This window comes from Miscanthus floridulus, chromosome 11, assembly GCF_019320115.1.
Source record: "Miscanthus floridulus cultivar M001 chromosome 11, ASM1932011v1, whole genome shotgun sequence".
Classification (NCBI taxonomy): Eukaryota; Viridiplantae; Streptophyta; class Magnoliopsida; order Poales; family Poaceae; genus Miscanthus; species Miscanthus floridulus.
This window is the reverse complement of record NC_089590.1, coordinates 6,465,480-6,533,755: the sequence shown is the minus strand read 5'-3', so window position 1 is coordinate 6,533,755 and position 68,276 is coordinate 6,465,480. Positions and strand designations below refer to the sequence as shown.

The 68,276-nt window shown below is 40.8% G+C and overlaps 1 protein-coding gene across 1 annotated transcript; it reads left to right on the top strand.

Annotated features, from left to right (window-relative positions):
• The first annotated feature begins 30,880 nt into the window (after window positions 1-30,880).
• Window positions 30,881-32,352, top strand: LOC136494615 (uncharacterized). The gene has a single exon (XM_066490783.1). It carries the CDS (start codon window positions 31,064-31,066, stop codon window positions 31,907-31,909), a length of 846 nt encoding a protein of 281 aa, XP_066346880.1. The 5' UTR covers window positions 30,881-31,063; the 3' UTR covers window positions 31,910-32,352.
• The last annotated feature ends 35,924 nt before the right edge of the window (window positions 32,353-68,276 follow it).

Genomic DNA, 68,276 nt, shown 5'->3' with positions numbered 1-68,276 from the left:
TTCCATTGTCCTTTGGCTCCCCAGGAACTAGGTAAAGAACTCCTGAGCAGACAGCGGCGGTGGGGGTGGCAAGTCATCATGGTTGCCATCCTGGCTACCACTAGCTCCAGCACGGGTGCGCGTCATCTGTGAAGTTGCAACAATAAGCGATTATTGGTTGATGTCAAGAGATTGCAGATGAATTATGTACTCATGCCAAACTGAAATTACTGGAGAAAATTCCCAAAATCACAATAAAAATAGAGGCATAACAATTCATTCTCACAACATGACATCCCCAATTTGACCACTTATCGCGCTCATAACGCATGCAAATTTAAATCCTGATTACCAACAAAGAACTGGAATTGCATTGATGTTCAACCAAACGTGCGATAGTCATGCGATTAACAACATTACATGATAGTCGGATTACTATTACCAAATTCGAGCTACAGGTCCATTACATGAATAAAGGTGATACATTGGCCCTTCCACTAAGTACTAAGCGATCTAATCCTCATCATGATCACTATCAAGGTCAGACGTAGGATCATCTCCTTCCTCGGGCTCCACTTCTTCTTCAGGCTCCACTTCTTCTTCTTCCTCATCCTCTTCTAGATCCATCTCTGTGGCTCCAGGTAGAACATAAGGGTGGAGCTGGTTATTCAGCAGATGAACCTCTTCATGTAGGTTATCGTTGTATTCTTCCGCATTGGCCAGCTGTTGCTCTAGCTCAAACTGTTGAGCTCTTAGAACATCTTCCCTGGACTAGGCTGCATTCCTCTGGTGAGTTAACTGAGCCATCTCTTCATTAAGCCTCTCAATCTCGGTGTCGTGCTCCCTCTAAATTGACGTCGGTCCTCGCGGGCATGACAAAGAGCACCAGACACACGCCTAAGGCTACCTTCTACTCCATCTAACACCTTCATCACTACGAACATGGCGCTCATGGCAGAGTTATCACTATTCTGCCCTTCTGCTGCACCAATCTCCAAAGATCTTCCTCTTGCCTGCTACCATGAGTCAGTGGAGGGGTTGCTCCTCAGAAAGACTCCAACCAAAGCAGCTGCCAGCTCCTGAGGAAAACGATCCATGATATCCCTCAGGATCCCAAAGGCTGCCCTGCCAGCTGCTTCTTCAGTAGTCCTATCAGTTGACTCATAACACCAACCTATCCACTTAGAATCGTCACCTCGGGGACGAACAATGGCCTCCACAGTAACCAAGAGACCTTCTCCCAACTGCTCATTCGCCTAGAAGTAGCGAGGTTCCATTCCATCAGGATAGCCTACATAGCTGAGCACTCTCCACAAGAGTGTAGGCATCCCAAATTCTCTAAGAAACGTGTGACATTGACGGGTACGTGGAGCAAGCTGACGGCTGGGAGCTCTGCCTCCGGTGGACTTGCGAGTAGTCTGCTTGGTGCGTGCCATCTGCACCATTAACATGTACCACTAGGTGAGACAATGCCATAATGGATAAGAGTTACATAACCGAGTAAGAATTTTATAAGGGGAGGAATAATTTAATTATGTGAATGGTAATTATCATGATGCATGCTCGTTCCGTACGTCCTCACAAACTTAGGAAAAATTTGTTTCTAACGGTAGACACGGTGGCATACATACGTTCTCTCATAATTAGCGTAACTAGTCGAGCTACACGTTTCGTTGTTAGTGTACCTGCATAAGAATTTCATTTTAGCCCTAAACCCATAATGAAATATGCAGAATGTAATTGTAAATACTTCCATATATGTATACCCATACATATACTTCCATATCAATCTACCCGACAATAATTTAAACCCACAATTAAATATGTACCATATACACATGCAAGCATGCATACATAGCCATACCAAAGCTAACTCTTCCCGACCGCACGCTCACATCTTGTGGTCATACACTCATCATCTTATCTTGGCGTAGAGGCATTTGATCCATATATTACCACTCAAGTGAATGGCATCCATACAATAGCACGCCGTATGGACGACGAAGTAAAAACCCCCATGTTAGTACTTAAATAGCCACCTAATAGTCCTTAATTTGGCATAAGGAAAGTGATCATTGGCACACTTTAGATTTCAAATACCTATTATATAACTATTAGTTGCTAGAGAAGGGTTTTTGGAAAACAAAAACTTTTGTTTTAAATACACTTGTGACAAATAACGTTGAATCTTGCTCTGATACCAGCTGTCGTAGAACCGACCAATTTATAAGAGTACAAGTACAATGGCAGCCCGCAAGTGGTCGCACTGTCATACTTGAACCCATATAAACCCGGTAGTCCATCGAGTACCACGACGGGTCTCGAATAAACGATTTACAACAACCAAGATCGTACATGATTCAATATACATGCCACATATTACATAAAGTTCATAGATACATTCTCCATCAGAGTACGAATAAAAGTTATTACAAACCGAGTTTGATAGAATAAAGCGGAAGCAATTAAGTTTGAAAATAAAGTTTCCAACATAGTTTGATACAGTGCCAAGTAGGATCACGGTCCACAAAAGCAAAGATAGGGATTAATAAAGAAGCCTGCCCAAGGCTTACTCCTCATCCACGGCGGGATAGAAGCAACTCTTGCAATAACCATGATACATAGTGCCATCTGCAACAATGGGAAATAAAACCTTGAGTACGAGAAGGTACTCAGCTAGACTTACCCGTCATGAACCAGAAATAAAATGACTCCAAGGATTAAGCAAGGCTGTATAAGTGGACGTAACTCAACAACATTTTGCGTAAAAGGCAATTGACTCATTATACAATTATGATTCCTTTATCAAGTTAATCATAACTATCCATTTCTAGATTAGCAACTATCCTGTGCCAAACATGTGGTATATCAATTTAAAAGCATACAATAGTAACCATAGCAGGTATTGTAATTCCATATTCATCCGAACCATCATGTTTTATAACACAGTTACTACGATGTTGGGACTAGCCAAGTTTCTCACTATCCAGAAGAGACGGCGATTCGAATCGATTTCAACCAGCTAGGAATTTATTCCTAACACAAACCCAGGTCTACCAGCCACGATAGCCTTAGGTCACCTTTGGTACAACTCAGGTACACATTTCGCGGGCCTATACCACGCCGCACAATCTGGAACACCAGATGCCAGGATGTTCAGGCCTAGCCTGCCCTTGGGCTCAGTCTGATCGTTCCCTAGAAGGAGCACACAATAGAACTGGTCCCGGCCTGAGTTGAATTACTCGGCTTCGCGGTCGGAACGAGTTATTCGGCCAGCTAAGTGAGAGGCATGCATTCAATCTTATTAGAAGCACCAACAATGGTACGGTCCTTAATCGACATAGACGGGGATAGATCCACACCCAAGACCTCCATGTCTTGTTGCTTCTCTATCGACATCCCGCCCGGTCTCGATTTTCTTTTACCCCATGGTTCTGTTCCACGATAGCAAAATATAGCCAACCGTGCTCCAGTATCCACCTATATCTCGCAGGTAATAGGACATCACCCAACTTCTACCGGTCTAAGCATGGCTAAGCATATATTCGATCCTGGACCTATACCGGTTAAAGGTGTAATATTTGGACAAGGAATTTATATGCATCAAGTGGTTCCATTCAACTCTTATAACCTAATGCATCAATCATAAGTACTTAAGTAAACATTTGTAAAATACTGGGAGACTTAGAATGCTCTAGGGCTTGCCTTTCAGAAAAGAAGTAGGGCGGTGGTCAGGGCACTCCGAAAGCTCTTTAGGATTCTGCTCCACGCCTTCGGGAGCTGCGGCTTGCGGATTCTCCTGCTGGTCCCCTCCTCTGCTTCGAATTCCAGCAACGTTATCTCTTCCTCCGATCCTAGATGCATGAATATGACATAAGTATTACGAATGCATATATGTTAACAAGTGCATCATGTTTATTGAGTAGGTGCATATCTCTTCTCGATTATTTAATTACTACTTCCACAATGCATCTACTATATCACAAAACAATAGCTATTTGTTTCACTCATAACTAGAGTTCTACTAATCCAAATGCAGTGATCCTAGACTTTCTAGAAAGCTTATCAAATCATCTACAACTTTGTTATTAACCATTTTTACAGCAACCATCATCCCTATCATGCAACTTATCAAACTACAGAATCTGTCCGGAATCCTTTTAAATTTGCATTTTAAAGCAATGATACTTCTACTTCATGTAATCACTCAAAATTTGACAACATAAAGTCTACCAACAGTTTAAACATACCAAATACCTTTAAGATAATATAATGGTGAAGCCCAAACTATTCATTTAAATGCCTTTATTATTTTATTTAGATATCTAGGTTAAATAATAAACATATACAGATATACTTCATAAATTCTCAAAAATTTACAGTGCCTTACTAATGCTATCAAAGGACTACTGTAAAAGTTTCATGCCATTTTATTCAATAAAACACTCTATACAAAAATGACAAGACAAAAAGGCTTATAATAGCAAAAATAGAAAACCCTAGTGAAAAGTGTCAAGCAATAGATTTCCTATTTTTTTTAGCATCCTTATGGTACTATTATTACCCCCAACAAATTTCATGAATTTTGGATTCATAAATAATTTATAAAAATTCATATAAGGATTCACTATTTATAAAAGAAAAATCTATAACTACAAATCTACACATGCACTAATCTTCAAATTTTTACCAGAGCTCATATATGACAAGAATAGCTTACCACAACAATTTCATAATTTTTGGAGCACAGGAACTCTGGATATAAAATAAACAATTTTGCATGCATTCAAAAGCACATTTCAAATCTCTATTTAAATCTCCAAAAAGTTCTTCTGTAAATGTTAAGAACATATTTTTCCTAAATACCACACTTCCTAAGGAACACTACCAAATTTATTTCACAAATTTTGAAGCTACCAAACTAGAGATCTAAAAATTACAAAACACACTCAAATCTAGAATATTTGAACTAGCTTTAGAGTAAAGGGTCGCTGACAGCAGGGACCCACGCGTCAGTTGGACCCACGCGTCAGCGACACGAAACAGAGTAGCGGTGCTTGCGCAAGCTTGCGCGGCCACGGCTCGTCGACGGCGAGTTCATCGGCGGTGAGGTCTTCATGGTATCATCTACTCGACGAGGCGCATCGTTTGCACTACTTGCCCGGCCCTATCATCGACGTTAGTGATGACGGCGGCGGCCATGGCGGCTCGATGAGGCAGAACGACGGCGGTATGTCGGTGGCAACCTCGGCGGCTCCAACTAAGGCTTAGACGAGTATCTCTAGACCACGGCGATCCTATACCACAAGCTATCACAGCCAATGGTGGACGGAGGCGACATGGCCACGGTGACGGGGCTAGCGGTGGAGCTCTAGCGAGGTGTTGCGCGCTACGGTGGCTTACCAAGCTGGAACAGCGGGCAATGGGGGATGCCAGGAGTTGCTGGGGTGACGGTGGTGCTGCTGTGGTGATGAATGGGTAGCTCAGTGAGGCTTGGCATGGCTATGGCTGCGGCGAGGAAATGGGGCCGAGGAAATGAAAATGGTGAGCACGGGAGGGAGCGGGCGAGTGCGGGGGGTGCTAAAGCGGCGCTCTGGCTCGTCACTGCCACGCTGGGCAGAACACCGGCGACACACAGCCAATTCCTGCGCCATGCAATGGCCAGCGCCTGATGGCGGTCGGCCACTGAATCAACCAATTCAGTCGGTCAATGGCGCAAACCGAGCCTGACGACGTGACTTCGAGTTGGAATAGCCATCGATACAAGGTGATTCAGTGAATGACTCGTAAACAAAAATTGTAGCCCTAAGTACCATCTCCAATTCTTGTTTAGAACTCACGCCCAAACTCTCAACCAATCTCGAGTTAGATCATCCCAAAGATCGGCTGTCAGTCTGTAAGTGAACAAGACTTAAAGAAATTTTGTTGAGTGTTGAAAAGTTGGTTTTGCTAATTCTTGTGATCTCAATTCAAGCATGTTAGGGAGCTAAATCAGTCAATGACCCAAAAATAAAAGTTGTTCCTTATGTCAAATACTACAACTTTGCTTTAGTGATCTCCTCCATGCAAGGTCTCTAACACCTAGTTCAAATTTGGTCAAACATGTCACTTTTAAATGATGATACACATCAAAGCATGGCTTAATGACCTATTTACCCCTAACCATGAATATCAAAGTTGTTCATAATGATACTCTAAACATGTTTAAGCAATTTGCAAGGTCATTCAATCATTTCATGTAGTAGTCACTCATAAGGCTAGCTAGTGTAATCACATGAACTTAAGTGTTGGTTCATGAAATGTGACCATTAACAAAGTCCTATTTGCTAACCTAGGTATTGCTACATGTTTGTGTGACTCCCATCCACCAAGTACATGTGTCCACTCATGATCATATGCATAGATACATGGAGACATGAAATACGAGAAAAGTTGCATATGTTTAAGAAACATGCGATAACAAGCAAACGTTGCAGATGTTTCAATCCAATGTTTCAATGGTAAATGCTTATTTATGAATGCTTGATGATCATGCTCATGTTATGCAAGTCAAGTTATGCAAGGCTAACACTCGAGGTGTTACACGGTCAGTACAGCCTGTTCTTCCTTCAATCGATCAGACGCTAGATCCCTTCCTAACCGGACGCACAAACGCAGCGTCCGGTCACTCCTTCACCAGCAGTTTACTTCATGTGAACTGATTGGACGCTGTATAGCAGCGTCCGGTGCAGCGTCCGGTGCACCTTTTCTAGCAAATCTTCAAAGTCCCTTCGCGCTGCCTGTTCCCGATCAAGTCCCAACTTGAATAAGATCCAAATAAACACCAATTGGGACTCATGTGAGTGTCATCTCTCAAACCCTCATATTTTTTAAAATATTTTGCCTTAGGCTATTATTCTTTTTAAGAAAATAGGCAATAAGAGGGCAAATGGAACAAAACGACAAAACAACATTCATGCATATGCAATACTTGTAAGTAAATCTAGTTTCTTGTCAAGTTTGATCCAAGGTTAAGCTTCTTCACACGCTTTTCGGTGGTTATCTTAACCATGTTAGACAAGCCCTATATGCATTGCCAAAAATTAAACATGTTGTATGTTACAATGAATGCAAGGGACAACACAAGCTCAATTTTTAGTAAAGTTACTAAAATCAGGCACATTGAGCTCATTCCGCAATTTACAAAATGTAGCCTCATCTAGCGGTTTAGTGAAGATATCCACTAATTGATCTTCGGTTCTTACACCTTCTAGTGATATATCATTTTTAGCAACATGATCTCTTAGAAAGTGATGGCGGATATCTATGTGCTTGGTGCGAGAGTGTTAAACCGGATTATTTGCAAGTTTTACCGTACTTTCATTGTCGCACAAAAAAGGTACTTTTTCTAGAACTACACCATAGTCTAGCAAAGTTTATTTCATGTATAAAATTTGTGCACAACAAGCACCCGTGGCAATGTATTCCGCTTCAGCGGTGGACAAAGCCACACTATTTTGTTTCTTGGAGGACCAAGACACAAGTGATCTATCAAGCAAATGGCACCCTTCGGATGTGCTTTTTCTATCAACTTTGCATCCGGCGTAATCCGAATCAGAATAGCCAATTAATTCAAATATAGCTCCTTTGGGATACTAAGGGCCAATGCTTGGTGTGTGCTTAAGATACCTAAGGATTCTTTTTACGGTAATTAAATGTGTTTCCTTAGGACTAGCTTGAAATCTAGCACACATACACACACTAAACATGATGTCGGGCCTAGATGTGGTTAAATATAACAAGCTACTAATCATAGAACGGTAGAGAGTTTGATCAACTGAGTTACCTCCCTCATCTAGGTCGAGATGTCCATTGGTAGCATTGGTGTCTTGATTGGCTTACATTCATCCATCTTGAATCTCTTGAGAAGATCTTTTGTGTATTTCTCTTGAGAGATGAAGATGCCTTCTTTCATTTGCTTGACTTAAAAACCAAGAAAGAATGTAAGCTCATCAATCATGGACATCTCGAACTCCTTCGACATCAATTTACCAAATTCTTTGCATGAGTCTTCATTTGATGATCCAAAGATGATACCATCAACATATACTTGACAAATGAAGATATGCCCATCAAGCTTCTTGGTGAATAGTGTAGTGTCGACCTTCCCAATGGTGAAGCCCTTCTCAATGAGGAAGTCCTGAAGGCGCTCATACCAAGCTCTTGGGGCTTGCTTAAGCCCATATAATGCCTTGGACAACCTATAAACATGATTAGGATATTTAGGGTCTTCAAACCCGGGAGGTTGATCAACATAGACTAATTCATTAATAAAGCCATTTAAAAATGCACTTTCACATCCATTTGATATAGTTTCATTTCATGATGTGATGCATATGCAAGAAGGATACGGATGGCTTCTAATCTTGTAACCGATGCAAAGGTCTCTCCAAAATCCAAACCTTCAACTTGAGAGAACCCCTTTGCAACTAGTCTTGCCTTGTTCCTCACAACAACACCTTGATCATCTTGCTTGTTGCGGAACACCCACTTTGTTCCAATGACTCTTGCACCTTTTGGTCGCTCTTCAAGAGTCCAAACTTCATTGCGAGTAAAGTTGTTTAACTCTTCATGCATGGCATTTATCCAATCTGGATCTTTAAGAGCTTCTTCTACCTTGTTAGGCTCATAGCAAGAGACAAAAGAGTGATGAGCAATAAATGAAGTAAGTTTTTGAGATCAAGTCATTACTCCCTTTGATGGACTCCCTATGATGAGATCTTGTGGATGATCTTGTAGGAGAGGTGTATTTCTTCTATTGACCACTTGGGGAGGAGGTTATGGAGCATCAACATCTTGTGCTTGTACCACCATTTGCTCATGGGAGATATGAGTATCTTCATTTTCTACTCTCCCATCTTTTTCACCATCTTGTGGCACACTTGATGAAGAGGGTTGGTTAATGACTTGTACATCATCTTCATCATCTTTTGGCTTGATGTCTCCCACCGGAATATTCTTCATAGACTCCCTCAATGGTTCATCACCTACATCATCAAGATTCTCATGTGCTCCTTAGGAGCCATTAGATTCATCAAATTCCACATCATATGTTTCTTCAACCAAGTCGGTGGCATGATTAAATACTCTATATGCTTTGGACTTCAATGAGTAACCAACAAGAAAACCAATATCACAATGCCTTTGGAACTTCCCTAGGTGTTGCCGCTTCTTATAGATGTAGCATTTGCAACCAAACACCCTAAAGAAGGAGACGTCCGGCTTCTTCCCATTGAGCAACTCATAAGGTGTCTTGCCAAGGAACTTTTGAAGGAATATGCGGTTTGATGCATAGCATGTGGTGTTGATTGCTTCCACCCATAGAGCTTCGGGGGTGTTGTACTCATCTAGCATTGTCCTTGCGAGAGTGATCAAAGTCCAGTTCTTCCTCTCAACTACACCATTTTGTTGAGGAGTATAGGTTGCGGATACTTCATGCTTGATCCCAACTTCATCACAATAGGCTTCAATGTTTGTGTTGCCAAATTCTTTCCTATTGTCACTTCTAATCTTCTTGAGCTTCACTTCAAATTCATTTTGAGCTCTCTTGGCAAACTTCTTGAAGCAAGATGCAACTTCAGATTTGTCATGAAGGAAGAACACCCATGTATACCTTGAATAGTCATCCACAATCACAAGACAATAGAGATTTTCTCCCAAACTCTTGTATGTTGTTGGTCCAAATAAATCCATGTGTAGGAGTTCTAGCACTCTTGTGGTTAACATGAAAGCTTTGGTTGGATGAGTGTTTACAACTTGCTTGCCGGCTTAACATGCACTACAAAGCTTATCCTTTTCAAACTTCACATCCTTCAACCCTCTCACCAAATCATTCTTCATAAGCTTCTTGAGTGATCTCATCCCAACATGAGCAAGTCTTCTATGCCATAGCCACCCAAGTGTTGTTTTGGTGAATAGACAAGTCTTCAAATTTGCATCTTCGAAGGTGAAGTCCACTAGATATAAGTTATTGTATATAAATCCATTGAATATCACTTGATTGTCATCTACCTTGGATACAATAACCTCTTTCTCGGTGAACAAGCATTGGAAGCCAAGATCACACAATTGCCCAACGGATAGCAAGTTGAAGCTCAATGAAGCAACATAGAGCACATTGGAGATGGAATGATCATTTGATATTGCCACTTTGCCCAATCCTTTAACCTTGCCCTTTGAGTTATCTCCAAAAGTTATTTTCTCTTGTCCATCTACCTCTTCATCTAGTGAGGTGAACATACGAGGATCACCGGTCATATGTTGAGTGCAACCACTATCAATAACCTAATAACTTCCACTGGTCTTGTAGTTCACCTACACACATGAGATTCAAACTTTAGGAATCCAAACTTGTTGAGGGCCCTTCACCTTCTCAACAAGTGACTTAGCCACCCAAATCTTCTTAGGCCTACTCTTGTTGGGGGTCCTAAGAACATGACTTTCATCTTTCCACTAGAATCTTTTCTAAGCATGTAGTGAGCATTAAAAGCAAAGGGTCTAGCATGCTTGGGCAAGGGTTGTGGTGGTGGAGTTTGACACTCATGAGCAAAGTGGCCTTCTTATCCACACTCAAAACATCTCTTTGGCTTTGGCTTTGGCTTTGATTGTTGTTGTTGAGCTTGAGCCTTCTTCTTCTCTACACTTGCCACATATCCAATGCCACTTCTATCCATCTTCATAATAGTGTTCATGAGTAGCTTACTTTGGAGATGCTTGCCTCTAGCAAACTTGCTCAATCCAATCTTGAGATGCTCTTTCTCCAACTTAAGCTTCTTATTTTCTTCTTTTAGAGCATCATCTTTCTTTTCTTCCTTGAGCTTCTTATTTTCTTCTTTGAGTTTTTCATTCTCAAGGATCAACTCTTTGTCATGATCAAGAGTTTCTAGCATAATGATGTTTTGGCTTTTCATCTCTTCAAGATCTTTCATGAGCTTCTCATTATCACTCTTGAGCTTGACATACTCATCATAGTCATTGCACTCAACCACTTGCTTGCCTTTGCTACTAGATCCATGCTCAATGCTCTCATCAATTAAATCATCATATGAAGTAGCTATATCAATCTTGACAACATGGTTAGTAGCATCATGTGGCTCATTTGGTAAAAATTCTTAAGCAATAACAAGAGTATTATGATTAATCTTAAGAGTAGTGTATTCATCTTTTAGCTTGTTGTGGCTAGTGATGAGTTCATTGTGCACCCACTCAAGTTTATCATGTTTATCTTTAAGCTCTTTCTTGGAAGATTTGAGCTCCTTGAGTTTGGATGATATAGCATCATTAGTTTCTCTAAGCTCATCATTAGCCTTTTCCAATGTATCACACTTAGCTAAGAGTGAATCATTTTTAGCATCAAGCTTTTCATTGGTAGCTCTACTCTTTCTAATGATCTTAGTGTATTTTCTTAATATTTTGACAAGATCATCATATGTAGGTGAATCATCATCATCGCTATCGCTATCATCATCACTAGCATGCTCATCATCACTACTATCATCACTCTTAGTTACCTTGCGTTCACCCTTGGCCATAAGGCATAGGTATGTAGAGGATGATGGCGATGGTGGCGGTGAAGATGCAAGATCAATAGCAATGGCGGCCACCTTTTCATTGTCACTATCATCATCGGATGATCCACTTGATGAATCAATGTCCATAAGCCAATCACCGATAATGTAGGCCTTTCCACTCTTCTTCTTGTTGTGGAAGTCCCTCTTCTTGCCATCTCTCTTCTTGTATGGCTTGTTCTTTTTCTTCTCATCTTCACCTTCATTGCTTGAGTCATCTTTCTTGCCCTTGTTCTTGTTCTTGAACTTGTCTTTCTTGGGCTTTGTGCATTGATGAGCTAGATGGCCAAGTTCGCCACAATTGTAGCAATCCATCTCGGAGATTGGCTTTCTTCTTGAGCTAGTGAAGAACTTCTTCTTCTTGCCATCAAACTTGATGCCACTCTTGTTTAGCTTCTTTAGCATCTTGGCGGTCTTCTTCACCATGAGAGCAAGGCTTTCTTCATCATCTTCATCACTTGAGCTCTCATACTCAAGTCTTGCTTTGCCCTTATCTTGGCTAGCTTTGAATGCTAAGTCCTTCTCTTTCTTCTTTGTAGAGGATGAGCCATCTTGTGGCGTGATGTGCATGTACATCTCATGAGCATTGATCTTTCCCAAGATTTGTGTCGGTGTAGCGGTGGAAAGATCATCTTGATGTAGCACGGTCACAATATGCCCATATTTGTCAATGGGGAGGACACTCAAGATCTTTCTCACAACATCGGATGGTGACATTTGAGTAAGTCCAAGCCCATTGACTTCCTCTACAAGAACATTTAAACGAGAATACATCTCATTAGCACTTTCTTTGGAAAGCATTTCAAATGAATTTAGCTTTTTAATCATAAGATGATAGCGTTCCTCACGCTCACTCTTGGTTCCCTCATGGAGCGCACAAACATCCGACCATAGTGCATGGGCGTCTTTGTGGTTCCTTACACGGTTAAACATATCTTTGCAAAGGCCTCTAAAGATGGTGTTTCGAGCCTTTGCATTCCATTTTTCATAGTTAACCTCATCACCTTGTAGGTTTGTAGCATCCTAAGGTTTTGGTAAGCCTTGTGAGGCGGCTCTAAGAATACCAATGTCTAGAGCTTCTAAGTACGCCTCCATGCAAATTTTCCAATATGGAAAGTCATCTCCCTCAAAGATAGGAGGAGGTCCATCCCCGTGAGACATCTTGCTCTAAGCGGTTAGGCTTAAAAATGTGAGCATGAGGCTCTGATACCAATTGAAAGGATCAAGATGCCCAAGAGGGGGGTGAATTGGGCTAATTCTAAATTTTCTTGCAATAATCAAATCCTACGGATAGCCCAATTAACCCCTTGTGCCTAGAAAAGTGTTTCTATCAAACTAACGCACAAAGGACTTGCAACCTATGTTCCAAACTTACTCTAGCATAGCAATTCTATGAACGTAAAGACAAGTATTGAATTGCTCAAAGTAAATACTCAAAGTAAATGCTCAAAGTAAAGATAGAGATGAACGCGGTGATGTTTTGCTGAGGTATCGGAGAGTCGCCACTCCCCACTAGTCCTCGTTGGAGCACCCGCGCAAGGGTGTAGCTCCCCCTTGATCCGCGCAAGGATTAAGTGCTCTCTATGGGTTGATTCTTTGACACTCCGTCATGGCAAATCACCCAAAGCCGCTCACAACTTGAGTTGGGTCACCCACAAGCTCCGCCGGGTGATCACTAAGCTCCCAATCACCACTAAACCGTCTAGGTGATGGCGATCACCAAGAGTAACAAGCACGAACTCTCACTTGACCATGTGAAGCCTAATGAGAAGATGGATGCACACTTGGCTACTCTTGATTCACTAATGAGGCTACTCTCTTGGATTCTCAAATCTCAATCACCTCACTAGGACCTTGCTCTTCTTGGCACTCACAAACATGTTTCTCAGCTATTGGAATGAGCAAAAATGACTCCACACACAAGTGGAGCTTCTATTTATAAGGCAGCCTGAAAAATGAACCGTTATGAGCTTCTGCGGGGTGACCGGACGCTCCGGTCGTGTTGACCGGACGCTCCGGTCAGTTCAACCCATGACCTAGTAAAAATGAGTTGACCGGACGCTGGCAGGGTCTGGTAAGCACTGACCGAACGCGTTCGGTCACATAAAACCCTTACTGGAACCTTACTGGACTTGATCGGACGCTGAACCCTCAGGGTCCGGTCAGTACTGACCGGACGCGTCCGGTCGCAGATTCCCTTCTCTGGAACCTTACTGGAGTCGACCGGACGCTGCCTTTCAGGGTCCGGTCACTTGACCTCTCCAGCGTCTGGTCGCACTGAACGCAGACTGCTGAACAAATGAATTGACCGGACCCTACGGCCAGCGTCCGGTCGCACCGGGGCCAACATCCGGTCAGCATTTGACCCTCCATTCACTTCTAACTCTCAATCATATGTTAATGAAGTTTGCTCCAAAGGATCTTAGGCATTCATAGGAGCTACCTAGAGCTAGTTTTAACAAGTGTGCACCACACCTAACTCACTAGACTCAACTAGGTCAAGCTACCCATCCATACCCCCTTTAATAGTATGACCAAAGGAAAAACAAAGTCCTAAACTACACTAAGTGTCTCTCCAACTCTAATTGACACTTAGAACTAGTCATCCTTAACCTTGTCGTCCATCCTTTGAAAACCGAAACGATTTCCATCGTAGGGGCATGACCACCTTGATTGCCCAATCGATCTCCATTACTATGACCTAACTTAATTGCATCTGCAAAACATACATTAGTCATAGTAATCTTGTATTGTCATTAATCATCGAAACCCAACTAGAAGCCTAGATGCTTTCAGAGAACTATAACTTTAGGATAGACAATGTCAACATCCGTGGTTGTTCAAGATTTTTAAATTTCAAAATCTATAAACTTAAAATAATATAGAACTCTAAACAGTTTCAAATCAAAAAATGTTTCTACTACAAAATGTTTGTCTCTATTAATAGCGATTTTTAGAGACGGTGAACTACAAAGATCTAAATCTTGTCAAACACTAAAACTTTGGTATAGAGTGTGTCTCCATTTGATATAGTTTGAAAAATTCAAAAATTTAAATCTCAAAAATGTGAATTTAAACAAATATCTAAGATACTAAATAACTTCAAATAAAAAATTTATCGATAGAAAAAATGTAGATTAGATTAGCTACTACAACTTTGGTACTAACCGTGTGAACATTCAAGGTCATGTCCAAATTCTAAATTTTGAATTTCAAAATATATGAACTTATGACACATATTTGGAACTCTAATAAACGACTTTAAATAAAAAACTTTTCAACTACAAAGTTGTAAATTGCATTGAGAACTACAACTTTTGGATAGACAATGTCAACATCCACAGTTGTTCAAAATTTTTAAATTTCAAACTCTATAAACTTAAAATAATATAGAGATCTAAACAGTTTCAAATCAAATACGTTTCAACTACAAAATGTCTGTCTCTGTTAATAGTGATTTTTAGAGATGGTGAAGTACAAAGTTCTAAATCTTGTCAAACACTAAAACTTTGGTATAGAGTGTGTCTCCATCTGAGTAGTTCAAAAAATTCAAAAATTTAAATCTAAAAAATGTGAATTTAAACAAATATCTAAGACACTAAATAACTTCAAATAAAAAACTTATCAATAGAAAAAAATGTAGATCAGATCAGCTACTACAACTTTGGTACTAACGGTGTAAACATTCAAGGTCATTTAAGAATTCTAAATTTTGAATTTCAAAATATATGAACTTATGACACATATTTGGAACTCCAAACGACTTTAAATAAAAAAATTTCCAACTACAAAGTTGTAGATTGTATTGAGAACTACAACTTTGGGATAGACAATATCAACATCCCTGGTTGTTCGAAATTTTTAAATTTCAAAATCTATAAACTTCAAATAATATAGAACTCTAAACAGTTTCAAATAAAAAATGTTTCAACTAAGTTGGAGATCGCGTCCAGAGCTATATTTTGATACAAAGTTTTTCTTTATCCGAATTCATATGGAAAAGTTATGAACTATTTTTAGATGCAACCATTTCTAGAGACGAGCACCTGAAAATGATTGTCTCTATAAATCAATTTCCGGAGACAGACGCAACCTGCCTCTGAATATCGATTGACAGAGACAGGCATCGACCTAAGGCAACCACCTCCGTGAATCTATGATTTTTAGAGGCAAGCAGTTTTCTAAATGGCCCCTGACTCCTTAGGTATGCCCATCTCCTTTAATCAGAGAGTCTACCTCCTAAAATTATTTCTACAGTAGTGATCCAACTATACTTATTTGATATTATAAATATTAATATTTTTATTTATAGTTAGTCAATATACTTTAACTTAGAATGTGCTAGAATTGTACGTATTTTCTTTTGGATAAAAGGATTATTTTTAATTAAAAGGAGTATATACTACTCGACGTTTACATCCTAATTTAATAGTGGAAAATGACTAGCATATGTCCAATACACCAAAAGGTCAAAGAGATAACTATATCTTGCATTCATGTACATAAATACTCCCTCTCTTGAAGTAGGACATATAGTGGGAATCTAAGAGAGGTCATCCTCAAATACTACTGAAACATGGAATACGTGGTCTATAGCCTCGTATATGTGTACAAGCTACCTAGATAGCAATCATAGCATGGAAAATGGGGGCTCACTTTAGTTTCTTGACTTTATTTCTGGACAAGACAGGGGGAGCAAATAGGCCAGCCGAGATGAGCTAGCTGGACATGGTATACGACAAAAGATAATGATTTCTTTTCGTAAATTAGCATCCTCATAGTCACACATGGCACATCCAAAGTTTAATTATGTTCATATCTTAATTGGACTCGATGGTCTATTAAACTAGATCATACCCCGTGCATTGCTGCGGGGATTTTGTGCCATTACACATGATCACAAATAGAGGAATATTATTTTGTTTCTTCATGATTTTAGCTCAAACTATAAATGGAAAACAATGATCCATCTTCAGTAAAACCTAACAAAATGCCTATCAATCAAATCCATATCTTCATAAAGAAAATACACGTATATGCACATTCTGCAGTAGTGCTGTTTCTCATGTACCGTCTCGGTTTGGAGACCGTACTTGTAGTTTAAATTTTGTTAAAAAAAAGTGCACACATAAATAGATATAACTGATAGGGTATCAGTTGGGTGACCCACCAGAAGTTCTGTTTTCAAAAACATCCTCCATATCTTGTAAAAGGGAAAACATTTCTGCCCCTGTCAGAAAAATGAGGGAAAAAATCAGCAGCAATACCTCACGAAGTGAGGCCATCATCAGCCCACGAGCCACTTTGGCTTGGCTTTTTAATATTACGAGCTAGAGGGACAGCTCAGCTCGGCTCGTTATTAAGATCGAGCGGGCTCGTTTAGCTCATGAGCTACTATAAAAAAAATAGGACACACATATTTATAATATTTATGCTACATTAATTTTAGAAGGTGACGTCCATCATTATGCAACCATACATGATTAATATATATTAGGTTCATCAAAAGTATCAACCATGCAACATAGCTAGTCCATCCATGATCATGTAGTTCCAGCATACCAACTAGTTGCTTGCCACCACAAACTTAGAAAAGTCCATAGATTCAATGTTAACATCATCATCTTCTCCTTGGAAAACAATCCATAAAATCAACATTTAAGTACCACAACAATTATAAAATTAAAATTTATATGAAACAACTGAAAATAAGGATTACATATCAATAGAATAGATGTACACTTCTAGGTCAGCATCATCATCTTCTAGATTCATGGTCGTGGGCTAATAGGCCTCAGCTCGTTTCAGCTCGTGAGCTGACTCGAGTCGGCTCGTTAAAATAGTGAGCTAGACTTTCAGATCATTTCGTGAAAAAGCTAAAACGAGCCAAGTCGAGCCGAGCTGAGCCGGCCACGAGTCGAGCGAGTTGGCAAGCCGTGAGTATTTTGTCCAGCCCTACGCGTAGATGGACTCTCACCCACTCATTCGGATCTTCCCCTCTCGTATCCTTCGAAGTTCAGACTCCAGCGCGTAACGGCCGTTCCACATGGGAGCTCCACTCAGATCTCTTTCCTCCATTCTTTCCCTTCGAGTTCCAGACGTCACCCTCGTCGCGTGCATGGGTGGTTGTCACTGCCGACAGCGTGGGCGCCGCGCCGCACATCTCCACATCCCTCGCGCGGCCCCGACACAGAGATCAGACCATAGGTGAATGGTCGTCAGGGCTAGGGACGCCGCCAGTGAGAGAGGGCAGGCACGGTGAGCAAGCCGTCGCGGCGAAGCTCTGCAGGCACCACCAAGCGGGACGGAGCCCGGCGGAGGTGATGTTGAGTCCCGGACGTCCATCTTCTCCTTCCGTAGCGGGGTGATCCTAGGCACGACGCACGAGCCACGGGACAGCTAAGGTGGAGTGCAGTATCCTGTCGGGGACGGCGCGATGGCTGAGCTAGGAGAAGCCAGGCAGAGGTGGTGCAGCGCTGCCGAGCAGGGCAGGACATGGCCGGAGCGGAGTTATTTAAACATGACTGTAGCGGAGGCGGCCACTGTTTGTTTTCTTCTGCATGCGCACATTTGGAGTGGTTGTTCCTTTTAGGTGCATTTATTTGTTGTGATCGAGGAATTGGTGATGCATTGTGGTAGTTGAATCGATTGACGCAATAATTTGTATGGCTGATGGTTAGTGCGCGAGAAGGAACGACGATGGGTGGGTGTGGGTGACGTGGCTTAAGGAGATGGTAGGAAAATAGGCTAACGGAGATCTCCTATTTAGTTATAGAAGATAATTGATGTTCTCGAATTTACAGGACCCCTACGAGTATCTACCTAGTGACTGGGTTGCAGATGCACTGCGCTTATTAACCCTCTTCAAAATGACAATCTGGGATAAATATTAGCCTAATTATGCCACCATCATATATATCAGTTCAATGGTCAGGGGAATGCAGCTCATTAGATTTTTTTTTGGTGAACTAATAATTATGTACAGAATTTTGTTCATTATAATGATCATGTGCAAGGCTACCTTTTCATTTAAGACAGACTGAAAGGATTTTGATGTCACCTAGAAAGGGATGAATAGGCGCTTTTGAAAATTAACAACAAATAAAACTTACAGCGGATTAGTAGAGTGCAGGGCACTGCTGCTTCGTCGCGCGGCACTGCCGCACTGCAGCACTGCCTCGCTGAGAATGCGGCACTGCCGCACCTACGCAGAGAGCTTCAACAGCAGCTACACCTAGAACCCAAACTTGGAGATGTGCATGGAGATGTCTAGTGGCAAGTCCACTAAGTACCTGCACTCATAAACACGCACAACCAAGTAGATCGAGGGGAACACGGATAATACAATTCAAAACATAAAGGAGACAAGACACAAGATTTATCCCGTGGTTCAGCTCGCCACCGAGGCTTGTCTATGTCCACGTTGTTGAGGAAGCCACTAAGACTTAGGCTTTACAACCCTTATCCTCGTTTTCAAGTTAAGAGAGTGAACTCTTGAGAATAAGAGTTTCCACTAGATCAATGGGGTGATTAATAAACTATCCCACGGTTCACCACAAGCACAGGAGCTCACCGGGCGACGCCTAGTCGTCTAGGAGGCTTCACCTCCAAGAGTAACAAATGCGCAACGAAGATTGACGAAGCCCGACAAGTGCTCAAGAATTGGCTTGCTCTTAATTGCTCTCTAACACTTAATCAATCACTAATCACTCACTCTCACAAAGAGAGGGGTTAGAGAGAGCTCACAAATGGCTTAGGAAGGGTTTGGAATGGTTAGAGCATCAGCAGCAACAACAGGAGGCGTGGGATGGGTATTTATAGCCACCCCACACAAGTTAGCCGTTGCAGTTCAAAAACTAGCCGTTATGACCTATATAGGTGTGGCACTGCTGCGCCGACCCGCGGCACTACCGCGGCGTGGCGTTGCTTTGAAAATTCACGGCACTACTGTAGCTCCCAGAAACAGCACATGTCACATCACTGAAAACGCCATAACCTTTTACTCCAAACTCCATTTTCAGTGATCTTGGACTTTCTGGAAAACTTGTTTTGAGGGCTATCCAACCCAGCCAAGAACAAGCCCTAAAATCAACAAGTGCAGGTGTTGTGCTAATGTGTTTTTCTCATGTTAGCACTTGGGTTTGGTTAGTTTGAGCCCTTGAGACTTATCTATGATTCGTACTGCATCCCCCTCGGCATACCTATACTCAGGATCAAGAGAATATAACCATTTCAACCGCTTCAGTCTTCAATGTCTTCATATGCCATTTCTTCTCAATATCACTTCATAAGGGGTTGCAATCATCTTTATCTCATCTATTCGAGCAAACACACCTTGAGCATGTGACTTGAACCATTTCCTTATATATGAGTTCACCTCAATGGTTTCAAGTCACTTTCACTAATGATTTGATCCTCAACATAATATGACTTCTCATAGCTTGATTAGTTCCTCGACTCAATGCAAGTACTCTCTTCTTCACCTTAGCCATGGTACCTCGGTCCTCAAGCCATCGCTTACCCTTCACCTTCGCTTAATTCCTCGAAGCCCTTTCCTTGCTATCTTCACCTTATCAAGCCATAATCAAGTCACATCATATTAAGCATCCATTGAAAAACCATTTCTTCAATAGTATGATCCTTGCTTGAATATCTTCTAGATATAAATGTTGAGAACAATCAAGCTTTAGTTTGATTCACATAAAGACATATATGAATCAACATCAATATGGTCAAGCCAATTCACGATTCCTTATATCCTCTTAAATTTGCCTTGACACTCCTAATACTCACTTCAATATCTATCTTCATACTTCAAGCTTGATCAAGTCAATGCAAAGTGATTTTTCAAATCTTTATCCATATAAGCAAACCAATGTAGAGAACATCTTATATCCATTATACATTGTCTCCTTTGTCATTTCACCTTTGCTTAACATTTCCTCACTTATACACTCTTGATTCATTCTTCAATCCTTGATCAAAGCTAGTCCGCTATCCAACTCTTCTTGTTCATGCAAAGCAAGCCATTATAGAGACCAATCTAAAATCAGCAACTCATGTCTCATTTGCCATTTGTCAAATATGCTTGCTTTTATATGATGCTATGATATCCCACAACATAAAAGACATTTCATTTATTCCATTTGCATTGTTGTCTTTTGCTTAAACTAGACTGTTTCCATAATCTTTCAATACAACAATATACAAGGCCTTCATTACAATACTATGTGGCATATCATCAAGTTTGCCTTCTTGTTGAACCTATATACACTTCTCATTCCAAAATCCACAAGTATATGCAATAAACTCAATTTCCTATTCAACACTTAGCAAACTTGTTAGACCTTTAATGGTGTTGTCATTCAGTTCACCAAAACCCACTAAAGGGCTAGATGCACTTACAATCTCCCCATTTTTGGTGATTGATAACAACACAATTAAAGCTTACAAGAGATTTGATAAATAATAAGATTTTGAATCCTATGATATAGTGAGATCCCCCAAAATGTGTGCATTAAAATAAATTCAAATTTTGGCCTTAAATGCCAAATGCACATATTCAAGATAAAGTGTGGAAACTCTCCTATATCTTAGCATCCGTGGGGTGCAAGGTATCATCATGATAAACGCGATGCTCATGGCAGTTCATGCACTCAAGAAGTTTCTAAAGTTGTCATGTGCGGCACTTCTACGAGTGAGCATGGCACTACCGCACAGTGGCAGTCAGAGAAAATAAACAACACATCATTCAAGGCATGAACATCACACACTAGCATATATGGTCCTTATTAAGAGCATCAATTTAAACTATCCTTGCACACACCACACAATAAAAATTGAAAAATCTTATATGCCTCTCTTTTACCCCTTTAAATCCTCATATCAATCTCTTTCCCTTACACTCTCTCCCAATATTTCTCCCCCTTTGGCATTAATCTCCAAAAAGGATCTCTCCACCAAAAGGAGGAAATAATGGTAGACAAGTGAGGGCAAGAGGTAGGTAAAAGTTCAGTATATAGGATTTCTCTCCCAAGTTTTCTACCAAACAAAGTATGCAACATGTTAAGTCAAGATTCTAGAAGCCTGCAACTGATTTCTTCTAATTGATTTCAGCTACAGCTCCTCCAACTGATTTCTTCTAGTTCCAACTAGTTGCAGCTACCTATTGTTGCTTGTAATTTTGATTGCAACTCTTTTGGACCCTTGTGTGAGTCATTCTCTTTCATTGCAACTCCTTTAGACCAAACTAATGCTTCTCATTTTTACTGATTCTTCATGACCAACTTAAAAGCCAACTTAATCTTGTTGTTTCAATGCAATCCAATTCTAAGCAGTGAGTTTTCTGATTCTGTCTTCCTTGGACAAAAAAATTATATCTCCCAGATTACTTGTCCAATATGCATGAAATTTGGCTGAGATGTGCACCCATGAATCCTCTAATTGCTATGAAAATTTCAGCTCATTTGGACTCCATTTGTCCAGTCAAATTAATTTCCTACCAAAACTGCTAAGGTCTGAAACTGCAGTGCTGAAGCTGACATAATTCAACTCAAAACTAATTTTCTTCTAAACCAATCTTCGTGCCAACTGTACAGAAACAAGTACTAGATGTGTATAGCATGCTCACAAAGTTTCAGACCAATTCATCAGTATTTGAACATCCAAATCCATGCTTGAAGGCAACCAATTCAGAATTTTAATTTTCTAGACAGATTTGATAATTCTCAATTCTTCTCTTCTTCTTGTCCAATCTTGAGCTGAATTTGGTTGAGAATACTCACAAGTTGTTATTTCCATTCAGTTCTCTTATTGATACTTGTAGTCTTGTGAATTCTTCCAATATAGCTTATCCAACTCAACCTCAAACTTGATTTTATCAAAACTGAGAATTTGGTCTCTTTGGCCACTAGCAACCCATCTTTTTTAGGTGAAGAGTAACCATGGGCTTGTGATTTATTTAGTTAAATAAGCACAACCTCTTCTTCTTGATTTTCTATAAATAAGCTCAACACAAGAGGGCATTAGTAACACAAGCACTAGTTTCTTATTTAGTAACCTTTTATGTGTGGAAGACAAATGGGTTACTAAAATAGAGAAACCTCATAACAAGCACTTAAGCTTTTTATGCTTTTTGGTCAACTTCTCCAAGCATTTGATCTTATTGATGAGAAACTCTTCTTGCTCTTGAATTTTCTCTATGAGCTTGAGTACCATCAACTTGTCTTTCTTGCTTAGACGTGCCAAGTGTTGATTGAACTCATCATCATCACTTTCATCTTCACTCTCACTCTCACTTTTACTCTCACTCTCACTTGTCACATTCTTCTCTTTCTTTGCCATGAGACCCAAATGAGAAGTGGCATAGAGAGGTGAGCTTCTTGGTGAGGTGGATTCATTATTTGGCCTCCACCGATCATAATCTTCTACTTCCTTCAAAATGTTAGTCTCACAAGAACAAGAGGAAGTAGAAGTACCACATGTAAAAATATTGTTCTCACCAACTATTTCATTGCCTTTCATTAGGTCATATGTTGGCGAGAAAGTGGATGTGGCATGATCACTTAGGCCTTATGGGAGAATCACTTGAGGCTCTTCATTTGTCGGTGAAGTTGAGCACTCCTTAAGTGGTTCCTCCAATGAGAGTGTCTTCTCATCATATTTAGACTTGTCATATTTTTCTTTGAGTGTGGTCCAAATGATATGAGCATCATCAAGTGGTTCATCATCTCCAAATATGATGGCATCAAAAACATCTTCACTCAAAAGCACTGAATAATACATTAGTAGCTTGAGCATTGCGTTGTAAGCATTTCACATCCTCTTTAGATAAGATGGCCAAATCATCACTAGGAGGTGAAATGCTTACATCTACAATCCACTCAATATGAGGGCCCATGGCCCTAAAAACATCAAGCACACTAGCGGACCAAGATGCATAATTTGAGCCATCTAAAAGTAGAAGTTCTAGAGATACCCCCTCACTTGTCAACATCGTCTCTCAAGGCGGTTAAGCCCTAAATTGAGAGCTTAGCTCTGATACCAGTTGAAATGACCTTGATGTCGCCTAGAGGGGGGTGAATAGGCACTTTTGAAAATTAACAACAAATAAAACTTGCAACGGATTAGTAAAGTGCGCGGCACTGCTGCTTCGTCGCACGACACTATCACACTGCAACACTGCCTCGCTGAGAATGCGGCACTGCCGCGCCTGTGCAGAGAGCTTCAACAGCAGCTACGCCTAGAACCCAAACTTAGAGATGTGGATGGAGATGTCCAGTGGCAGGTCCACTAAGTACATGCACTCATAAACACGCACAACCAAGTAGATCGAGTGGAACACGGATAATACAATTCAAAACATAAAGGAGACAAAACACAATATTTATCCTGTGGTTCAGCTCGCCACCAAGGCTTGCCTATGTCCACGTTGTTGAGAAAGACACTAAGACTTAGGCTTTGCAACCCTTATCCTCGTTCTCAAGTCAAGAGAGTGAACTCTTGAGATGAGAGGTTTCCACTAGATCAATGGGGTGATTAATAAACTATCCCATGGTTCACCACAAGCATGGGAGCTCGTCGGGCGATGTCTAGCCATCTAGGAGGCTTCACCTCTTAGAGTAACAAATGCGCAACGAAGATTGACGAAGCCCGATAAGTGCTTAAGAATTGGCTTGCTCTTAATTGCTCTCTAACACTTAATTGCTCTCAAGGATTGGCTTTAAGTCACTTTCACTAATGATTTGATCCTCAACATGATATGACTTCTCATAGCTTGATTAGTTCCTCGACTCAATGCAAGTACTCTCTTCTTCACCTTAGCCATGGTACCTCGGTCCTCAAGCCATCGCTTGCCCTTCACCTTCGCTTAGTTCCTCGAAGCCATTTTCTTGCTATCTTCACCTTATCAAGCCATAATCAAGTCACATCATATTAAGTATCCATTGAAAAACCATTTCTTCAATAGTATGATCCTTGCTTGAATATCTTCTAGATATAAATGTTGAGACCAATCAAGCTTTAGTTTGATTCACATAAAGACATATATGAATCAACATCAATATGGTCAAGCCAATTCACGATTCCTTATATCCTCTTTATTTTGGCTTGACACTCCTAATACTCAGTGATTTTTCAAATCTTTATCCATACAAGCAAACCAATATGTAGAGAACATCTTATATCCATATACATTGTCTCCTTTGTCATTTCACCTTTGCTTAACATTTCCTCACTTATACACTCTTGATTCATTCTTCAATCCTTGATCAAAGCTAGTCCACTATCCAACTCTTTTTGTTCATGCAAAGCAAGCCATTATAGAGACCAATCCAAAATCATCAACTCATGTCTCATTTGCCATTTGCCAAATATGTTTGCTTTCATATGATGCTATGATATCCCACGACATAAAAGTCATTTCATTGATTCGATTTACATTGTTTTGTTTTGCTTGAACTAGATTGTTTCCGTAATCTTTCAATACAACAATATATAATTTGACCTTCATTACAATACTATGTGGCATATCATCAAGTTTGTCTTCTTGTTGAACCTATATACACTTCTCGTTCCACAATTCACAAGTGTATGCAATAAACTCAATTTTCTATTCACACTTAGCAAACTTGTTAGACCTTTCATGGTGTTATCATTTAGTTCATCAAAACCCACTAAAGGGCTAGATGCACTTACACAGGCATTTCTTCTTCTTTTTTGTGGGAAAAGCCAAGGATGGTTATTTTTTGTCTTATGCCACCAATTATGTAGTACTGAATCTTTTGGTAACCTCTAGGGTGTGGCTTGTACCTGCATCGATTTCTTTTTCTTTTTCCTTTTCTTGAAAACCTACATCATTTTTCTACTGTCAGCTTTATTCTTGGTATCTTTTGTTTTCATTTGTTGTCATTGTTATTACGTTTTTACAGCTGTTTTCCCTTTGTTATCTCTGGTTTCTTCAATGGAAACAGTACACAACCGTCCCAGCTACGTATACCACAAAATCGATCAAGAGTATATATAAATTTGTTGCGCGAGTCTGTTTTGAAGAAGAAAAGATGCTGCTACATGGACTTCCAAGAGTCAACTGCACCAAACCAATTCTTGGAGTGTTGCATGACTGTTGCGAAAGGTCTGACCTGAGAATACCTGACGCTGGCTCTCGTGTCTCGTGTCGTCATGCATGCCAATCTATAGTGTGATCGAGCTCACAGCCTGCAGCTCCTGACTCTCTGTCCATGATGGCTACATATTAGCACACGCTTACAGCTCATCATCACATTCTGTATGTAAGTATGTTCAAGCTGCAAGTGTGTTTATCTAGATGTTGCATATGTTTCACACATATGTTGTAATTGTTTTATCTAGATATTGCATATGTTTTACAATCATGTTTCAAATATTTTATCTGTCTTCAGACGTATGTTGCAAATGTTTCATCTAGATGTTTCAAAAGTAGATCAGGTGTTGGACATGTTACAATGGCGCCGATGGCTGGCAGACAGCGGCCTGCCGCAGGGCTTCAGCTCCTACCTCGCACGGCGCGCCTCGCCCTCTCCTCTCCTCTCCCTCCCCTCCCTTCCCTTCCCCCATCTTGCCGCGGCAGTTTGAGCTCGGCAGGGAAACCCTACCAGACGAGCATGCATATTCCCGTGGAGCTGGTGGCCCTAGGTGGGGGCGCGATGCTCGCTTGGTGGCCTCAGAGCAAGCCGAGGTCCGCGCCGTCCGCTCACTATGCGCGGGAAACAAGTAGCCGCAGGTATCTATCCGGACGCCTGGGCGCTAGTAACGCCCATTGTTGTTATAGACCCATTTATCATGTACAGGTATATACTATAGAGTAGTTAGCTAGCTAGGTCAGCACCAAACGAGGGGAGTCCTATAATATATATAATTCATCCCCGGGTAAGGACAGTGCATGTATAAAGTAATTTATGTGACAGTGATTTTTGTTTAAAAACAAAGGGAATAAATTAAAACACAAAGGGCCTAGATTTGTCAACAATGCCATCACCCTATTTTCCAAGGTGTTAGAGCTCTAATTCCTCAAAAAAAAAAAGGTGTTAGAGCTCTAGGAGCTATGTAATCTGGCCCTCTCTCTCCATGTTAGACAGGATGACTTTTAATGTCAAGATGCATGTGCCCACAGGCCATCTGAAGTTCCACCTGACAAGCACCCGTGCTGTCTACCAACTCACAATTAGGGCATGTTTAGTTCCCCAAAATTTTTACGCAGTATCTATCACATCGAATCTTGCAGCACATGCATAGAGTACTAAATATAGACAAAAAATAAATTAATTGCACAGTTGGGCGAGAAATCACGAGACGAAACTTTCGAACCTAATTAGTCTATAATTAGACACTAATTGCCAAATAAAAACGAAATGCTACAGTAGCCAAAACCTAAAAATTTTTGCATCTAAACGCGCCCTTACACATGCAGATGCACATATCGACATTCTCCAAGTCAGAGATCTGGGATACTATATGTGTGTAAATGGTCTTGCTAGCAGCTTTAGTTTATTTGGTGCATCTTTGTCTATGGAGCTGGTACCTGTGAAAGTGATATATGCGGCTTGAGATATTCAGATACATGTTAGATCTAATCAATACACAGACATGCCTGCCTGCTTCTTTATAGGCAGGTTCTTGTTGCTACAGGTTATTAGAGCAAGACACTTCACATTTGAGCCACTTGCAGCTTAGGAGTAGGTCTCTGATGCCTTCCCTAGATGCATGCCACACAGGTAAAATAACTATTTCTAGCTGCAGTATTTAAGCTAAAGTTTGGCAGGGATGAAGAGGACTTGGGCACTGACGATATGCATGATTAGAGATGTGCATATTTTGCATAGGGACAGAAGACACAGAACCTAGGACCAAGATGCATGATTGGCTGGATAGGGTTTGATGGCATGATATATATATATATATATATATATATATATATATATATATATATATATATATATATATATATATATATATATATATATATATATATATATATATAACTACTACTCTGTAGTTGGCTACAAAATAACTTATTCTATAGCCACTTTGAGTTACGATAATTACTATGTTAATTTATGAGATTATAGTAACTCCTTACTAAGTGGTTTACTATAACGTTATGGTAAATATCCCCGTGTGTTATAGTAACCCAACTATAGTAAATATATATTGACATTATAGTAAATTAGTATATAAAATTATGGTAAATGGAGGTGGCTACAGAATAACTTATTCTGTAGCCGGCTACTGAATAGCCTCTCCCTATATTCTGTAGCCGGCTACTGAATAGCCGGCTACAAAATAAGTTATTCTGTAGCCACCTCTATTTACCATAATTTTATATACTAATTTATCATAATGTCAATACATATTTACGATAGTTGTGTTACTATAACACATGGGAATATTTACCATAACGTTATAGTAAACCACTTAGTAAGGAGTTACTGTAAATCTCGTAAATTAACATAGTAATTATCGTAACTCAAAGTGGCTACAGAATAAGTTATTCTGTAGCCAGCTATAGGATAGTAGTTCTATATATATATATATATATATATATATATATATATATATATATATATATATATATATATATATATATATATATATATATATATAATGTCCTTCCTAACTTTTATACAGAACATATATCTAGTGTAAATTAGTAGCCATGTACTAACCACACAATGAGGGCTTGTTTGGAATGAGTCAGCAGGCAAATACCTAACGAGCAACAAACCCAGACCGTTAGGCACTAAAATTGAGGGTCTGGATTGCGGTGCCTGGGCAAGCAACCAAACATGCCCTCATGGTTCTCTTAATTTATGCCCTAAGGTATATTCCTCCATTGGCAAACAAACATCCTGTTAGATTTCTTGACTATTATTTACAATTTCTATACAGTCAAATTGTAACTTTCATCACCAACTTCAATACAGTAGAATATATCTCCCTCAGACTTTGCTGCGGGTCTCCTGACCAATGCCTAGTCAGCAAGAATTCATGACTACTATTTACAATTTCTATTCTATAAATGGCACCAAAAGAAATGGATGTTCTCTGCAAGAGGGATATGGTTTCACACACTTCCTTTATTCCGATATACTCCCTCCGTCTACAAAACAATGCAATTATAGGATCCGTGCCCACTATGGAGGCGGGCAAAAACGATTAATGGAGGCGGGCAAAAACGATTAATGGAGGCGGGCATTGCAACCGCCTCCAATCAATGGTCACGGTTAATCCAATCTTTTTGGAGGTGGTTGCTTTGCCCGCCTCAGCTAATCGATTAACGGAGGCGGTCGTATTAAGATGACCGCCTCCGTTAATCGATTTAAAAAATAAAAAACCCTAGCGAGCCCAATCAAGCCCGCTGCCGCCGCGTCCACCTGATTTGGGCGTGCCTCCTCCTCGCCAGATCAGGGCGCGACCAACCTCCTCCACGCCGGATCTAGCCCCGCCGTTGCCGGATCTGGCCCCGCTGTGGCCGGATCTGGACCTGTCGTCGCCGGAGAAGGACCGGTCGGCTGCAAATCTGCAAAGAGGAGAGAGGGACGAGTGAGGGAGATGAAGAGAGGAAGCGCGAGAGAGGGAGACGGGGATAACTGACCTACCTCCGCCGCATGCCGCTCGAGGACCCGCGCCACCGCACGCCACGCCGCCTGGCCCCGCAGACCCCGCGCCACCGTGCGCTGCATGCCGCCACCGCACACCACGCATCCCAGCCACAAGGACCCCGCGCCACCGACACCGGCAGGAGGGAGGCCGTGGAGATAGAGAGAGAGAGGGGGACCAAATGGAGGGAGGGAGGCGCTCGTCACGCTTCTGTGCGAGAGGGAGGGAGAGTGGCGAAGAGAGAGGGAGGCAGTGGAGAGAGAGAGAGGGACCGGAGGTTGGCGAGAGGGAGAGCGGCGTCTGAGGGAGTGGCGCCTAGAGTTAGGGTTTTCATTTGGTTTATATAGTCGCCACTAGGTATTGGGCCTAGAAATGATAGCGGGTTGTGCCAGATTTTTGGAGGCGGGCCTTATAAAATAACCGCCTCCGAAAATAGATTTATGGAGGCGGGCTTCTTAAGAGGACCGCCTCTGAAAATAGACTATTTTTTGGAGGTGGTTGTCTTAAAATGCCCGCCTCCGTAAATCGATTTTAGGAGGCCGTCGTTTTTTGACCGCCTCCGTAAATCAATTTTACGAGGCGGGCAAAAGTGACTGTCTCCGTAAATCAAAATGCCCGCCTCCGTTAATCGCCCGGTATTTTCCGAGGCGGTTGGATTTTGTGACCGCCTCCGTTAATTAAAGTGCACCGTCACGCAAAATCAATCCTGTAATAGTGGCCGGTCAAGCTACCTCAAGTTTGACTAAGTTTATAGTAAATAATATTACCATTTATGTCTTTAAATGAATTTATTATGAAAATATATTCTATAACTAATCTTATGATACTTGTTTTGTACCATGAATGTTAGTAGCTTTTTATATAAATTTAGTCAAAATTCACACCGTTTAACTCGAGCTCATCCTCCTCCTCCGCCGCCGCCTCATCCTGCATCTACTCCGGCTTCATCGACGTCAAGATCTGCTTGGTGGGCGCGGCCGCCGCTAACTTCTTAGCGGGCTTCTTCTGCACCGTTCGAACCTTGTCGGCCACGCGGACTTCTGCTCGGCGGCCACGCGACCGCCTCCTCCTCCACCACCACAGCGAGTCGTGGTGCCCGGGATGCCGCTCCACCGCGATGAGCTGGTCCGCCAGCGTCACGCTGTGCCAAAACACCCGCCCGTCCACCCCTCACCTGAGTCACCTGGGGCAACAAAAGTAGGGGGAAACACTCAAATTAATCACAAGTAGGTGCTTTGATTTGGGTGCTCTTGCTGTAGTTCTCTCATAATGATAATTTTGTTTTACTTTTTTAACATAATGCATAACCATTTCTTGTTATTGATATGAATATTAGCCAAGCCAGCCATGATGATATACTCTCTGATGTGTATATCCCTATTTACCATTGGAAAGAAAATATGTGAAATTTCTGGCATGGGCGCAATAAAAAAAAGATAGGAAACATAAACACCTCAGGCCACGCATACATGTGCAGAGGCCAATCCTAGTGATAACAGAAAAAAAAATGATGAAATTCCAACACACCGGCCCCACAACATTTTTTCAACTCGAAAAAAAAATGCGCCACCTAAGAGAGTTAAAGAGAACAATAAGAAACCCAGAAAAAGATCTCCTATATATACCCTACCACCATCACGACACCAAGATCACACACACCAGACCATCCAGCAGCAGAAGCACCTTCTAGTCTTCTTCTACCTCACATTGTCATCTTCCCACAATGCAATTTGCCAGAACATTCATGTCCTCCTCTCTCTGAAGGCTAAACCCCAGAACCCAATTAACAAACAAAAAGAAGACAAGACCAAGCCTCAAATTAAACGCTTCTTGGGAGTTGGGATATGGAAGACCATGGCAGCAGCCACCCTTTGCTGCAGTCCCCAGCGGCAGGCACCGCCGCCACGCTCGCCTACGCATGGGGCTACCAGCAGCAGCCCAGCGCTCCATCTCCATTCGATGAGCATCAGGCTGACACCGGCGGTGGCGACCAGCAGCAGCTGGACTTGACGACGGCGCCGGAGCTCCGGCGGGCGCTGGTCCGCGCGCTGGCCGAGCTCCACGCCTCGCGCGCCGCGCACCAGGCGGAGCTCCGTCGCATGGAGTCCGAGGCCGCGCGGCTCGCGGCGCTCGTGTCGTCCGCGGCCGCCGAGCGGGACGAGCTCCGGCGGCACTGCCACTCCCTCCTGCTGCTCCTCCACCACCAGGCCCAGGCCCAGGCGGTGGTGGCACCGCCGCCACATACTCCGAGCCTCCACGTCCACGCTGCTAGCGTCCTGTCGGCAGGAGGAGGCGGCTGTACCACTGCTGCCGCGGCCATCATGAACAACGAGAACGCGCCGGACGCCGCCTGCGCCGACGACTCGGAGCTGGAAATGGCGCTCACGCGTCGGCTTCCAGAGAAAGGCCGCCTGGTGGAGGCCGTGGTGTCGGCCGGGCCGCTACTTCAGACGCTCCTCCTCGCCGGGCCGCTCCCGCGGTGGCGGCACCCGCCGCCGCCCGCGCCGGCCGACATCCCGCCGTTCAACCCCGGGCGCCACAGCCCTCTCAAGGCCGACGCGTCCAACAACTCCTTCTCGTCGGCCTCGGCTGGGTCGTCGTCTCCCGAGAGCAACTGCAGCGGTGGGCCTCCGCCGCCGCCGGTGGCGCACGCGCTTCCTTCGTTTCACATGAGCCCCTTCTGCCTGTAGCTGCACTCGCACCGCATGATGAGCAAGCAAGGGGCTTAATTGTCATTAGTGCTAGCTTAAGTGCCCAATAACGCTTGTGAACAATGACACGTGGGGGCCTGTATGTACGTAAATTGTTTCGGTATGCCATGTGTCTGTGTAATCTGCGCTGAAAGGTCCAAGGAGATCGCAAAGTGTGGGTGATTAGTCAGTGCTTCTGCCGGCTTTATTTGTCTGATGTAAAAAAGTGGGCAAATAAAGGCGATTGGGCCGGGGGCATGCATGCTACACGGCAGGCACATGCATGCCACTGATCAGTAGATCGATCATCAGTGCAGCAGCTAGCTAGTGTGCAGTAGTGTCGTGTAATTTGTGAGATTGTTGTTTCATGTATAAGCACAGTTTCGTCGAGTTGCTACAATCTAATTAGTTTTATTGTGCGCAAAATAACCATATTGATTATATTGTCCCCAAATGAAATTATGGTAAGTTGTCAAATGACTTTTTTGGTCCCCCGAATGTTCTTCTACAAGGTCGATCGTTGTAGTGACGTGTTTTAACTGTAGGTCACTGATGAAAGTGTCTCCTCGGTGCAGTTTTGGCATAGCGTCCAACAGTGTTGTTTGAGTTAGTTTATAGAATATTTTATTTAAAAAGAAGAGAGAATGTTAAGCTAGCTCTTATCATTCTATGATTCATTTAATTTGTCGATGTTTACATGTGTTTTCTATACTAGCATGTTAGGTTATTCGTTTGAAGTTTATATGAGCTAATAAGTTGACTCTGTTGTTAAAGGTGATCTGAATAAAGAGTTATGAGACAAGAGCACAGTAGCCAATACAGAGTATAGGTTGGGTCGGTCATCAAGTCGTTGCATATACAGACGTAAAATAGATATTGAACCATTTGTCTGTAGCGCTACCCAAAGGATGAATAGATCTTAGATTTTGGGTCGCGGTGGTCAGAGACAGTCTTATACTATGCTTTGTATCGGCGGTGGTTGCAACTGTGGGGTCTGGATTTTAATAAAGACGACAACTATGCAAAATGACATAAACATACACTTGTCGTGTGTGTGTATATTGGAAAAACTTGGGTAATAACGACAGTACGCAATAAGGATATAAACGTTACCTAACACCTACAAATCTTGCTATGACCACAAGTCAAATGTTCTTCTCAACTACCAGTTCGTTCGAAGCCTACGCTGTCACTTATTCTGATATTTAGTCTCCCTCAGCTGTGCTAACTCCCCGCTCAGCTTTACGTCGTCATTTTCTCACATTTTAAATAGTCAAAGCTAGACCGTCGATTGTTATGTACTCACTCCCCTACGAGAGAATGCAATTATTATTTTTCAGGAAGTCAAATAATTAGAAATTTCACCAAAGTTATATAAAGGGTACTAAATTTATAATACAAAATAAGTACCATTACTGGTTAGAGATAATATTCACTATAAACTTGATTCAAGTTAAGCTAATTTGGCTAGCACAATGAACGGAGAAAGTATATATATCCTCCGTTCAAAAAAAAAACTTTAGACAAATGTTTGTTAATAAAAAGAGTGTCATTTTAGCTATGAATCTGAACAAACATTTGTTCGATCTAGTTAGAATGACACTCTTTTCAGAGAGGAGGACGTACAAGATAAGTCTTGAGAAAGGAACACCTTAATTAATAGGCATGTACATTATATACTTATGTTCTACACTGCTTGATATGACCTTGAAACATCAATTATTTATGACTAGATCGAGAGTGTTAATTAGTTGCTAGAGGAGTTGGACATCAACGACTGCAATAAGAGATTGCTCAGAATGCCAAGCACAAATTGGAATTTTCGGATGACTGAGATTCAAGGACGTTTACATGGCACATGGCAGATGTTTTTCTTCATGAGCTACACTACAAAAAATTATAGGAATTAGAGGATGTACTTCCAATGGCCGCTAGACCTGTCTTTAACCTGTAGCAGGGCAAGTCACAGTGTAGTGGCCGATTACACCTGTAGCAGAGCACCTTTACTACAGTCACAACCTGGTTCAGTTTGAAACTTTGAATAGAGTCGCAGCACCTGATTCATTGGCCTTTGGAACCCAACATTTTTCATTTTTTTTCCACAGCCGTCTGATCAGCTGTTCAAAGGTGAAGCAGGCTTTGCCGCCTGCATTGTCAGGTACTGTCCACCAAAACGCCCGTTGGGCCATGCATTCCTCTGACAGAATGTGGGCCTGCTGCAGCGGAGCGGGGCCACACTCAAACAAAGTATAGTTTGCATACAGTGCTCAACACAAGTAGACTGTGTATGTACGTGTAGGAACTAATGGCTACCCAAGGAACTCAGGGCATGTTTGATCGTAGGACTTTGAAAGAAATTGTAAAGGAATCAGTTTTCCTATAGTTTTGACTCCTGTAGTAGTGTTTGGAACAAAGGATTGCTTGTTCCTTTCCATAGGAAAGGTTCCTGCACCTGTACATTTTGGAGGAAACAAAAACTCCACTACAATCTCTTGTTTGTTTTTCCTTGACGAAGTCCAAGACAAATCTGTGGCTGGCCGCAAGCTCATCACGTTCTTGCCATAGTGGATGCCCAAACTATAGTATATTTAAGAGAGATCAATGTTGATCCATGGGTAGTTGTTGAATGGGCCCACAATTTAAATTCCTGTTTTCCAAACACCCACTCCAATGAAATTCATGTGTTCTTATGTTTCTCGGTTTTGTCATTGTATTCCTATCTCTTTCCTGTATTTTACTCCATTCCTCTGTTTTCTATTCCTTCGTTCCAAACAGGCCCTCAGTGCTCAAAAAACAAGTTTATGGCATCTTTGGGATATGGGAGTTATTTTTTTTAACATTAAGAAGCTCAATTCTTTCCAGTATGATTTTGCAAAAACTCAAGCATTAAAATAGGGCCTTAAGGGTCTTCAAATAAGGATATAAATCAGCAAAAATTGAATATATGGCGTGAGGTGTTTAGCTTAGCATGGGAAATGTGAGAAAATGAGTTACACTAGTTGCATCCATCACATGGGCAACCATCTCAAGATGTGGCGGCAGCAAAGGATGGTTCACACGTCCTGGACTACAGGGAAAAGTACAAAGTGTGTGTAGTCTCTGGATATGTGGAGTGTATCCTTTTGAAGTCGTCCTGGACTTTGCTATAGCTCCACCCAATGTGCAGCACATGCATGCTCTGTTGTTGCTCCAAGATATCTCTGAATACCATATGAGATAAACATCTATGTGTGCATTACAACTGATCTTCCAACAACATTTTCCTTGCAAAAGAGAAAGGACACCTCATTCATACAATTGTTTTATCTCAATAATAAGCCAAGAAGAAATGAAGATATGTTGCGCCTATCATGGAAAAGACTATTAAATTGGCAAGAGGTAGTGCGCTACTCAAATTGTCCAAGATATCGAGAATTATTCGACGAATGTTATAGGATCGTACATCATGATAATGGCTCAAGAGTTCTTGATATTAATGTTGTGCTATACCCCCCACCCCCAATGGTCCAAATGTAATTGAAACTATTGAAGAATATCAACAATGCCATCTAAGATTCTCCTTGCCATGGGATGCCAATCCTTACGTGCATATGGAGTGATTGATGGGTAGTTAACATTGAACCATCACATAGTTGTTTCCCACAAGCAATATGTGCAAATGCCGCGTGATGGATCCACTACTCTCGACACGTACCTTCTACACTACTCATGGTTATCGTATTATTTATGCTCATGCGATTCATAATATCACACTTTCAATACTGGGCAAGTGGTTGATGCACAACCCACATCTCATATCTTACAGGACCACAAGATCCACTATAAATTTGTAGTGCTCGGATTAAGCTTGCCTTTACTTTTCCCTTGTAAAACCATATGCAAAGAGACAAACTTGGCACTATGCTCCAAATGGTGTCATAGGTGTCATGTGAGTAGCAACACTCCACATGCACGCCAAGGCTGATCGATTCTACACAACCCACACTGAACTACCAGCCTCCATATTCCCTTAGCCTCCTTTGGACTGGTCCACAGCAACAAGGGAGGAGGATATTGCTACACTTCCAAACAATTGTTTCTCCAAATGCACTGTTCTCTTGGTTTTGCTTGGAAAATTGTTTATGAAACACTGTTCTCCATCACATCCTGGATTAAAATAACGGGGAGCAGCATGGTGAGGAATTGACCAGTGATGCCCTAGCTCCATAGATAGCAATGAGAGCTATACTTGCTTTTCTAAAAGAAGGAAGAGGAAGACGAAGAGCAACCAGCAGTAGTATACATCTTTCAATCATAGGAGCAGGGGCTACATAGTTTTATACAATAGGCACTTCTTTCTGTCTCGGTCTGCAATCACTGCTTTGCCTGTCTCTGTCCTTGGCTGCCCAACTTTATCTTGAATTTCTGTGTATTTGTTTGCCATCAAAGAAAGCAAGATTTCGCAATCAAGTGCTGCAAGACTGCACCCTTGTATGCACGATACGTGGAGGGGCTGGATATCATCATGTTAATTATCTGAATCTTCTTTTTTTTAGTGGAAAATGGGAAAATATTGAAGCTCTAATGCACATGGGTAAGGAGGCACATGGAGTTCTAACGAAGTTCTAGGACTTAAATCTGAGCAAAACATAGCATAACGGTTCTTTGTATGATGAGTAAATCACAGGCAGCTCTACCAGCCGGTTCAAGAAAAATATATCATGTACACACTTATATCATGAGTTGAGTGCTTATCATTCCTTGTTTCTATTATGTGTAATCCTCTAAACCACAACAAGGTATTCTTTAAAAAAAAAAATCGCCTTCTTCTAGATGTGAGCATTTGTAGTGGCGGCTCACGATGGTTTGTAGAGGCGGTTTTGCCAGCCGTCCCTACCACACCGTCTCTACAAGGGTTTGTAGGGGCGATTCCCAAGCTGCCTCTACAAATCGATTTGTAGAGGCGGCTTGTGTCACCAACCGCCCCTACAACTGTATTTGTAGGGGCGGTTTGTAACACTAGTCGTCTCTACAAAATTAATTTATAGGGACGGTTGTAACACCAGCCGCCCTTCTAATTCCTATTTGTAGGGGCGGTTCACTCTAGAACCGCCCCTACAGTACATTTTCACACCAAAAAAATTAAAAATTGAAAATTTAAATATGACCAGAACATATATACATATATATATATATATATATAATATATAATTCACAAGGACATTATATCAACAACTAATTGACAAGAAGATATATGCATTACAAACCCATAATAATTTAAATTACTTCATTACAAACACATACTGATTTAAATTTGTTCATTACAAACCATAATAATTTAGATTGGTTCATTATTACAACTAACAGTAATTTAACTTCCTAGAATTTTCTAACGTTCTACCTCAGATCATTCATTTCATATGCCAAAATGTCACTTATGTAGTGCAATGTATTTACTAGTGCATTCTCCCTTGCTTCACAAGATCGTTCACAAGGTCTACTAACGACGATCAGCATTGGTCGAGAATCTTCACTGCTAGTCACAAGAAGTTTTTCCTGGATTCTCTCTGAAGTAAGAACAGGGCCACCATATTCCTATTTATAACGACCTATGTGATACATGGCCTGGTTTAAAATGGCTTCAAAGCTACAACTTGCGTATGTTACGTCGTTCTCCTGAATCTACAAGTGTTGGGAAAAATATGGTTATCAGAACCATACATATATATAGACATAACAATTAATCTGGATATAAGTTATGAGACTTACCACATTATTCATGTTGTCCTCAGCAAGCTTTGCACAAAACAGTCCAATATCGTGATGGAGGCCCACATTCAAAGCAGCAATCCTTATGGAGGAGTATGTAGGAATATTGTACACACTATTTTGAAGCACCCTTAAACATGCTTGCACAACATATTTTTGTGCAGTAATGTTATGAGGTTAACCATTGCTCATTCTATCGATGTATAAAACCATACCTTGTTGGTTACCCGCCCTAGCGAGAATAGAAAAGCCAATTCGACATTGCTTGAGTCGACCATCTATAGGGAATGTATCAACATTGAGGAAATCAACCCCAAAATTTGAGAGTGTCTCTCTGAACCGTGGTATAGGATGAATTGTCTACATTTAAGAATTATATATATTAGAACAAAATATCTATAGAGGTGTCTTTAAAACATGTTACTTACTATGCTTAGATATGGGTGGTTTGCCCTCCCCAATGCTGGTTGGAAGCCCAGATCATACACATAATTATTTAGCAGATCCGGTGAAGGAAGTTCGGCCATATCTTCTCCTAAATTTATGTCAAGAAAAACAGTTATAGTAGAGAAACAGGAGAGGAGAGGAGTAGGAGAAGTAGGAGCAGAGGACAGGAGAGGAAAAGAGTAGAAGTAGTAGGACTAGAAGAGGAGGGTCTATAAAGCATCATCAGTATTAGCCTTAGATAATGTTGCTTATGCAACCAAAATATCGCTGCCAACATAAATTAGTGTTATCCAAACTAATTGGCCTCAGACACCATAATTAAATCATCATACAATTGTGTTATCCAACTATATCGACCATCTAATTGTGTCATCACAGGCCTAAGTATTGCAGTTGCATTGGTAGCTCATGGAAAGCCTCATCTAAAGTCCAAACACCATCACCAACAGACTAATAATCACCACATTCTTGCAAGAACCACTCTTACCACTCTGAGGGGGACGCTTTCACCACAATCAGTTGGGACCAGATTAGGGGAGGTAGTTGCTGCTCCAACATAGGTATTGAAATCTCTAAGTGTATGGTCATAGTTGTTGTACTTCTTGTGTATAGCATTTTTGAACCCAAGCACATATTTAGCCTCATGCCAAAACATGTAAATCCCCAGTTTCTTCCCGTTGAAAACAACATAGCAAGGGTCCATTTCCTAGTGGAAGTGAAGAAAATAGCCATCAATCAAGTTTAAACTAACTCACAAAATGAGTAGTAATAGTAGTAGTAGAGGTAGAGGCCTCAGAAACATGTCAATCATCATTTGATAAAGAACTTGGAGCATAAAGGCATCATAAACATAGTGAGCATATATAAAAAACAGTGAGCATATAGAAAAAGACAGTAGGGGCGGCTGATAATGATGCCAAGTTACTCACAAGTTCTTGATCATCAGCTCATATTCCATATAATGTATGGACTTACACAATTTCATCATCGACAAAACAAAGGAGAGGAGAGGAGAGGGGAGATTTGGCAAAAAAAAGCAACAGCTGCTTAACAAACGTAGAGAGGAAAAGGTGTAAAAAAAAGCAGCAGCTGCTTCCCAAACATAGAGGATAGGAAAGGTGGCAAAAAAACAATAGCTGCTTATAAGTAGGGGGGCCATTCGATCATCATATGAGCTACCCCATATGCATTATAATTTCTTTTTTCTGTTGCCTGATAGATCTATAAGATTGAAGGAAGTTTCATAAGGAGAAGAAGAAAGAACTAGACACATCAGATAGCTTCGCCTGTGAGAATTGAACCTTAATGCTTCCAAATTTTTAATGATGAGATCAAAACAAAAGAGAAAGAGTTGATCGTAAAGCTAGATTATGATAGAGTTAACTGGTGTTCACTGTATGCAAGTTAGAAAAGAAATATGAAAGACCCTTGTGATGCTCCAGACGATCAGCATGACTGTAGACATACCATAAATTTCTATAAAATTAGATAGAGATAAGAATATAGCGTAGAAAACAACACAAAACCAACCAGTTTGCATAATCATTTTACATGGAATAACTACCAAAACTCATAATCAAACATAATTGCAAAATGATTTCTCAATCTGAAAATAAAAGATGAACCACACACGGCCCCAGTTTAGAATAGGGTGTTAATTTGTCATCATTGAATAAATAACCTTAATTATTTGGCATAATCATGACAGCTGGTCAACTACTAAATTCAAGTTGGTTCAAAGTCCATACAGCACTGAAATCTCAAAATAGTATGCACACCACAACCAAATGCACAGTATGTTCTATAGAATGGATACTAATTTGATATTTTTTTAGCTGCTCACCCATAATTGCAAAAAGTAAAAATTCTTGCACAAAGATTTGGGTCTAACATCTTTTATGAAGTGTTCAGTGCTTACAACAAGGCAATCCTAGGCATCAAGAAATGTCATGCCATGTGATTTCCTTTTACATCTAATTAGCACCGTTAAAAATTTTCTACTAACATATCTAACCAAGTGGCAGTATCAAACTATCAATTCTCTGAAGAGAGACAGACACCATTTGCCTAATTTTCTATTTGACTCCCGCACAAACAAGATGATCACCATTATTAGTTCATCCCTAAATTTTGTTTTTAATAGAAGGTTCACTTCATAATGATGAACTGGAAAAAGAAAAGGGCAAAATGTTCTCTAACTTGCTTAGCAGTTCTACAGCAGATAAGAAAATGCTAAGGAGCCGGTTCTTGATAGGAAGACACAACAATCCATTATTTATATATTTACACTGTTATGTAATAACTTATAGCTCACTGCTCACACCAGCTCACCAATCAAAGACATACCGTAAGATTTTTATAGGAACCATATTTCCATTAACCTATAGTGCCGGATATATCTCTAGACAACACCAGATAGAAAGTCAGGGGCATGGTCCATCCAACGTCGTGAGCCAAAAACTAAAATATGCGATTGGGCACCAGAAACTGTGTCTAGCTGCACACCAGCAATACCCAAGGTAGTACTACATATGTTACTCTTGGCGTTTGCCAACACCATGGTACCTTTGTAGCAGTGTCTTGCAAGACCATTCAAAGGGTATTATGGTGTGGCCACACTTTGTGAGCGATCTGCAATAATGGACTACACCAGAGTGGCAGATTTATACTAGAGAAGTTGGTAGCGGTAGATATTTAGGATTACATGTAATAAAACACTACAGTCGCTGGCTCCATAGCTCAGAGCAACACTAATTGGTGGTCAAACCAAGAAACGATGCTCCCCCCCCCCCCGTGCACCACCCAAAAAAAAACAAGAAATGATGCAATAGTGGCCGGCCTACCACAATCAGTTTGTAGTAAGAAACAGCTCACCTACATTAATTACAGTCATCAGTTTTGCCACAAAGTGAATTTAAATTGGACTGCGCAATAGAGCTATAGAAGACTGACGTACTGTGCCACAACATAGCCATCCGCTAACTAAATAATTGGGCTAATAAAGTTCGGTCAAGTTAAGAAACCGGGTGAAGCACCAATAAGAGTCTTATGTAGCAACAGCTAGTTTGTCACCACTAGTCTAATGATCTACTCCTCACCTAAATTACCCTTTCCATATAATGAGAATCCTAGTAGCTAGGGTTCCTAGCCCATGATCTACTGCTCTGTACAGCTAGGATACATCCTTAATCCCACCCTTTGTGCAAAGAACATATATTTGGTTTACACCTTATAGTCTAGTTTGTGAAGGTTCAGGTTCATATTCAATCATGCATGCAAGAGGCACTATGAAATAACAATGTAATTAGTATTTTTTTTAGAAAAAGCGAACAGTTCTGCCTCTGAGACTGCACACACAACCAATTCTTTCAAAGTTTTCAGCTTATTGATCGTTAATCAATAAATGAAAGGAAAGAGTACACAAGAGGAAGCAAAAACTCAATGGTAAAGTCTATTATTGCTTCTTCAACCATTATTGACACAAGCAAAGACATTAGAGGAATTAGTATGATGTTTCTAGATAATTTTATGAATAACTAATATAATATAAATGTATATTAGAGTTGAGCATTACTCAAGTTGGTGATTCAAGTAATAGAAGACATTCCTTACCACTCATATAAAGGGATTGTGAGTCAATGTTTGTATGATGCTACTCACGGTCAGGCTAAGCTACATTGAGACCCTTCTGTTTTGACATTTTAGCAGTTATGTACTCTCATCTTACATATTCATGGTCAATTCAATATAGAATTGGTGCCATACCACATCATAAATTTAATCTTTTGGATTATGATTCTTTTCCAACTGTATATGTATTTGGTGGACTAGTGCAGTTCAGTCAATAGGCTAAAACAACAGCAATATATAGAACTAAGATGAACAAGCTTCTTTTGGTGTTTTCTTCTTTCTTTTATGTTCTTTGGTCCTCGTCCTCTTTGGTAAGCCCGGCGCTTACCATTGTAGGGGTAGCGTGTAATGTTTCTCTACTTCCTCTTAATAAATAAAAGGCAAATTTTAGACACAAGTATATCGGTATATGCAACTACATGCATGCTACTTTACATACAGTTCTATTGGTCATCATATGTTGCTGGTTTGTAGATATGCATGTGAAACAAGCAGCATCTTATATACTACCATGGACAAAAAAATAAGACAATGTAAATTTATAAAGTGATTAAGAGTACATTTATAAAAAAAAAATTAATGAAGTGTAAGAGTGCATGTATGGATACAATAGTACTTTTTCGTCTCTAATGACAAGAAGCCAGCCTTCCTTTCCTACTGATTTTTAATAAATTAAATGGCCTAGCTTGAAATAAAAAAAACTAGCATCCCATGGAGAAAAATAGAACTATTTGATACGAAATTAGCTTGCATGGTCTTAAATTCAGTTCTTAATATTCTAAGACAACCAATTCCATACACTTGCAACTGCACACAAACTACGATTGTGCATTCTCATGTAATGGTTTCATTGTCTGCAAATACCGTGTACTCCACTAGCTAACACGGAGAGCAAATTGTTGTAAATCTTGGTTACATGCTAGAATTATGCTCAATTTCATAAGACACAGTAGTTAGCGAAAATAAAACCAACCAAGCTTGTATATTCTACAAATCGGCACCTCATTTTACCGAAAGAGGTAGACTCAGATGACAGTACTTGAAAGCAGTCGATCCATTCTGTGTACTCAACGACAGATGCTAACAAATGGGCTTCTCTCATGAAATGGTCTTTCTACGCTCAAATAACTTAATTTCCTAGCCATGTTTTGGGTAAAACAAGTGAACTTTTAAATGAAATGTTGCAACATAGTCAACATCCAAAGCTCCAACATAACTTCGTCCATCAAAATTCAATAAACACTTTCCTCAAAAAAAAATTCAGTAAACACATGCAACCACTGTAACAAGCTACAATCTACTAATTTATATTGAACCATAGAACTTTATATATCCTCAGAGATAGCATTAGAGCTCATGCCAGTTAGCTAGTAGAAAGAAAAGGGTCTATGCATACATACCTTGGTCAAGTAAAATTTGCAAATGATGTTCCCCATTAATTCATGATGCTCAAATCCATATCCTGGGAAACAAGACAACGACGATGGAAGCAGCAACAGCACAATGAGTCACTGAGGATTCAAGAATAGGCAAATAGCCATGGAACACAAGAAATGCATTGTGAATAGGTAGGTCACTCACTCAATCCTACTTTAGATGCAAACCAGATCTGGCAGAAGAAAGTCGAGGTCGGAGATGGGGAGGAGGCGGAGCTCGAGGTCAGAGATGGGGAGGAGGCGATGGGTCGGCCGGCCGGGGGCTCTAAAACCCTAGCCGCCGTGGAGATGGGGCGCGCAACGTCGTGGCGGCCCAGGGATGTCGAGCTATGGCCCGGGGGTGCGGAGAGGGGGCGCCAGTGTTGGGAGAGGTCTAGGAGGCGGCAGCGGCAGGGCGCCGGGGAGAAAGTTGGGCAGCCTTGCGGCGTCGAGAGGAAGAAGAAAGCGCCCAACACTTACAAAATTTTGGCCCCCGAGCGCCCGTGCTTTTATACCTAGGACGATTTGTAGGGGCGGTTTCTAATCTAGTCGCCCCTACAAATGCATTTGTAGGGGCGGTTCCTGATCTAGCCGCCCCTACAACTATTTTCCATTTTATTAAATTATTAATTCTGTATTTTTTATATCACAAAAACACAAAGTAAATGTATATAACATTTTGTATTATTCTATATATGCACAAATATATATAAAAACAATTCGCTGATATTCAAAACAATATAGAAGACAAAAAAATCAAAAATCAAAAATTTGAATTTTAAACTTCGACTACAATTTTAGGACATTAAATGACCTAAAATAAAAATGTTGTAAACATAAAAGTTGTATAACTCATCAACATGTACAACTTTTATTTTGGTCATCTTGTCATGTGACTTTGTTTGAACGATTCAAAATTTGAAATTCAAACAATTACAACTTGAAACAATATTTTGAAATAGTATATGATTTCAACTAAAAAAGTCATGAATATAAAAGTTGTACAACTCATCAAGATGTACAACTTTTATTTTGGTCATATTTTCATGTGATGAACTTTGAACGATTTAAAATTTGAATTTCCAAAAATGACAACTTCAAACAAGATTTTGAAACACTAAATGATTTCAGCTGAAAAACTCATGAATAACAAAGTTGTAGAACTCATCAAGATGTACAACTTATATTTTGATCATCTTTTCATTTGACCAAATTTAAATAGTTCAAATTTTGAATTTCAGTAAATGTCAACTTTAAATAAGATTTTGAAACCTTAAATGGTTTCCAATAAGAAAGTTATGAACATAAAAATTGTTGAACACATCACTATCTACAACTTTTATTTTGGTCATCTTTTCATTTGACAACATTTGTACAGTTTAAATTTTGAATTTCAATAAATGACAACTTCAAACAAGATTTTAAAACCTTAAATGATTTCAACTATAAAAGTTGTGAACATAAAAGTTGTTGAACTCATCACTATCTACAACTTTTATTTTGGTCACTTATTCATTTGACAAAGTATTAGTAATCATTATTCACAAATTCACATATCACTCATAGTTTCATTAACTATAGCAGAGACATGTTGATTTGTGAACAATGTTAAATATCACTTTGTCAGATGAAAAAATAGCCAAAATAAAAGTTATAGATATTGATGAGTTATACAACTTTGGTATTCATCACTTTTTCAGCTGAAATCATTTGGTGTTTCAAAATCTTGTTAGAACTTGTCATTTTTAAAAATTTGAAAATTTGAATTGCTCAAACTTTTTTCAAATGAAAAGAATGACCAAATCAACACAGTAACTTGATAGGGCATGATTTTAGAAAAATTTAGGAAAAAAATCCTCACATTTAGAGTTAGTATGAGGGAGAAAGACTAGTTACAAATTTTACCCAGGGATTAAAAAGAAAAATCACAACTGTTCATGATGATCGATGATGAACAAGTATGATTTCTCTATTTAATCTGTGGCTGAAACTTGTAACTAGTTTTTCTCCCTCATACTAACTCCAAATGTGATGTTTTTTTTTAAATTTTCTAAAATCATGCTCTATCATTTTAGACTGGTCATCTATCTTTGTCACTAATTTTAGACAATTCAAATTTTGAATTTTAGAAAATGACAACTTCAAACCTGATTTTCAACCACTAAATGATTTCAGCTGTAAAGGTGATGAATATAAAAGTTGTATAACTCGTCAAGGTCTCCAACTTTTATTTTGGTCATTTCTTCATTTCATAAAGTGTTAAGTGCTTGTTTTAAGTGTTTCAATAGTAGTCTGAACATGTTGCAGTACTAATAAATGTCTATTTCAAGTGTCTACATGTTAAAATTATTTTAGTAGTAATAGAGTGGATATTGTAATAGGTTCATCTAGAAGTTACAAAGGGCAGTCTCACACACATACATAAATATATAGTCTCACACACATACATAAATATATAGTCTCACACACATGCATAAATGAAGTCTTACAAACACACACTTACACAAACACTCCACGTTCAACAACTAGCTAGCCCGTTATAACGACTTTTTCTTTGACACCTTTTCGTTCCCATAGCAATATATCTTTGGGCAGGTTCTTTTTCACAACACTGATCTTCTTAGGAAAGTCTATGAATAGCGGCATCTCATCGTAGTTATTGTAAGCTTCAACATTGTCTACGCCATCAACTCCGATAATGTGATGTTTCCCGGAGGCAACCACGTGCTTTGTCTTCTTCTTCGGGGGAGGTTACTTTGTGGGTTAGGCATATAGAAAACTTGTGCGACACGTGAAGCAAGCACCTAAGGGTCATCTTGGTAGCCTAGATTCTTGAGGTCCAGGACTCTCAATCCGATCTCGTTCAGTTGGTGTTGTTTGATCCAGCGGCATCGAAATAGGGTCACCCTTATATCCCTTCTATAGTTAAGTTTCCATATCTCTTCAATGATGCCAAAGTATTGGATCTTTCACCCCACTCCATCGAAAGCTTCTATTCGAACATCATTGTTTTGGTTCACATATTTACTATCCTTTGCGTGGCTATAGTACGTGTACCCATTGATGTTATAAGCTTTCTAAGATGCCACTTGTCTCGATGGCCCCTCCGCCAACCTACTGATGGTAATAGAGTCAATGGTTTCTCCAGGCCCTTCAACCATGTAGTTAGTCGTTGCTTGTGTTGTTTCATGATCCAATCATCTGAATGACCATTTCTCTCTGCCATAATGATAGCCAAGTGTTCATCAATGTACGGTTACATCAGTTGTGTACTCTGCAAGACACTATAATGCGCCTGACTCACTTATTTGTAATCATGGTCGATGAACAGTTTTCTACCACTGGTGCCTTCCCAGCCAGCCTACCCTTGTGACAAGAATCGGATTTACCAATCCTTTTCTGTACTTTTAGGTACTCTTGACAACACTCGATGACTTCTTCAGTACTATAACCCTATATCATGGAGCCCTCTGGGTATGCTCGATTATGCATGTATCAGCTTAGAACCGACATGAACCGCTTATAGGACCACATTTCATGCAAGTAGCAAGGGCCCAGCGCCTATATATGATGAACCATGTGAATCATGAGATGTGGCATTATATTAAAAAAATAGGAGGTAAACACATCTCTAGTTGGTTTTGTGTCTCCACCACAAATTCATATAGGTCACTCAGCTCTTTCTTGCCAATCGTCTTCTGTGAGATCTTCAAAAATAAGTAGCACATGCGGGTGATGGCCATTTTCAAGAACTCTGGCTTTATAGCCCTGATTGCAATAGGTAGAAATACTATCAGCATCACATGACAATCATGAGCCTTGCAGTGTGTTATTGACAAGTCCTTCATCGACACTAGCTTCTTCACATTCGTTGAAAACCCAGTCGGAACTTTGACCCCCCTTAGGAAAGTACATATAGCTCTCTTTTTTCTGGTGTTAGGATGAAGCACGCCGTGGGTAGAGTATATTTTCCATTAGCCTCAGGTACCGGGTGAAGCTATGGAATCATGTTTAGCTGCACCATGTCTTTCCTTGATTTTGGACCATCCTTTGACTTGCCTGTGTCCATTAAGGTAGCAATGAGACTCTCAAAGATATTCTTCTGCACGTGCATAACATCAATGGCATGGGGGACCTCTAAGTCTAGCCAATAAGGCAGATACTGAAAGAAGATCGATTGATTTCGGATCATTGTTCTTGTACCGGCTGGCCCCACACCGGGGACATTTATCCAGTGACTTGAACGTTTTGCCATGAAAATGGATACAGTGGTTGGGGCATGCATGGATTTTTTCAACCCCTATTGTCAATGGACTTATGACCTTCTTCGCTTGGTATGTGTTGGCGGGAACTGAGTTTGGTTGTGGCAGCACCCATGACAGGAGACGCAATAGATCATTGAAACTACAGTCAGACCAGCTGTACTTAGCCTTCAGGATGAGTAGCTCAAGCGCAAAACGTAGCAATGTTCAATGTGTCGGACAACCCTTTTCAACACCATACACAGTCTCATTCGATGCTTTTGTCACCTTTTCTAAATTTTCTAGACTTTTTGGGCTCTTTAGTAAAATATTTGGTCCAAGGGCTCGAATCATGTCCTCCAAATCATCTTCATCCCCGACACATGCTCCGCCATCATTATTGGCACCACCTTCATCGTTGCCATCCCAACCACCAGCATCACCACCTTGTTCATTGCCAAACTCGGGATCTATTCGTGCATCAAGCTCTGCTGAATATTGGGACAAGGATTCTAGGGTTTCGTCGTTGTATTCCTCCTCATCCTTGTCGTTAACAATAACTGTTTCAATATGATGAATCTACACTATGTAGTCCTCAACAAATCCTCACGTAATCAAATATGATCTGATGATAGTCACATCTATCCATGCCATATGGTTCTTGCAATCTTTACATGGACAAATAATTGTATGCTTATTCTCTGTCAATGTCGTTGCATGCTTGTTTGCGGCTTCAATAAATTTATCCACCTCTTCATGGAAACCTGCCTTACCTTAACGAACCATACATCCAAGAGTTCTTTACTCCATCTTTTACAACAACAACAAAACAAATATTAAAGGACTAATTATTCAGATATATATAAAAATGAATCAAATTAATAATTACTTGTGAATAATTATATATACTTCAGATATATGAATATAAATCAAATATAATTACATGAAGCATACAAACATACCATGCTAGAGGAAAATTAATTAATGGCCTATTCATCCATAAATAATTAAAATACATATTTGTTGATTACAATAAATAATTTCAAAGACAATAATTAGCAATAATTAATATTTTACTCAATATCTTTGATGCAAACCCTAGTCTAATTTTATCAAACATAAATTTATAAAAATGAAATTAATAAAAAAATCAAACCCTAGATCTAGATCTAGATCTATATGCACATGAAACATCCATAAAACTAACTAATTATTCACTAAAATCAAGAAACATGGACCAAATAAGGGTATGATCTTGTTTCCCTACCTAATTTATCCTAGTACATTCAAAACTTAGGTCTAATTTGCTTCATAAGTAGCTCAAGCACCATAGAAGAGAGATAAAAGTAAAACTCTAATTACTCACTAACCAACCATTAAAACTTCAAAAAAAAGTATGGAATAGCATTTTCTTACCTTTTACAACCTCTTCACTAAAGAATTTGAGACTAAAACCTTCCCCCCTAGTAAAGTAATTTTTGGAAGGTGCCCAAGGCTTCCCTACCTTTTTCTTCACATGTTGAAGTGAGTGACCCGAGGAGGAAGAAGGGGTTGTAGGATTTTATACGTAGGGCATTTGTAGGGGCGGCTGGTGATGGAGCCATCCCTACAAATCGTAACACCGGGGACGGCTGGTGAGTGAGCCGCCCCTACAAATCGACTCATTTGTAGGGGCGGTTCGTATCACCAGCCACCCCTACTGTATCATTTGTAGAGGCGGCTAGTCTCGTGGGTCGCGAGCACGCCCACTGTAGGGGCAGCTCCATCACCTGCCGCCCCTACAAAAAAATTATCCCGTTGCTACAAACATTTTTTTAGTAGTGCACATTACTGTACTTAAAACAAAAAGCTTTGAAGAGAAAGGCAAACTTTGAGGAGAGAAATTTGAAGAACAGCGGCAGGCTTACGAAAGGGAAATTGCAGAGAAAAATGAGGAATAAGAACTTGGAACGGAGGAAAACGCCCTAGAGGCTCTTAATCTGTAATGGCATGCCCTCGATTTTGTGAAGGATTTGTTGAGCATTTTTTAACTCCATGTTTCTAAAAAAATATTCTACTCTTTTCCGAGTAGCAGCTAAATTCAAACAGCTTAAAAGTTTCTTTCTTGACTACAGAACATGTTTCCAATTTTTTCGAGCATGCTTGTGCAACGGTGCCTTGTATCAGATATGGATAACTCACTCTTTCATAGGTACTACTTAATGCTGATATATGACCTGAATTTACTTTATAGTTCCTACATACTCGCATAAAGCTTTTCAAACAATCAGGAGCAAGAGCAGGTAATGCTTCAGATGTTGTCTTACTGCATACATTCTGTGACAATAACCTTGGTTATTAAGCATCATATTACATGACCCTCCAATATCCACACATTCAGCTTGTTCGCTTGTTGGTTTCAGCCAGGGCTTATCAGCCAGCCAACAGTGTTTTTCTCTCACAACAAATCAACATCAACCGGACTTATCAGCCCAGAAACCAACCAGCGAACAGGCTGATTATTTGAACAGATCTTGTTAAGAAGGCAGACTTTGGCGGGGAGCCTTTTAAAAGTGCTACTACTTTCTTACCTGGTGAGATGCACAGTTTCATATGTCTAAGAAGGGTCCTTCTCCTTTGCAAAGGTGCAAGATCGCAAAGAGGGAGAGCGACATAGTTGTCCGGAAATGTTCGGTTCTTGTTTGCCGACGGTTGCGAACGTATAGCCAAACCATGTACGAGCGCGATCTGGTAGGGGAAACTCGCCTTTCAGCCATGAGACTCACCCCTCTCGCTCGCGATGCCCTAGCACCGTAGCCGCCGCCGCCCACATCTTCCACCACAGCCGGTCCCCCTCCCTTCCCCCTCTGGCATCTTGCCGGAGGCCGAAGGAAATGGAGATCCATCGTTTTTAATAAGTTTTCTAGTAGATCGAGTCTTTAGGGTTATAGTCTCTCCATGTCAGGTTTCTTAGTATTGGGAATTTATCTCCTCCTCCTCTCCGACGACGGCGAGGGGCAGGGTGGAATCGTTTTCTCTATGATGGCTCTGCTGAAGATGAGGGTGATAACTACGGCATCAACAACTTCATCGGCATGACAACATGGAGACTTTTCTTTCCGGACGACGACATCAAGGCGGAGATGATGTCACCGCCATGGAATATTTTTCTCTAGTCTCTTCTCCATTTTGTTGTAGTTAGATCTGGCCACGATGAAGGACTAGGAAGAATAAGTTTCAGATCAGTTTTCCTCATTCTTCGGTGGTGGAAAAAATAAGAAGGAAGACAAAAAAAGAAGTTTCTCAATTCCGCCTTCAGGAATGTTGGCCGTCGTTCGTTGGATATCTGTTCTCAGGCCTTTTGCCAAGTATTTGCATGTGAGGTCATCTATACGAAGCGTCATACAAGTTTGGATTTGAGATTTGGAACTATTTCACAGTGTGGGTACAATTTAGATATGTAGTGTATTCCAGAGTGCTTGTAATGTGATGATGTACCCAGCTATAATCTAATATAATTCTTGTTTCGTCTCAAAAAAATATGTCTAAGAAGGCATATGCCCAAATTTTTTTTGTACCTTCTACATGTAGAACCAGGAAGTAGCAATGGCAGCACTTTCACAAATGGAGAAGAGAGTTGTAATGGCAGAAACGATGCTAGAGCCTAAAAAGCAATACCAGGATGGGCAGGTTAAACAGAACCAATCCTCCACTTCTAGGTATGTTTTGCTTGCTACGTTTTTCTCCTTCCAAGCATGATTACTAATGAGCTATTAATCAGAAGTATATTACTTCACACCGGGCATGACTAATTATTATGTGTCTCGCTAACTATTGTTTTAGATGAATCCTTTTCCTCTCTCACAACATTTCATTTTTTGATGTTTTTTCTAGCAATCACATTACTTTGATATTTTATTGTTAATTTAAGATACTTGAATTCTACATTATTATGACAATACTTCACTTACTTGGAATTTTCTGTAGTTCATCTTGTGCACATCATGTTCTTGGGAAGAGGAATCTAGAGCCAAACCAAGATGTACATAATAGGAGAATTGGTCTGCTTTCACTGCTACACAAATGATTTTGCGAGACGGTGCCATTTTATTAACTGAGGTGTTTACAAGTTCCAACCGCCTCGGTCAATGCCTGCGATTAACCAAGGCAGTTATTTTCATTAACCAGGGTGGTCACAGTTAACCGCCTCACAAACACTACTGCATTCAGACTTATCACAAGCGGTTCATAAAGCCTATCACAAACGCTTTTCAGTCTCTGCAGTAAGCTGTCGGTGGTGATGACATTCTCATCACAGGCGGTTTGCAACCGACGATGATAATAGCTTATCACAGTCGGTTCGTATTACCAGCCGACGGTGATTTGAATTTTCAAAATTCCTAAAAATGGGCAAAAAAATCCTGGGAAACCCCTTCCCCACCAGCTCCAGCTTCATGGTTGCTCCAGCTCCACGCTATTTTTCATGGTACGCGATGGTGGTGGGATTTGAACCTGAGACCTTTGTCCTTAGCTCCTCTAACCACTCCAACCATAAGTCACTTGTGTCTATATAGCATATCCATTCCCCTAATATTCACTTTTCAGGATTTAAAATAAATATTTAGGACCCTAAATGGCTTCAAATGAAAAAAATCATAAACTACAAATTTGTTGTTCTAATCAAGATCTACAACTTTGATTATGGTTGTTTTGTCATCCAAAGGTCGTTTGACAAATTTGAATTTCAAAACGTCAAAACTTTAGCCAGACTTTTGGGACCTCAAATGCTTACAAATGAAAAACTCATAACTACAAAGTTGTTGTTCTCATCAAGATCTACAACTTTGCTTTTGGTCAATTTTTCATCCGAGGTTGTTTGAAAATTCTATTTTTTTTTTAAATTTTAAATCTTCAGATACAAATTTGAGACTATAAATGATTTCTAATAAAATAGTTGTCAACTTGGATTTTGTTATTTTTCCATCTAAGGTCATTTGTACAGTTCGAAAAAAATTAATTTCCAAATTTAAGCGCTTCAAAAAGAATTATGGGACGGCAAATGGTTTCAAATACAAAAGTCATCAATGACAAAGTTGTAGATCTCGTCGAGATATACAACTTTGCTATAAAGTTTGTTTTCATCCAACTTTATTTGAGAAAGTTATGAATTTTATTGTGCTGCTGCATGGTTATCACCGCCGTATCTTACAACAAGCTGGCGGTGAAAAATGTCTTCACCGCCGGTTCATATGGTGAGGCGGCAGTGATGAAAAGCACATCATCACCGCCGGTTGGTGGTACAAACCAGCTGTGGTGATGGACTATCACCGCTGATTGGTATGACGAAGCGGCGGTGATAGTTATCAACCACGACGTTCTTATGAACCGGCGGTGATACTCTCATCACCAATGGTTCGTATTATGAACCGTTGGTCATAAGCATCACTAATGTTTTAATGATATCGGCGGTGATAGAGGCATTGGTGATATGTCAATCTGTAGTAGTGAAAATTAATTTGGGAAGATGGTTAAAAAATAACCACCTCCTAAAATCTATTTATCAGAAAATAGGGCTATTTTCAAAGACAGACCTCTCCTCCGTTAATAAGGTCGAGCCCAAAAAACCCCATCTTGGCCCAGATACAAATCACGGTATATAAATGGATGAAACCCTAACCCACTCCACAATCCCCACTCTCTCTCTCTCTTTCACTCATCCGTCACAGCACTCTCTCCCTCCCTTTCTCTTCTCTACCTCCCTCCCTGAGCACTCTCTCACTCCCTCCCTAAGCATGGCGGTCGGTGGCGGAGCCCCTCCCTCCCCTCCCTCCTTCTCTCTCTTAGGCCCCTCGGTGGCCTCGGATCAGGCGGCGCGGGCGCGAGCGCGGCCTCAGCGGCGACGAGAGCGAGGCGGGCCCGGCCCCTCCTCAACGGCTACAGCGCGCAGAGCCCTGGCCCCCTCCTCCAGCGGTGGTGGCGCTCGGTGGCTTCAACGGCGAGCTCGTGCTCGGGGACGGAGGCTTCGACGGCGATCTCGTGCTGGGGAGCGGCGGATCCAGCTCCGGCATGGCGGATCCGGCTCAGACATGGATCCAGCTCAGGGACATCCAAAACCGACGAGCGGAGTGGCGGCGCATGGATGGGCTTGGTGGGCCCATGGATGGGCTTGCTGGGCTTGTCCACAGTCTTTCTTTTTTTTGTTTTTATTTGATTTACTGAGACGGGCATTTCAACAGCCTCGGGAAAAAATCGATTTACCGTGACCTTTCAACCGAGGCGGTTTTGGGTTGCCCGCCTCGGTTAATCCATTCTGCCCGCCTGGTTATGTTTATTGTAGTAGTGTTTCTAGACATGGATGGCTCCTGATGCAGCCTAGAGCCCGCTGCTGCCACTCCATTGTCCGTTGCCTGGAGCTCGTCAACGTCGCCACGGGGTCCTTCGTCTTTAGCACCACAGGCTCTCTTGCCTAGATCTATGGGTCAATAGCACAAGGATGGGGCCATAGGGGCGACAGCGACTGGGGGCAAAGGAAGGAGATTTTGGCCAAGGATGGGGCTAACTACGAGGATGCGGCGCCAAAATCAGTGGAGGGTGACAACAACGACGATGGCTTCCTCTCTTCAATGGGAGCGTCAACACCAGGAGAGAGAGCATGATTTCTTTTTTTTTTGCTTGGAACCGGGTTCCATACGAAGAAATGACTCCTTCATGGAATCAGGTTCACACTGTAAAGGAGCCGGTTCTATCTTCAAATTTATCATATGGGAGTGACTGAGAAGCGCTTTCCAGATAAGCTGTACAAATAGTAAAAGCGGCGGTGAAAATAAACTGGTCTGATCCATCTTCTGCTTTTTAATACAAATGAGAGCTGTGGAAATAAGCGTGGCCAGAATAAGTTGCTGAAAAACGTGACGTTTAGCTGTTGATTTTAGCTTATCTTAGCTATAAACAGTTTATAAGCTGTACCAAACAGGCCTAGAGTCAGAGACGCCCATTGTGGACGCTCTTAGTTTGCTACTTGATAGTCCCTTTCTGTTATAGTCTCGTACGCAGCAACCAACATTCTTAAAAATATAAAAACTGCACTAGAAATCAAATATTCTTTGTGATGCAGATGACATTCTTGTAAATTTCATATCTACGTATTCAGATTGCAGTATTTAGGGTACAAACGTTATCAAAGTTAGCTCATTCCTTAGATTCTCATTGTGCAGAGCTCCATTATGAAGTCAGCACTGCTGTATATCATCCCTAAATAGATTATTGATATACAATGAATGTATACAAATTGTGATCCAGGTTGAATTGAGTTTAATACGTTGACGTGCCATCAGACCGTGTTTTTGTATCAAGAATATTTCTATATGATATAGGAATTAACTTTTTAAAAATATATTTGTTAATTATCTACTGAGAAGAAATTTGTTTCATAATGGTGTCTCGCACATGCATTTCCACTAGTACCTATAAATATTGTCATCCATTCATCGCTCTTATCGCACTCAAACACGTCATTGTGCATCCCAACATCGAGCACGATACGCATGACACAGGTGAAGTCTCTTAACAACCGAACCCCACACGCTTAAGAGGGACATGTTTAGATGTGTGGCGGCTATAGAGTCCATGCACGTGTAGAACCTATATATCATGCTTCATATAGAGCCAGGATGCATCTCCGTTTAATAGCTTCACTATGCTAGAAAAGATCTTCACTACCGGGCTATAGACCGGCAGTGATATGTCAGTTCATGGCTTTAACCGACAGTGATAGGTTGTATACTATCACTTGCGGTTGAAGTCACAAGATAGTTTATAAGTCTAAATATTCAATATAAGTTCTCGGATCAGATTTGAGATAAATAACAATATCGAATGGAGACAAAGTCAACATCAAAGTTGTAACAATCGACAAGATCTACAACTTTATCGCTAACAACTTTTTCAGTTGACATTGTTTGCAGTGTCAAATATATAATATAAAATTCAAAATTATGTACTTAAAAGAATAACATTAATTGTATAGTCACATGTGTCACGTAGCTCACAAATCTTGGCAACGATTGCATGGCTTCTAGTTGTTGGCCTTTTGATATAGACTTTTGCAGTAAATTTTTAACTTCTCAACGAACCAAAAGTATAAAAAAACTCAGCATTTTAGCTTTCTAAAAAGCCAGCTCAACAACTGGATTAAGCCGTTCGCCTTTTGACATAAACTTTTGTAATAAATTTTTAACTTCTCAACACCAAAAGTATAAAAGAAACTCGGTTTTTAGCTTTTCAAAAACCACTTTGGCATCTGACTAGGAGTTTTTTATGAAACAAACAGACCATAGGACCAGCTATTATTCCTTTATTAATATTAATATAATCTATCCTCACCTCCATGCATGTGTCAGCGCTTGACCAATGAAGCACCAGCCATTGTTCTTGAACTTGTGTCACATCCGATTTCAAGGATAAAATGAGATGCAAAATCTTATGTGCGCCTAGAGATCAGTCACACATATAAATCGACAAATTATAAATAGTATCATCACAAGTATTTATTACATCACGAATAATAGAACATAGTCTTCCCATATATGTTGTGGAAGTATAAAGAAAAGTCTCTCGCGGAAGCTCCATATCACAGGGACGTCAACTGGTTGACCACGAGTCTAGCAATCCTCTGAAAAGTCATCATTACCATAGTCATCTGTTACCCATCTAGGATTTTTATCCAAATAATGAAAATAAACAAGCGTAAGTACGTGTCGTACTCAACAAGTATGACATGGGGTTCATGAGACTCAAAAGGCTTGACATAGGTTTAACAACATTCAGCTTTTAATTGTCACAATTTTAGCATAAGAGTAGCAACAGGTTGTTTCAATCCCTAAGTATAACACATGATCAATGTAAACATGAATAATGAATAGCATAAACAGATAATTATTAGTCATCATCTATTCCATAAGGGTTTTAGGTCCGCTCGTGACCGTGAGCACAACTTATATACCAGTTTTACACTCTGCAGAGGTTGTACACTTTTACTGTGAGTCATGATACACATATGCCCGGGTTTATAACTCCTAAAACACTTCCAAGGTGAGCAGGCAGGGGTCACTATGAAGGCTTTCAAAGGTTGGTCTAACAAGTTAGGGTAGCTAGGTTTCTGTGCCCTGCGAATGTAGGGCTCTCCTTCCGACAGGCACAATGACGCGCAGCCTATACATTAACCGACAGAGGCCGCACTATATCCAACCCGAAACACACCCCTCTTGCGCTATAAAGGTAACCTCTAACAAGCTAGAAAAGGTCCTCATACTGAGCTAAAGCCAGAGCCATATAGCCCTCACAGCTGTACTATAAGTCCTGGATGATCACTTACAGATAAGTCATTAGGGAGAGGAATCTGAAGCATTTAGAAAGTAGCTAAATACTCTAGCCCCCTGTTTTCAAGTTGCTAAAAAGTCATATTTTAATGTTTATTGCATATACCATTAGTCAAGTTACAAGATCATGGTTTAATTGAGCACTAGCAAAGCTACCCAAAGTATATCCCATAGGTGACAAGGTATAAGTTCAATTCTACGGAATCCCTATCAAGGTGACACATGCAACATGAATTTAATGTATTAAAATTGATAGAAAATAAGGATAATCCCATGCTATACTTGTCTTCAACAAACTGCTCCTGTTGATCCTGCTCGTCAAAGTAATACTCTTGGTCTCCCCCGAATTGCTCACTGTCTATACTCGATAATCACAACAACATACAAGCATTCAGAAGCAATCATGCATAGCAAACAAAAGCTATAGATTAGAACAGTACACCAATCAGCATAAAATCAAGATAAAAAGTTTGTAAAATGAATCTACGTCTCACTACGAACACACAGACGCGAAGATCACAAAAATGAGAGGTAAAACAAAGAAGTTATGAATTAAATAAGATTTTCTTTAGTAAAATAATAGATTAAATCTAACCTTGAATTTTAAGAGTTGAAAACATACTTAACAGTGGCATGAACATGTAGATTATGGAATTATGAACATAACGCAAGTTAAATAGATCAAATCGGAGTTAAAACAGAGATTTTATGGCCTAAAGAAGGTCGTGACAATCCTGTGAATAAGTGGAACTTGATTTTTTAATTAAAATAAATAAAACCTGATTTTTAAATCTAGCCGAGGACTGCAGGCATTATTAAAAGAAAAGGCAAGGGTCCTTTTGAAAGAAACCAAGGACGACGAGTTAAGCTCTGAATAATTGTAAGGGCCTTTTTGCAAAATTCGCGGTGAAGGGGTATCATTGAATCTGGGCCGTTGATCTCAGATTGGATTGCTCAAAACAAATCTGGATGAGATGGGGAACGCTGACGAGGTCGACGGCGATCTCCACGGCAGCGCCATGGCCGGCACGGCGGCGTAGTCGGATCTAAGCCTACGGTCCACGAACTCACGAGCCAAAGACACCAAAGGATAGAGGAAAGCAAGTGGAACTCACCAAGGTAGCTAGCGTCGGCGGTGAAGGCACGGAAGAAGCACAGCGCTCGGCTCAGCGAACAGTGATGGCGGTGGCGCTAGGGTTCGCGTGACGCGGCGCAATGCGAGGGCAGCTACGGCTCCAAAACATAAGATAGGCGCGGCACGACGTGGGCACCCAATTTTTATAGCCGGAAACGGCTTGGAGCTCAAGGCAAGGGGAACGACGTAGGCGGCGCAGACTCCAATGATGGTGGTGTCTGGCTCGGGCACGCTCGTGAGGATGACGATGACAAGTGGGGCCAGGTCATCAGCGAGAGAGAAAGAAATGGGCCCAGCTGTCAGCGGAACGGAGGGAGAAAGGGAATGGCGCGGCGCACTGCCTGCGGGCCGAGTGAAGCTAGGTCGCGGGGAAGAGGAGAGCAGGCCCCGCTGGAGCGAAGGAGAGCGGGCGGCTGGCCAAGAGGCCGAGGAGAGCAGGCCGAATTCACAGAAGGGAGGGAAAAATCATTTTCCAATTTCTAAACCAATTTTGAATGCAAATTCAATTCGATTTGAAATCTGATTTCAAACCACCCAATACAAAAATACTATGCAGCAGCATGAATGCATAAACATGTATGTAGACCTATATTTGATTTTAATTTTATCAAAGTCATTATTTTTCTAAATTTCAATGCTCACAAAATGCGTAGTTAAATCATTTTCTCCTATTTAAAATTATGCAAATTTTAGGGTGTTACAACTTGGGGCATGTTTGATTTGTTCGCCTGACACTATGGGTTGTCTAGGACAGCTCCCCCAACTCAAAAAGTGAATTTAGATCCGGGATTCAGCTAGATCCACCATGGAGCAGATCCATCGGTGAAGGTAGTGGAGCTAGAGGTGTTTGGTACAGCTCCGCCTCTATCTCTATCATACTGCCAACCTGGGCCCATGTGTCAGGAGAAAAAAAGTCAGTCTTTCTTCCTCCCAACGAGCGCCCGCGCAAGGAAAAAAACACCGTAGAGGGGCGGGCGCGCGGCTTCGCCGTGGCTGGGGCGTGGCCTCACCGGGGCTAGGGCACCTTGTCAAGGCGGGCGAACGTGACCTCGCCGGGGCGGACGGACACGGCCTCACCTAGGCGGGCGGGTGAGCGCGGCCTCGCCGGGGCTGGGGCGCCTCGTCAGGGCAGGCAGACGTGACCACACCGAGCCGGGCGGACGCAGCCTCACCGGGGCAAGCAGGCGGGCGCGGCCACGCCGGGGCTAGGGCACAGCCTTGCCGGGGCAGGCAAGTGCGGCCACTGTCGGAGACGGGCGTGGAGGAGCGGCGGAAGCTGCTGGGCGCTCGCGACCGAGAGGGGCATAGACGCCCGCGACGGTGAAAATGGCAAATAGAACATAACAGGTCGTTATTTCGTGTAACTAGTGGCAGTGGTGGGTAATTTCTCCAACTCCACCAAAGATGGATCTGGTGGAGCAGCCCTTGATCTGCTCTACCAATTTGGTGAATCCAAGGGCAGATCCACCACCCACCAATTTGGTGGAGCAGATCAACTAGTGGGGCTAGAGGTGTTTGGCAAACTTTTTTAAATCCAGATCTAAATTTAGTGGATCGGGAGCCGGTGGACCTGTCCCAAACAGGTCCTGTAAGAGCTTTATGAGTTTTTGTTGCCTTGCTTGTGTGTCTTCGAGCCTGTGATGGCAAGCTTTGTTTTGCTCGTGTAGGAGAGCAAAAACAGCTGGCTTGGCTGCGCAAGCTTCTCGGTGCTGACAAGATACGGCTAGAAGCAAATGTGTCCTTAATTCTTTGCAAAAGCAAATCGCCTGCACATGCACGTTGCATGTACAACGACGCTTGCAATTACCCATTTGCATTTCTTCATCCAAAATCTATCCTCTAATGCCCGAAACCAAAGGATTTGATCTGCCGGCCAGTGCCGAGGCTATGAGCGATGAGCCTATAGACTAGTGCATCCTCGCGCGCGAGGAATTCTTTAGACACGCTAGACCGATGTACAAACTAGGCTCGCTTGTTTTAAAATCTGATTTGTTCAGCTTCTTTTTTCAGTCGGAATAGTATTTTTCTCTCACAATAAATTAATCAAAATAGTATTTTAACTTCTTTTTTCAGACAACCGAACAGAACAGCAATTGCCAATACAGGAATTTTAGTACGCGCGCCCCCAAACACATACAGTTTTTATTGGGCCGGATGCACAAGGTGTAGCCTGACACAGGTAAATGTTGTGCATGAACATGGATACCATTCAAATAACCTAGAATACACATTAAAACATCTCAAGAGTATAGTGTCTATAAACAAGAATATATCATAAAACACCACATGTTATTGTGCGAATGTATCTCATGGAATACAGAAAACAAAAAAGTAAAAAATGAAATAAAAATAATAATTAGAGTAAAATAAAAAAAGAGAAAACTTAAATGAAAATACTAAAATCCATATAAAAGAAAAGAAAAAAGAAATAGAAGAAATGAAAGAAAGAAAAAATGAATAAAACATGAAAATAAATCAAATGAACTAAATAAATAAATTAATTACAATAAAAGAAAGATAAATAGATAAAAATGAAATGAAAAAGGAAAATAAATAGAAGCAAGGAAATACAAAACAAAAATGACCAATAAAGAGAAGACAAGAAAAAATTAAAAAAAAAAGAAGAAAACAACGCCCCCTATCGACATACGTCATGTGTAGTGATGTTATACTTTCCTCTGTTACGTGGTTTTTTGAATTTTATTGTTTTTCCCCTTATGTTTTGTTCTATCCTTTATGAGTTTTATCTTCTATTTATGTTATTAATTTTTTTTATTTTATGTATATTTTTCATAACATTTGTTATTCTTTTTATTCCCTTTTTTCATCATTATTGTATTCTAATTAATTGTTTAATTTTTCCATCTTTTATTTTCTATACTTTTTATCTCGTACATTGCATGAGATACACAAGTTGTTCATATAATATATATGTGATATTTTACGATGTATCTTGAAATGTTCATATAGTATAAATGAGGATGCTCTATAATTATCTTTGAGTATTCAGTTCGTGTAGGATGTTCTTTGCATATTTTAACGTCAATCATCACGTGCAAGCGCTCGGGCCGTAGCACAGTGCCGCTAGCTCATTCATAGCCGATGCGTGCATTTATAATTCTTGATTGGGTCGTTAATTTCTTTACTCCAGACAACTGCATGTATGTCCATTTATGTGTCTTGCATTTTTTTGGATTATATCACATACCAAAACATTTTTCTTTGATTAACTATAGAAATAATTTGAGCATTTTTCATGTGTCACCTGCATTTGCTGTGTTATATCTATGGGTGAAAATGGTATGGATATTTTTTGATCGTATTCGATACCGAATTCATTTAGAGGGGTTTAAATCTGTTCGTATCTGAGTCCGGATATTCAACACCCGATATCATATCCGTATCCGAATCCTCAAATCACATATTTATGATGTCGATATCCAATCGTATCCTATCCGACATGGTTGACACTCCGTATTTGAATCCGAATCTGGACAAAAATATGAAAATAAATGCAATATCAATGATATCCGTTCGTATCTGATCCGTTTTCATCCCTAGTTATATCACCAAAACATATGGCTTTGCTTAACTATAGAAATAACTTTTGTTTTATGATGCCTCTTCTGCATATCACATACCCAAACATTTGATTTTGCTTAACTACATAAATAATTTGTGCATTTATGTGTCTTCTGTATTTGTGTGGGTTACATCATAAACCAAAACATTTGACTTTGCTTAACGATAGAAATAATTTATATATTTGTGATGTTCTATAATTACGGATGAGAAACCCCTCAATCGTCTTCTACTTCCACATTTGAATATTTAAACAAAAATGAAAGTTGTAAAGCCAGACACTAAAATGAACCCAAACTTACGGAATATCAAGAATTTCGAAAAAGAATTAAGTCGAGCGGAATTATGTTGAACGCGGTCGGTATTTGAAAAATCAATACGGCAAACCAACCCGTATGTCGGGGGCACATAACCGGGTTGTCCCACGACACTGCTTACAAGATACTCGGGGCGGCCTGGCTGGTCATGGCCCAGCGCCCACGGCCCGCCTCGACCACTCTTCCTCCCGAACCGTACAACATGAGGCCTGCCTCGACCATTCCCTTCTCTCGAGCATACCGCACGCAACAGCCTTGACCACCTCAGGCCCTGGCCTCTTGGGAAGGACCGAAGGTGGTTGAGGCATTATGCACCTACCTAGACAAGATGCACATGCACCACACACACTCCTCGAGGACAAAGAAGGACGACTACCCTTCAGATCGTGGGGTCCTGGGGCGGAGCATCATCCATCAGACCGCTTCCCACTCACAAACAAGACTACTCCTTGATTGGGCGACGTCAGCGTGCGGCTCAACACCACCTAACCCCTGCCTGACTCGACGGGCAGGTGTACGGCTACACCCACTACGGGCATGGGACTCACACCCAGGAGCCACTATGACCGACGCTTGTACGCGATTAATATACTGCTGAAACTTTGTTTAATTTCTTGAGCAACTTAGCAATCTTAAATGAAAAATCTCAAAACTAGAAAATCGTAGAACTCGTCGAGAGCTACAATTTTCATATAAAAATCATCTTCATCCGTGATCGTATGAAAAAGATACATTTTTATAATGTTGTGCCAGTGGGCAAAAAGGGTATATACCGTATTCAAAAACGGGATATTACGAATAAAAAGTGAAAAACTAGAAAATGTCCAGGATAATATCTAATTTTTTCGCTCTGTTTTCAAATTTGGCATACCGTATTTCATACCGATTTCGTATTTGTCCGAAAATACAAATTTGTAGGATCTCTGGTTGGCCTAAGGGGGTGAATAGGCTTATCAAAATAAACATTCAAACTTTTATCAAATTCACCCTACGGCAGTGCCACTCTGGAGGGCGGCACTGCCGCACCTACAGACAACTTCGAGTCGCAGATCAAAATCAGTGAACAGAAACTTAGATAGGAGAAATTTCTCAGCCTACTGCAGGTATGATAGTCACATATTAAAAGCTAAAAGTTGTAGAAACACCACACATAAGTAGATCGACTAGAAACTCTAGAAATCACCTCAACCACCAATATGAAATGCAAGTAATATAAATCAAGCACAAGTGACACAATGATTTATCCCGTGGTTCGGCTCGTCACCAAGGCTTGCCTACCCCCACGTTGTTGAGGTTAGCCATTAAGGCTTAGGGCGCTTAGGGCTTTCCAACCCTTGCTCGTTCTTAAGTCAAGAGGCTTAACTCTTGAGATAATGGGTGAGTTTACTAGCTTTAAGAGATGGTTACAAACTTCCCAGGACTGCCACACAAGTTGGCAAGCTCCACGGGCGATGCTATAGCTGGCTAGAAGCCAAGCTCCAAGAGTAACAAACACAACCGCCTGCCAAAACGTGAACCAAGTGCTCTTTTGAGTTGAGGAATCAATGGAACTACACTCTAATCGAGTTTTGGACCCTTTTCTCTCAAGGATTGATAAGAAATCAATGGATTTGCTTGAGAGCTCAAGGTCACTAATGGTGGGAGAGATATAGCTCCTTTTCTGTTTTGGATGAGATCAAATGGGCAGGAGTAAGAAGATTACCATTGGGGAGAAAGAGGATGGGTATAAATACCCCCTCAACCCTAATGGTCACTTAAGTCATGGTAGTGCTGCACTACGACAGTGTCGCACCAGTCAAGACAGCAAGGGTAAGAGTGAAGTTTAGGTTGTCTTAGCTGTGAATCAGAGGATGCATGCGTATGTTTGAGCACTTGGTAGCACATGTTAGCTTAAGCATTGTGTCCCCCTTTATAGTATGGCTTTTCCTATACTCAAATTCAAAATATAAAAGAATTTAAACCTCCTTTGAGTTTGAAGTCATCAACATTTGTAATTGGGGGCTTCTCCGTTTCGTGTAGCATCCTCGAATAAAAATCCCATGCTTGTCATTTCGATAAATCTCATTAGTTCTCTAATGTCATGGTCATTATCATCAAAACCCATATTAAGGATTGATTGCACTTTCAGAATTCGAGCGGATCAAATGAAGAAAACGATGCTGGACGGTACTGGATATATCCCGACCATTTTCATCCCTATCTATAATATATTATTGGTTGTTCAATTACTATCCATATGATGTTCTTATAAATTTTTATCTATTATGTGGTCTTTTATATTTACTATTTATGTTTTTTTCTTATGCTTTGTTCTATCTTTAATTTATTGATTTCTTCTATCTATGGTATATTGTATTTTTATTTATCTATCTCTATAATTTCATAGTTTTTATTATTTATTATTTTCTATTTTAGGGATCTTATAATACCATTATGAATCTAGTTTTTTTATAAAAGAATTTAAACCTCCTTTGAGTTTAAAGCCATCAATATTTGTAATTAGGGGCTCCTTCGTTTCATCATCTCGATAAATCTCATTAGTTCACTTTCAATCTTTCCATTTTTTTATGATTGATGACAACCCAATTAGAGCTTACAAAAGATATAAAATAAATACTGAGTTTTTTTAGCCATGGGTGTAGAGCCTCCTCCTAAATATGTGAATAGAGAATTGAATTCTCAAATTGGCATAAGAAGCCAAGATTCACATTTTAGTGAAAGTGATAGGGCTCCTCTACATCCATGCTCCTGTGAGGTGCTGCATATTGTGTCAGGTATGTAAAATGTGATACGAATGACAGTTTATGCATAACATGTTTTGCTGTTACAGCTGGGTGCAGCACTGCCGCTCTAGAGTACGACACTGCCACACTTGTTGTAATAGCACGTAGCATGTGATACATATAAAGATATACATTCTAGCACAATTGTATCACAAGTGACAGCATAGATTAATATATGTCCATATCCTACACATATATAAAGTACTTAAGTAGCATTATTACATAAATAGAGTTTCTAATGGACTCTCAAACTCTCACCTAACGAAGACTACTCTAAATGGATATGAACATGACTCTAGCTGCAGCAACCTCCTCTCCATGGCGTCGAAAAAGTTTTTGACCCCTCTAATTTTCTCCCTCTTTGGCATAAAGCACCAAAAGAAGAAGAAAAGAAGAAAGACCAACACTCACTCCTCATCCTCTTGGATGGTGTCCCAATCTACATCATCCCCACCAGCAGCTCCACTAGCACCTGCAATGTCCTCCTCACCACCATCATCATCGTCGGAGGAGGAGGAGGAAGAAGAAGACACCACCGCCCTCCCTTGGTGAAGAGTGGTCGAAATGTGGCGCACATGTCTGGTGCTCCTCCTCATGGACTACAAGGTGGACCTCAAACTCATGTGAGGATCAAGCTTTGGCTGCTCCTGCTCCTCCTCCTCATCCTCTAAATCTATCTCAGAAAGGCTAGGGAGGTCATCAAACCTTGGCGGTGACTGAATTGGAGAAAGAGGAGGCAGCCCTGCACGCTCTCTAGCCTCTTGGTTGGCTTCACGGTTCTCTAACTGGTCCTCATATGTGGTCCTCGTTGTATAGGTGCATGTGGTGAAAATAGCCTTTATCCACTTCCCAAACTTCTCCATCTTCTTTTCCTTGCGAGGCCTAGAGTAGGACAACTCAGGCACGTCCACAACTGATGAAGAGTGTCTCACTGCCCTGCTAGCACCTACTCCTCGGGTCTTCTCAATCTTGTAGATGGTGTGAAGACTAGGGATGAAAACGGATCGGATACGGACGGATATCACCGATATTACATTTGTTTTCATATTTTTGTCCGGATTTGGATTCGAATACGGATAGTGTCAACTATGTCGGATAAGATACGATTGGATATCGACATCATAAATATATGATTTGAGTATTCGGATACGGATACGGTATCGGATGTTAGATATTCAGACTTGGATACGGACAGATCTCAATCCCTCTAAATGGATTCGGTTTCGAATATGGTCGGAAAATATCCGTACCGTTTTTATCCCTAGTGAAGACCATCTTTCTCAAATCTATAGCCAGTGACCCTCTCAATCATAAACATGAAATAGGGGGCATAGGGTATCCCCTTTCTCCCATCCTCCATGGTGTTCCTCAGCTCACGCCACATGAAGCGATGGACATTAAACCTGTCACCTCTAGGAGCAAATCTAGCAAGCACATTCCTCACATATCCATTAAGATCAGAAGCTACTCCATCCTTGGGATTGATAGTGTGCCTGATCAAATTATTTAGAATGTAATAATAGCTCTTCAGGCCACTGACCTTCCCATCTGCACTTCTCCTGTCAATCCACATATAGGCAATATCACAGATCTCAGCTCTAGCCTCATCATGAATGTAAGTGAAACCCCGCTCCTCCTCTCCAAAACCAAGGATCTGGCTGAAAGTCACAAAATCAACTCTATAATGTCGTCCCTCAGTCATCTAGTGAATCTCATCAGTGTAGATGCTATAGAAGAAAGTGTCATGGAACTAGGCTAGCACTTCTTTATTCCAATTATATCTAAAGCTCATAATATTAGTGAGGCCAAATAACTCACAAGACTTAATCACCTTATTGAACTCAGGCTCATTCTTTCCCTTCATCTCCTCCCAATCAACATACTACATCTTCACAACCTTGGATTTCTTGGAGTTGAAGTTCATAGATGCATAGAAGTTGGAATAAAATCCATTCCAAAACCTGTAGTCAATCCCCAAATCCTTTGATTGTTCATAGGGATTGTTTTCCCATGCTTCTTCCATTATCTTTAGCTTTCCTGCATAATTGAACACGAGATGAGGACGTGTGTCAACAGGACGCCTCATAACTACATCCTCATAATACTCTCTGATGTGGCTCCTGTCAAACTCCTCAAGGTGAGGTGGAGTATCTGGGCAAACACCTAGAGGAATGGTGCGGTCAGTCATCTCTAGGTTCTCCTCATCCTGGATCTCCCCCTGTCACTAGCATCTCCTCTGCCTACTACACTACTACTACCCCCTGTGGTCCTATCATGACCATAATGAGGCATCTGTTTATCTCGAGGCTCGGTCAACTTCCTCTTCCCCCTCTGGTCATCATCACCTCCAGAGGCCATCTATGCAAACAAATATAGGTCTAAATGAGAAATTATACATAAGGGGTATAGAAGAACACTTGTAAAACACTAGATAGATGAGATGATTCAAATCTCTGATTAGGAAAGCACCCTAAACCAATTTGGTCATAGGGTATGGCACTGTCGTACCCTAGGAGTGGCACTGCTGCACCTAGTGCTTCACCTCTCCCACGATTCATTTCTTCTCAACTATTTAGACTATTTCTCAACTATTCTCCTAAACCACTAGACAATCTCAGAATGAGTAGACCTAAACAAATACATAGAGTTGTCTACAATATAGGTAAAGTAACTATATGTTTAAGATAGAAATACATCTAGTGCACCAATCCAACCAAAACAGAGAGTCATCGATGGAACAATATCTGTATTTACATATTCATTCTGTTGAGTGCGACACTATCGTACCCAACATGCGACACTACCACGGGTACAGATGAGGCTCAACCAATGAATCTTTGTTTTGATTCAATTCATTCATCAAACTAGTTTCTACCCTAATCATGCAGTCACTAGAAACCATTATTCAACAAAGATAGAGCTCCATGGCATAGATCGAGACTAGGTTAGGGTTTCACCTTAATTTATGTGGATTGAGGAGGAAAGAGATGAAACGGCTCCATCCATGAGCTAGAGCTGCTACTGGCGATGAGGAAGAAAGGCAGTAGTAGGGCTGGCAGTGCTAGAGTCAGCGGCGTGGCACTGGACAGTTGGCAACGACGGCTGCTCTGCGCGGGTGGCAGAGAAGAGAGGCGGCGGCTACTGGGGTGAGAAAAGGAGAGGGTTACCCTGGGGAGCTAGGTAAATAAGAGATAAGATTTGGCCCCCCATGGTAATAGCTGATTTTGGGCCAAATTCCAATTGGAATTCAAAGTGAGGCATTGCCGCTCGCCACACGCGGCACTGCCACAGGGCTGGCGTGGCACTGCCGCACTCCCTAGTAGTGCAAATTTACCTACTAACTAAATACCTCTATATATAGGATATGGACACATATCTTAAGCACACTATGATCAGCAACAAATAATCAATACAAATAATGACCATAATACACTTGTTTCTTATGATAAACATTTTTAAGCACAATATTTAAACTTTTGCAATTCATTTCTCCTATCCACGCTAGTTCATCAATCAAGGTGTGCTATAGTTCAAACCATGTTACAAGAATCAAATATATTTAGCTCACTACGCAAAGCACAAAACCTTGACTCATCGAGAGGCTTAGTGAAGATATCAGCTAGTTGCTTTTTGGTGCTCACGTGGTGAATTTCGATATCTCCTTTGGCTTCGTAGTCTCTCAAGAAATGATGTCGGATGTCTATGTGCTTCGT

Bases quoted from the DNA above. Each gene is read 5' to 3' on its own strand.
- LOC136494615 (XM_066490783.1), top strand. From the start codon at position 31,064: ATGGAAGACCATGGCAGCAGCCACCCTTTGCTGCAGTCCCCAGCGGCA.